Below are 72,089 nucleotides of genomic sequence, written 5' to 3'. Positions count from 1 at the left end.
GTGCAAGCTTTTGCAAAGATTCAATTACAGATTGAAGAAAAATTCACCACTCTGTAGACCTCTCACAGTGCTGACAGTAATCCGAGATAGCTCTGAAACTTGAACCAGCCAGCAAAGACACCTTGGAATCCTATTAAATTTATAAATCAATACCACCTTCCGGATTCTAGCGAACAATCGTCACCCATGAGTAGTTGAAGACATCGCCTGTCCCGACTTTTACGAGCCAAAGTGGCAAAGGCCATTTTCTGTAATGGCGTCCTAAAATTTGATGTTAGATAACCTAATGGTGATAAAGGAGAAATGTGTCATGGCCATATAGGCTCTTACCTGGATGTTAAGGTAAATGGGTACAATTTACTTCTACATGCAGGAACAATAAAAGAAGACGCAGTCTGAGATGTTCACATGAGTTTTCAACAATTACCAATCTCGCTTTGTTATCAATGTGCTTATCAGCTAGAAAAGTTCATTTTAGAGCTTTTGTTTTTGGCATGATTGTTAAGTTGCGTAATTAGATGACTATTTTGATAATGTGGTCATTGCAAATATACTACATTCTGTACGCATTTGTTGGCAGATTTGATTGCTATGATGTTGCTTATACGTACACCTAATAATCGCTTTAGTTGTTATCCAATTTGGTATAGGATCACATGCAATGCTTGTTTTTTAACAAGAAACCACAGCTGGCGCTGTGTATAACCTCAGTGCTATTTATCACCAAGTGACGGTGTTACGTCACTAAAAATAATACATTCGCGTTATCTTCCTAACACCACAGTGAACATTCAGTCATTACTCGAAAAAATTAACATGTTTATACATCTTGTCCAGGAAGTCTTTCCCTGATTACAAACTGTATTCATATCCGCTATATGCAATGTAGAGATGTGAAAGTGGTGCCAAAATGTTGGAAAACCAACCAAGTTTATTTGTTGCAGGTTTCAGTAATGTGGCTGTAGTGTAGCAGTGTCAGTGCCAAGGAATCCGGAATTAATGCTCTTGACATCGGGTGGCATCTTTCTATACAATGTTTCTTGGACTTGACAGGATTTGCGAATGAAGATAAATTCAATTTTTTAAATACCAAATTATTGATGGCAGATATTCTAGACGAAAGAATTCTGTACATTTGAAAGTTCCTCTGCACTGTTATTGGTGACCGGGACTCGTGATACCAGAGGACATGCTGAGCTTTTCCTGATTTGTGAACATTTCCGGTTTTCTGGGCACTGACACTGCTACACTACAGCCACGTTATTCAAACCTGCAACGAAAAAACTTGGTTAGTTTTCCAACATTTTGGCACCACTTTCACATCTCTACCTTGCATATAACGGATATGAATAAAGTTTGTAATCAGGCAAAGACTTCTGGGACACCCGGTATAATGTTTTAATGGTAAGGAAAGAGAATTTCAGTCCCCACGAAAAAACTCAATTAAAGGAGTTTGATAACTAATAAAAAAATTAATGAAAATAGTAAACTTGTGCATAACGCGAGGAAATGAAGAGGCGGTAGTGGTGAGAGTACCAGCAACGAAGAGCGAAAACAGGGTAAATTACGCTTTAATAGTTGACCATCTTTTCAAAGAACAAAAAAGTATTACAATGTATTTTCTCTACACTCCGTTATTAGTATATTTGTTTGCTATATTTACCCACTTTCGAGTGCATATATTTGCGTTCTTTGAATATTATTGCAGATTTATGTAAAAAGATAGCTGGTTACATCTAACGATGACAGAGCAACAGTGATCCAGTCCGTAGCGCATGCTTGGGCAACGTGCCGTATTTGTGAAAGAGTACTCTCGTGTGCACGCTTCGATGCAAAGCAAGAAACGTTACTGTACCGTTGTAAGAGAGGCGAAATGGGGGGAGCGAGTGGGGCAAGGAGGCTTCGTCGGTCGCGCTCGTACAGTAGTAGACCTGTTGTCATCTGATTCGCTAGTAACAGTGCTGGGTGGCATTGTGATCATGGCAGAAGAAACAAGGGGTCCCGGGTTCGATATCAGAGTTACACCTACAACTAGACTCGACCGGGATTCGAACACAAGACCTTTGATTACAAGGGTTCACAGATTCATTGTCATCATTCATGTTTCCTTTCAATTCATCTTCTATAGCCAGGGCTGTATCAAGGTTTGTGAAGGCCCCTGGGCAAAATGCAAATGCTATTTTTTTTTTCTAGGAGCTTTATTAGCTCAATATGTTAACCACTAATTTTCATTAGCTGAAATGGTAGACCTGATTTTAGAATCAGTAGTCATTCATATCGCAGATAGGTTTGCAGGGAGAATAGCGCAGTAAAATAAAGTTACAGGACGAAAATTGTAGCGCTATAGCAGCAGTAAAATTCTGCGTCTAAATGTCTACAGTATATTATGAAGAGTGAACACCGTAACTACAATATATAGTAAATACTAAGGGGGTTCAGACGGAAACAGAGAACTGAGCAGTAGACTCAGTTAGCGCGGTTCACAAAAACGCTGCTTAAAGTTAGGTATCCCGTAGTTCACTGATGCACCGAGAGAGAGCGCTAGTATCTCCACAGTTTTTTCCCCTAGAAAAATTCACAGTTCTAATACGATGTTATTAACGAAAGAAAGTTATGTACTTCGTAGGATTATTTATTATCTTAATCGTATCCATACCACAGTCAAATCAATCCATGGTATAAAGTATACTGGGCTTCAGATATTTACAAACAGATCGACTGAGAGCTGTGTTACAATTGGATCCAGAAGAGTGTAGACATACGACAATATTGAAGTGTTTTTTTAATAATATTTTTAGAATACAAGTTCTTATGTAATATTTCACAAGCATAGCCAGCTGGTTAAAATATTTTTTGGTGGAGGCCCAGTTACCCATAGGTTAATCCGACCCTGTCTTTAGCAACAAACACGCAAACTTGAAAAAAACAACCATTTACAAAACTCAAAACAACTTGCTGTCTGCCCAGTGGCGTAGCTCAGTTCTCTGGGCCCCCCCTGGAAGTAAAATATTGGGGCCCCACTCAGTGGAAAGAAGAAACATCGAGATGATGCCAGAGTGAAACGGACACACAATAGTTAACAGCCCCCCCCCCCCCAGTTGTAAAATGAATTAACTTTAACCCTTCCTTCCCATTTTTTGTCATCGATATATCAGTTCAGTAGTTTGTCGAAACTAAATCAGCGTGGTCTGAATCTCTGATAAATAACTGAATGAAGAAATTAGAAATATTTTCTCTTACTTCAACGCGGTGGCAAAGGCAGGTTTTTTTTAAAGGAGGGTGGAGGCTTTAAACAGCAAACTCTTTTGTTCGTGATCCTTTGTATTTTTTGTTCGAAACGTTTTGTTTTTTTAATGTAGGTTACATATAATACACATATATTTAAAAAAATACTGTTTGGGGAAATTGTTTAAAGGATAGTAAACACTCCTTTTTTTGGACTTAGAGGTGGATGTACCTTCAGCCCAAAAAGCCATCCTCTGGCTATGCCAGGGCAAGATTCGTCAGAGAAGCTCACATTACGCTTCTAATACTAATAGTGAGCTATATACTCAACCAAACTTATCATTTCAGTTACGGGGGTTGAACTGGACATCTAAATTGTCAATGGTGACCTAATATCAAAGGGTAAATTGCAATCTGCTGCTAAGAAATAGAGGCGGACTCAAGTCTTGAGAGATAGAAAATTAAGCAGCGACTGGACTTTATTCAATGAAAATTTGTCACTCAATGAAATGCCGATTGGAGAGATTCGAGCACTTTGACCACTGCATACGTTGTATACCACTGTATACGTTGTATACTCTGTGAAATTGGGGCTACTGGACCTAAGGGCAAAGGGAAAATTGCCCCTGGGCTCAACATTCTGAGTTTTTGGGCCCCTTTGAAGTAAAACGTAATAGGTGTGGACAATGTGGGAAATTTATCTCAGATCTTATTTCAATCTCATACTGATGCTTGCCCCCCCCCCCCATGAAAATATTTTTTGGGAAGTTACATTTTAAATATCACGTAAAATTAATGGTAAAAAATGGTCATAAATTATGAAGTTTGTTTGTGTAGGTATTGTGTAACAATAAGGCATCGACCGGTTGAACAACTGAATCTTTCTACTCGATTCACAACTGTACTACACTACACTGCACTACGTTTACGAAAACCACGTAGCTATAAAGGTATGAGATGAGAGAACGATTGCCATCTATGAGCAAGTAACTTAATTCTGAATTTCGGAGGAGACCCATAATGTCAAGTTGCCCGGGCCCCTCTGGCTGAGACAACACGCCATTGTTTATCATCGCAGACGTCGTCATATGATATGTTACTGGGAACCAAATTTCTGTTTCGTAAATCCATTTTTTAAATAAGCGACAGTAACTACTGAATTTCTGGGATTATATAAAATTTCAGGATCACAGAGAGAGAACATAGCGGGGCCCCTGCAGCTCGGGGCCCTCCCGCATTGCGGGCGTTGTGCGGGCGGCTGCTACGCCACTGTCTCTGCCATAAACAAAGCTTCCTGATTCCATATGCACTCAAGTGAACTTCCTCTTGTGATGTAACCAACAAATCGATTACGGAGACAAGACAAATATCGATTGCTAAGTCCCACCTCGTGCTTGCCCTATATGACGCTTGGATGTACAATAACACAATGTCATACGTTTATACTGCATGTCTTGCTAAGAGGAAGAATCTCTATATTGTGTTAACTTGTATTATGATACCTGCACTCTGTTATAATGTTTATTTTTTTATTTTGTTTTTTCAAATAAAATTAAATATTAACACATTGTTTTTCCTAGTTTAACTCTTTGGAACTATCACAATCTTATAGCGTAACAGATAAATGTGTCTTTTCAAACCATCAAGGTGCGGTACCTGACTCATGTTCGTTGCAGACCACAGATTAGCACGCCACCAGTCACAAAACTTCGAATTATAACGCTGGGACAATTTCTTATCGTCTTATCTCTCCAGAAATTAATGTTTTAGAAAAAATCCTAACTTGAACCTTAAACTTATGTCTAGAATTTACTGTATGGAGTAAAGTGTGGTCAACAAAAGTATTAAAGTAACGGAAATGCAAAAAAGCACGGTGTAAATATTTCTTAGTTTTCATAAGTGACTAAATTTATAATGCATGCTGCATCCCATATGGCATTGATTGAAAAAAGAAGAAAAAAAGACCATGTATTCTTTCAAAACAAATATTCCGTACATAATTTTTATTTTCAAATTTTAGCGAAACAGGAGCGTTTCGGCCCGAAAGTGGAATATTCACAGCTGGCCTTCTTGGAGGATGCATTCTTGGTAAGAAAATGTTAGTTTATTTTGCTTAGTTCTTATGTTGTTAGAAATATTTTACTTATCGTACACATTACACATACACAAGGCAAAATTAACATATGGAAAATTGCTATTTGGCAACAGAAAACGTAGTTGATAATTGCATATACCATCCTCATTGATTAAAAATTCGACATATTTCTTGTACTTGGCTTACTAGGGGCATTTATTGTTTTCTTGTGGTGCACTGCAGGCACCTTTACGCCAAGTGTACAACTGGTGGTCAACTTGTAAAGAACCAGTTTTCTGCAATGCAAGTAAATCCCATCATCATTGAATTTCGACCGCGAGGAAAAAATCTTGAAATACAAATATACACAAAAGAAGTCAACAACACAAGTAAGAAGCCATGCCAATAAAGAGGATTTATGTAGGATAGACTGTAGAATAGAATTTTGGATTGTCTACTGTAAATTCAATTCTTTACCACTACTAAAGGTCTTCTCCACTCTTACTGCGGCCAGTCCTAGTTCTCGCAAGGGAAGTGGGGAGCGGAGATTACGCCGCAAACCAACCAGACAACAGCAGTAGCGCCGAGAGACGGCGGGAAAAAGTACTACGTGAACCTCGTTTTACTGGCTGCTGCGTTTCTTATCGTGCTGGATTGGTCGCTTCCCCGCTCCCCACTGCCCTTGCCAGCACTAGGATCGGCCGCCGTAACAGTAGAAGAGACCTCTAGTAGAATGGTCTGTGAACGTATGTGTAAGAATTTTAAACACAGACACACATGTATGTATGTGGGTGTATGTAGGAGGGATTGTTGTTTGTTTACACATATAAGCCTGCACAAGCACAATGTGTATAGCCGTCGAGAGGGGGGTATCGAACCGGTCCGTCGCCTCCCTAAAAATTGGCATTGTTCATTTGAAGATACAAAAACGCTTGTTATTTTTATTGTTAATAACATTACTAAAGTCCAGTTAGCTAGTATTCGAGATTCGAGCAGAATAACCAAAGAAAAAGATGCGTTAGATAGAAAAAATACAGAAAGTGTAAACAAAAAAAATGGTTCCACAGTTTTCAAAATTGCATAAAATAGAGCTTTATGTGAAAGGTTACGTAACATAATCTTTATAACTAAAAATTCGCCCTAACTTTTAAATCTTTTCTGGAACTGTAAAAGTTAATGAAACAATGAAACAATTCATTTCAGAACACTAGCTGCATGAAATGCATAAAATAATGAAACAAAGTTGTGCAAGATATTCAATCATCTGGTGGAGTGAGTGAATCAGTGGTCTGACTCCCCACCCCATACAAGACGTTCTGTCGATTCCCATGTATCTAAATAAAAAAATAAAAAAAAAACTTATACGCAGAAACCAGATCGAGATAAGTCAATCTGCTAACAGAAAACGTGAAGTAAATCAGAGATTCATTCAACTGGCAACAGATGACAGTTTAAGGTCTAGTGATAAAGGAAACAGATGTTGTGTTGATCAGCAAAGTGCTGTGAGTCAGACTCTTTTTTTTTAAAAAAAAAAAGAAAAGTGACTTACACCACTGTAACTTTAAGCCGTCCTATTGTCCAATGTACACAAGTATTACATCCTTTATTTTCTTTCAGCTGGATTGGCAATGTATATGCGATATTGGCTTGTGAGGGCAATCACAAGGGAAGATATCAAGAGCATTGCATGCATCAACGTTATGGCCCTTGTCCTGGGCTACATGTCAACAGTCGGTATGTTAGTGGTAGCGGCATATCCAGTACGTATGAGTGAAATTTTTCAGTTTAGGAAGTAAACTTATGCGATAATGTTTGGTATTTGATCTTAAATCAAAACAAGCTTAAGAGATGCTTTTTTGAGAGCGGTCTCACCTCGTACAGATTTTCAATTGAGCTTATTGAAGGCTTCATATTAGCTTCTACCTTTATCGATAACTAGAACTAGCCGACTCATCATCACTGTCTATCATCATAGACCATGCCGCATGTGATACTGTGACTTTTATTTTTGATGTAATTAGACCATAAAGTATGTGAACAAAAAGTAGCATTACTCATAACTTTAAATAACTTTCTTTTTTTACCACATTGAATTGATGGACTTGTGCAATGATATGGATAAATAATGTGTCTAACAATTTCATAAAAACAAAATTCTCAGACCAAGGTCAAAATTTTTTAGGCATTTAGACAAGTATACATCAACATGTCTGAAAGAAAGCTTCTATACTTCAGCCAAACCCAGCTGGAATTTTCTATTGGTTCCAATTGAAAAATCAGTTTGATTGAATTGGTTTAAATTGGAATGAATCGGATTCTATGGGTTTCCTAATATAGGTATCGGACTGTATTGGAATCTCAACTGAATCCAATTGGAAAATCAAGACAATTTCCAATTGGTGAATTGTATCCAATTGTAAGTTTGTAAGCCTATTGTAGAATCAATATGTTATAAAATTCATTTATTGACTCAAAGCATAGGTAGTTTAATTCTTGACACCACATTTCCTGTGATTCAGAAGTTCATTGGAAAAACAGTATACTTGAACTGAATGCATACTACTGAAGTCAGATTTATCTTAATAAATACCTAAGAAGAACTCTTTCTTAAGAACCAACTCAACCTTAAAGCAGCTAGTAGTAGGAATAAATGTTCATGTTAGTTCTTGTTTTTTTGCAATATGGAATTTCCATAGTTATTCTTATGTGTATGTAATTCATTTGGAAATAAGAGCAATCTTTTGATCAACTAAGTCGATCTCGACAGTGTTTTGTTTGATCATTTTTTCAAGTATTGTGGGTCAGATTCTTTGTTTAACCTAATTTGTTGCTGTTTTCGCATGCATAAAAAAGAACAAGATATCAATTTATGACTGAAGCCGCATGTTTTTCGATTTTCTATAAGTGTGTTAAACACAATGAAGCTACAGAGTTAAAAACGTGTTCATATATTTGAAAAAGTTTTGTATGTGAAAGTTTTTCTAAATTGCAAATTCCACATGCTTTACCAGAGATTAATTTTGTTTGTTTTATATGATTTCTCCACTGTATTTACATTGTATAAATAAGAATTTTTCATAAGCAATATATTGAAAACAATATAGAAACCAACAATAGAAACCAATTCATTACAATTAACCAATCGGTTCCGATTGGCCAATAGGTTCCGATAGAGTGTCTAAAAACTCATATTGGCTGGCTATCGGAACCAACTGGAAAAATTTCCAGCTGGGAATACTTACACTTAGAAATCCATTTAACCAAGTTTTAGAATATTAATTTCCCATATAATACAAAGGTAATAATGTGAAGAGGATCTGAACAGTAATTGACTATTGGGTAAGGGTAGGGACAATTAAGTATCAGGGCTGAGTTCCTATGTAATATTTGAAATGTACTGCCTAACACTTAGAATTATCTTTTCTACAAAAATTCATAACAATTATATTGCAAATAATACATAATTATAGTAAAAAAGGTAATAATGTGAAGAGGATCTGAACAGTAATTGACTATTGGGTAAGGGTAGGGACAATTAAGTATCAGGGCTGAGTTCCTATGTAATATTTGAAATGTACTGCCTAACACTTAGAATTATCTTTTCTACAAAAATTCATAACAATTATATTGCAAATAATACATAATTATAGTAAAATTTTGTAATATATTACTCCAGATAACTATCTACCGAATATCCATAAATATTGCAAGGTGTTAAATACGAATTGTCACTTATTGTAGCAAATTTTTACTTTTCCTAGAGATTTAATTCAAAAATTCTACTCTAACTATCGGAAGTATGCAGTACATCAAACTGATGTATAATTGACCCACAGAAAATATACAAGTTCTTGCATCCTATTTTTTGTTCAAAACCTATTTCACTGCACTTCCTAAAAAAATATTATTTTTCCAGAAAAATAATAAATTTCCCTGACATTTCCTTGACTTTTTCAGAAAAAGTAAATTCCATGACTTTTCCAGGATTTCCAAACTGGTAGACACCCCCGACAATATGTTATAATACAGAAATGAAGTTTTGAAGTATAAATCCTTCAATATGATGTTATTGATTGTTAATTTTGAGGATTTAACAAGAGGTAACCTGAAGATTTTAATTTATGTGTTTAGACCTGATGGGTAGGTCTAGTATGTTTTATTTTTGCAGATGTCTGGTGAAATAGTGGTTCATAATGGAGGAGCTCTCATGGTCTTCTTATGCGGAGTTTTGTACATGATATTACAAACGGTAATCAGTTACAAAATGGCCCCCGAGTATAATGCCAGAAAAATAGCACATGTTAGGCTTCTTCTGACATTTATAGCTACACTGTGCTTTGTCTCCAGTATCCTTTTGTGCCTTGTTCCATATGAAAAAAAAATGACATTTTACCATCAGTTTTAGATGGTTTGGTAAGTAGGTGTTAGATCTGTTAATATTGAACTGTCTACATCTGTTCCTTGGAATTGAAAGTGATGGATCTTCATGTTTTACAGTAAAATAACGCCGGATTTATTGTATGAACTAACAATTCATTTCTTAACAGATAATAAGCTGAAGAGCTTAATTGTGGACTAGCCTTTCAGGAAAATGAATGTATTAATGTGAATTAGCTTCCTGTACCGTAAAACAAAAGGCATTTGACAGTTCTGCAAATCACACACACACAGCCAGGACCGTTTGCAAAGCGGGAAAATACTTTTAAAAAACACAACATTGAAACAATGAGACCTTTAAAACGTGGTAAATATAAAAAAAGTATAACTAACCATATGACGTAATTGACCTAAAAGTTCTGTAGTACTCTAATTGTATATAGCAGGACCTCACCATGATGCTTAAGCCTTAACATACCATATAAATCCGAGGCTGGCACATACACTCACACACACACATACACATGGGCACATGCCAAACATAAAACCTGAGTTTCTAAGGGACCACAATAGCTTTAGGACGGAAAGTAAACAATGTTTATAGATGTGGTTACCAGGGTTAGTTAAGATTTAAAATTTCATTTTTCATGTTATACTATAGTATACTCAAAACTGTATCACAATACAACGTGTCCACAAAAACATTCCGTGATTATAAACGACCACAAAATTTTAATTATGTATATTACAAAATTTATAGCGATACTATTCGAAAGAACAGCTCAAAGAATTTTAGCAGATGTGTAATTGTTGGCGTTATATATAATGCAAGTTATAAATTAGCGGAAAAGGCATTAAGCAAAGAGACACAGGTAATCTGTTTCCCACCGACAAATACTAATAATTGCACTGACACAGGCTTCATTTTCATCAACAACCAAATAAAAACAGCCTGGTCGTTATCTGCCTTTGGAGTGAAGTAAATTTGATCTTGTAATATTTTACTTAAGAAATTCGACGTCCTTATAGAATTTCCTTGACAATTGTTAGTAACTATTATTGGTGCTTTCGGTAGAAAATATTGGGACAAAGGACATAAACACACACGCTCTCTATACAACCGAAAACCAGGAGACAAGGTAGGCTAATATGTAGTAGTAGTTCATTAATGTATCCAAATCAATATTTTAATAGTTTAGTTCGTAAAGATTAAATTATTAAATATTAAGATAACAAGCATTGAAATAACTATCAGGAGTGGTGTGCAAAAATACCACCTTGACTAACATGCTAATGGAAACGCAGTTATATGTTGTTGTTTTTTGTTGTAAATCATATAAGCAGCAAAATCAGTTGAATGGGCCTACCCAGAAAATAAATATCAATAATATAATTACTACAATTTCTACGAGAACCAATAATTCATAATACAAAATGTTGGTTTAAGATTTTTACTTTGAATTAAGGAACGAAAGCAAATGCAATTTGCATTGAAGAAAAAGAGAAGCAATTTAGAAGTGAAATACTAGAGTGAAAGATAAATCCAATACTCATTCATGTATCTCGAAGTTTAGTAACATATGTCGTATTTGGCTTTGTTTAACAAGAAGATATTTGCATAAATGTTATTGAGAGTATTATATATTTATCTTATTTTACATCACAATTTACAGCCACAATCTATTTTGCTTTAAAGCTTTTTTTAAAATAATTCGTCGTCGAAAAAGACCATTGCAAAAGAAAAGTGGCTAACCCACATGTAATAATCTATTTCAAGCATTGATCTCCTTTTATCAAAGAGAGGTTACAATAGAAAAGTACGTTACAAAATTTCCTTCATGTGTCTGGATTGTCAATATTCACTCAGAGTGAATTATTTCATGGAAGAAGGACACTGTGGAGACCTAATTAGAAAGTTCTAATTAGGATATCAAATTGAAAACATAATTAAATGGGCTCACTGCAGCCATGTAGGTTGCCTCATGGGAAGTGTGATGTGATTCTAATAATGACCAAGCTGTGAAGTGCCTCCTTAACAGTATCCACAGCCCATGTATTGTTTTCAATTGGAATATTGGAGTGGAAGGAGGGGAAATACCATCACACACTCTTCCTCAGATCGCCAACAGATCAGGTAACTTAAATTGCACGTGGGGCGACGCCTTCATGTAAACCATTAACAGCATGCTTCAGCTTTCATGGGACCAATTGATAAAAACTATTCGTGGAATATTCATTCTAACATCTCCCCAGTTTAATTATATTAACCATTTGGCTATTAAAACCGAATAATAACTAAAATGAGAAATGAATATATTAAACAGGGATTGAAAACTGGAAATAGTCATTTAAAAAACTTACATTTTCGAAAACATGAAATTTAGTACGTAAACTGACAGGGCCGTGCTATTAGTGTGCCGAAATCGTAAAATAATTATACATGTGGACCATAACAATAAAAGCATTATATTTAAGAAATCGGAACTTGGTATTAAAGTAGGCTAAGTACTTGGAAATTATGAATGATTTTTAATGTCAAAAAACCATATTACGGACAGTGACAGCGCAATATTAATGATTGATTTTGATATTGGTAATGAATATTTTAATTTACATCATGTGAATCCCACGTTTTCGATTGATTGATTGAATTAGGTTATTTTACGTCGCATTTCTTCCACTTTCGGCTACTCGCGACGATGATGATGATGATAATGAGTGATGATGTGATGAAATTAATGAAGGGACACACACAAACAACACTCATACCCAGACTAGGATTCGAACCCGAGACCCCTGTCGTCGTAGTGCGTTGTGATAACTCCATGTTTTTGAAAAGAGTTCTGATTAACAATGCTTGCTCTCAAACCAAGAGTCCTGGTTCCAATCAATCTTGCCTTTTCAAACAAAATAACCGCTCATCTTCACAGACGATTAACGTAGCAATACAAATACGTAATTCAAATTAGCTAACAAGAGACTATAGCAATTAGTCTACCCGTTAGTTGTATCCTCTGTAGTTAATGTGCATGTAAGTTTTACAATTTTTCCTAATTAGAACCATGTTTATTAATAATTATGGCGTGCTAACTCTTATAAGTTTATATTTTACCAGTTAATCGTTCTTACTCTATGCGAAAAAAATCTTTAAAATATACCCTGAAGGTGCTTTAATTAACATTTTGCATGAAATGCCTATTTAATTTTCTTTAAATATTTTCTGTTTTTTATAACTTCAATTTAACAGTATCTTCATGTTATTAAGATGTCATCAAAATCTGATAGTTCTGAATGAAAAAGTTTTCTAGCTTTCCCTCTAGAGTCTAGTGCACTCAAGTGTGGTTCATATTTTTCTGATTCCTTTTTTTTAACCTTTATCTTTTCCTTTCTCTTTTTTCTTCTTTCCTCCGTTTCTGTCGCTATCTTCATGTGTATGCATATGTATCTTTATCAACCTGGTTTGCAATGTATTTGCTATTCATTGATTTTTCTTCGCACGTTTAAATACAAACATATTGCATTCCCAGGTTTAAGGTCAAATGCTGCTTTTTCTAACACCTTTTCTCGTTCAGAAAAAAATGAAAACTGAGAAGTTTGGTTATGCTAATTGTTTTATGCCTTAATCATTCCATAGTTTGATGGAGTTGGTGTTTTAAGTCCACTTTATGCACAGTAAGGCTAATCGGGACTGGCCTTACAGTTTTAAGGTGGGATCCGAACCACTATGTGCCTCCACCGGGTATCGAACCCGGAACCCCTTGATTACAAGGCGACGACGTCATCGGGGAGGCCCAATCATTCCATAGAAAATTATTACTTATATTATCTAATTATACTACAATTATAATTTTTAAACACTTGCTTCATGAAAGAAGTATAAAGAGATGGCAATTAACATCCAAGTCATATTTTTCAATTAAATTGAAATATATTACCTGTAACTTTGACTGTAAAGTTAACTGAATTAGGAATTTGACTCTTCACATATTACAGAGATCCTATAAATACCCAGTATGTTACTACCTGTAATTATTGCAGGGTAACTGGTAGATATTGTAAAAATAATATTGATTGTGTAATATTTTCATATTCAGAAGTTCCCCTTCGATTTTAATATTTTAGTTCCTGTTGTAGTTGCAAACACTATTGAGTTTTTGTCCACTTTATGCACAGTAAGGCTAATCGGGACTGGACCTACAGCTTAAAGTAGAATTCGAACCACTGAATCTGTCACCGGCTATCGAACCCGCGAACCCTTGATTACAAGGCGATGGCGTTACCACTACACCATCGAGATCGCTACCACTATTGTTTTCATTCTAAACTGCTTCTGTCTTTACAGGGCTTCGAACTACTGTTAATAAGTTCCGCATCGGAGTGGTCACTCAGCCTGGCATTCCTGTTCTTCTTCCTGACCTTTGCCAGAGAATTCCAGAAGATGGCGTTCAACACGAGAGTGTGGATGCTGGTGAGTCATCTGGAGCAGGAACCAACTTACCCTCTCAGCGAGATCACTCCTTTTCTGAAGACGTAGCCAAGAGTGAACCGCGACCATTCCGTCTTCACTATTTATCTCTGCTGAGAAGAACTTTTACTTTTTATTGCTGTGAACAATACATTACCATCCGATCAATGCCAGAATTCAAACAGCAAATGCAACTCTCTTCGGCAATTGCAAGATCTGATGACGATTGTTCAGATAATTATGAATCCGGAGACTGCTACGTTTTGTGATATGAGCTTGTAAACATCTATTATTTTTGTAATAAATTTTATGTTATAATTCATGTTTTACGCTTCAACCTGATCAGATAATTCATATAAAGCAACAAATATACCAGTAACGTGTATTTCTACAAAGGTGTGTGCGAAAACTCCAAATGTCGATGCATGTATAGCCTATACTCGTTGTAAGAAGCAAGGTAATCGATATCTTATCTACCATATTGATGTATGATGCATTATTCATTAACGATCCTCTTAGTAGAATAGAGCTGAATACAGAACTTGATAAAATCTTACTAACATTACCAATTTGGTCTGAAACATTCATATAACCAGAACAGTAATAAGCAAAATCACTTTATGGTTGGGAATATTCCTAATTTCGCATGCCAAAAAGCCAAAAGTATATACGCAGTACGAATCAATACTAATAAATTATACAGTATTCTAAAAATATACCATTTCGTAAAGGAAAGAAAATCAATCCTTCTGGCTTTCATTATAATTAGTTGGCAAATAAATAAATGTACTACATATAAGCTTAGCTTAAGCAAACGTTCACCTTCTTGACAAGTCATGTAAAAGGTTTATAATTTTCCACAGTAGGAACTTTTGGTCTTATTTATGTAGAACAAAAATGTATTGTTATTGCTATTATTGAGATGAAAGTAAGAACACATGAAAGCACTTACTTACCCTGTGGCTCTACAGCCACTGTAGAGCCTTGGCCTCCTCCACAATGGACTGCCAGGCGGGTCTATCTCTTGCTTTCTTCCTCCAACCTCTCCCTCACAGCTTCCGTTGATCTTCCTAAGCCTTCTGCAGCCACCTCTTCCTTTGTCTTCCTACCCTTCTTCTTCCCTCTGGTCTTTCATACATTAATTTTCTCACACACCTCCTTCCCTCCATCCTTTCCACATGTCCTAACCACCTTAGTCGCATCCTCTTGATTTCATTCACAATATCTGGCTGCTGATATAGGTCCTGGAGTTCTTTGTTTGTTCTTATACGCCAGAGTTCCCTTTCATTCACTGGTACATATATTTTGCTTAGGATTTTCCGTTCCCATACGAGTAGGTTTTAATCATCTTGTGCTGCTAGACACCATGCTTCTGCTCCATATGTAACTGTGGGTTTTATTAGTCTTGTAGAGCCTTATTTTGAAATGTTTAGATGTGCTCTTTGATCTGAATAACTTCAAGAGGGAAAAATAGCATATATTGCCTGCAGCTATTCTGTTGTTTATCTCTGCACTTACATTATTATTATCTGTTAAGATTGTCCCAAGATATTTGAACTTCTCAACTCTTTCAAATTTCCTATTGTTTATTTTTATACCTTTAACTTCTTGATATTTGCTTTTCTTCCGCGTGTTTATCATGTACTTTGTTTTTTTCCTTATTGACTGCAAGACCCACTCTTTCTGCTTCATTCTATAGTTGCACAAAGCTTTCCTTCATTCCTATCTAAGTTCTGCTTGTTAGACATACGTCATCTGCATAAGCAAGATATTGTTCCATTCTGTTGAATATATTTCCTCCTCTGTTTATTTCTATCCCTCGTATGGCTTTTTCAAAGACCAGGTTGAATAGCTGAGTTGAGAGTACATCTCCTGCCTCACACCTCGTGATATTTCAAATTCTTCAGTATATTCGCATCCTACCTTCACCTTTGCCATTGTGTTTACTAATGTCATTTTAATTAGCCTGACTAGCTTTCGTGGTATACCCAGTGATGTGCCGTAGACTATAAGTTTACGTCTACATGCGTTGTCTACACGTAATCTACGCGTAGATTATATTGGGTTGTAGTTTACATATACTACGTAGACAATATAAAGTGCATTAAAAATAATTTTCAAGGGTTACATGAAAGGAAAGTGACATTTTCAATTATATTGGTTCCTAAAGAAATGAAAAGAATCCCACTTACAACAAAATTTCTCTTCTCTTCTATCATCAACTATGGAAGAAGATAAATAGTATGCAAAAAAGAACAACAGATGGCAGTCGTGAGGCAAAACTACTCTTTCTTCCATAAAGCACTAGAATATTTCCTGTTAGGATTTTTCCTAGCTGAGAAATTGTTCGAATTTGGAAGGAAGAGTATCAAAAGTTCTCCTGACACATCAGGAACTGATACGCAGCATAATTAATTTTACTTCCACGGCGCCCTTTGCTAAGTTATCACCTTTCGCCATGTTGTTTACATAGATTACGTAATCTACGTGTATAAGATAGTCTACGTGTAGAATGTAGACTATCGTTGTTTACGCGTAGACGCACATCATTGGGTATACCGAATTCTTGCATTATGTTAAAAAGGAATTTTCTACATATGCTGTCATATGCTTTCTGGTAGTCTATAAACATTTGGTGTAAGGTGATGTTATGTTCGTAGCACTTTTCGAGTATACACCTTTGAGAAAATGTGGTCTGTGGTTGATCTGTCTTTCCTGAAACCACACCGATAGTCCATTAAAATTTCTTCACTCTAAGGTGTTATTCTCCTAGCTAATATTCTTGAAGGACTTTGTATGGAACACTTAACAGCGAAATTCCTCTATAGTTTTTATCATTTGATTTATGAATGGGACAAATAATACCCATTCCCCAGTCTTCTGGCATCTCTTCCCTTTCCCAGATTCTCTGTATAAATTCACGTAGTTTTCTTACTATCCTCTCTCCGTCATACTTTAAAAGTTCTGCTTTAATTTTGTCTTCTCCTGGGGTTCTATTATTCTTCATTTCTTTTATGGCTTCCAGGATTTCCTCGTAGCTAGGTTCTGATATACGTGGCTCAGGTCCATAACATGCTATTTCCTCCATATCTTCCCTCTCTTGTACTGTTGGTGTATTCAGTAGTTCTTTAAAATACTCTGTCCATCGTTTTAGAATTCCTTCTATTCCTCCAACTAAATCCCCTTGCTTAGTTTTACACAATGTAAGTCGCGGTTGGTACCCTTTCTTTATTTCGCCAGTTTTTTGGTACATTTTTCTAGTTTCCTTATTCCTTGCTAGCTCCCCTATTTCTTGTATTTGGTTATTTTCATAGATTCTCTTCTTTTGGCGGTACACTTTCTTAGCCACTCTTCTTTTTCCCTGAAAGTTTCCACTGAACTTCGTGTTCTTCTGATTAACATTTTTTGTCTTGCCTCATTTCTTTCTTTGGTCACTGCCTGACATACCATACATTCCTGATTTCTCTCCTTTCATATCCAACAACTACCTCTGCTGTACTTGTTACAATTTCTTTAAGTATGTTACATTCTTCTTCGACTGATGTTTCTCCTATGTTCGGGTATATTTCTGTCATTCTTCCTATCTCCTCTTTATATTGTTTTGCAATATTCCTGTTATTTTTCAACTTGCTTACATCAAATTTCTCTTGCATCCTTCTATATCTCTCCTTCTTTAAAGAAATCCTTTGTTTGTACTTCATTCTGACCAAGAAAAGAAAGCAAGTAACCTCTTACGCATTTTTTTTAAAAAAATTAATGTAACCAATGCACGCTATAACTAGAAAGCGCTTGTCATATTATATAGTCTGAAAGTCTTGTTGCAGAAGTCTATAGCTGACAGTTTCTTTGCTCCTTCAATCAACAAATCAATGTTTGTAAAATTATCATTCTCCTTATGCTAACTTTAGATCTGTAATTATGAAATCAAGAAGAAAGATGAATAAGTAAGTGACATTCTGATGTTGAATTATAATTATAATAAGCAATACGGCCTTGGCCATATAGTTCAATAGGATTTTTTTGTTTCCTGTATTATTGCGTAAATGTGTTTCTACTTTGTGTCTTTCAAAACCATTACATTGTTCATACTTATACGGTACTTGAGAATTAAACAGCCACTTCGCCATCTGTTACAATTATTTACATTCATCAACTTATTTCCTGTTTCTCTATCGTTGTACTTTGCTTTTCCTTTTCCTGTTTCTTTAAAGTACTCTTTTGCATTTTAAATTTGCTCATTTTGTATATTCATTACTCCTAATCAGTTACTAATTAACTTTTAATTTTGCTTTTTAGTCTTTTGCGCTTTTTAATGTTGTAGGTGATCGTTTCGAATAGACAAGAAACTTTTTTAAAAAGTGATGTAAATTTATTTTGAAGTCCAAGGTCTGTACCAGCATATGAAATAAAAACTAGAGACTACTGACGAAATACTAAAGAGATTGATATTAGGATTAATTGCAACACAAGCGATATATGCATCAAAGTTCACAGAGAAAACAGTGGAATAACTTATCAAAAATCCAATTTTTAATGTCCCAAAAAATCCAGAAATATCTCCAAACAAATCAATAACTCGGAAACTGGGAGAAACTAATAGCCCAGTCAATAAAGGTTTTATGACGGGAATAATTCCGTAAAAGCTGAATCTTGGTCAGTTGTTAGAACACTACTAGTAGTGCAAAATCACAAAAGTCCCCGCCCCTCCTCGCGGCGCTTCCCCCCAGCGCCCCCCCAAACATCAATTTCGCTGACTCTCAGTTATTGACCTATATCTCCGTAACCAATAGTCGTAGGCAGGTCATTTTTTCTTAGTCTTAATCGTCATTAGATGAGCTGAAAGATAGATTCTGTTTAATTTTTCGATAATGTTGGTAGTTTTGCCGTAATTTAAAAAATAATCTTCAAAAAGTGATGTTTTTCTAGTACTCTCTGAAGTTCTTGCCTTGTAACTTTTGAACAAATTAAATGACAAAAAAAATATGTTTCGAATAAACGTTGTAGCCTAATTTATATCAGTTTTAATATATTTTAATGAAATATGCGCCATAAAATGTGTTTCCAAATGGAGGACAGAACCAAAAAAGTTCGTCTTTATCACAGTCCGGCCGGCGGTTGAGTCTGGAATCATTGACTTTTCGATAAAGCATGATACTTGGTAGAATTAATTGTTATACCACTTAAGACATGTTCAGTCGAGTAGCAAATCGCCATCTACGTGCTGAGGCCTCCATCTTGAAAAGAGTCCGCCATATTGGATATTTTTGATTTGATATATCTCGGGAACGGTGGCCACCTGTCAACTTCAAGATTTTTCAGAATTGCTCCTAATAGTATAAACTTTCATAATATATCAATAAATCTATTTTTGAAAAATAAAAATAGTGGTTTTGTAGAAAAACTCACTACAATACTTTATGTGAATAACTAGGAGTTAAAAGTCTTAATAATTCTCGAACCATACAATAGTATTGTATATTTGGTAACGTTACGAGGTGTTTGTTAGAAGACTTTAGACGAACTAAAATCTAAAAATACTATTTTTTTGTATTTATAAATTTACTTTAAATAACATTTTTAAGAGAAATTCAATTTATGTACAACCCAATTTGATTTCTGAAGGTAGAAGTAATTGAAATTCTATTAAATAGTTTCATTATTTGAAAGAATAAAGCATTCATTGCAATTAATGATACAAAAATACTGACATTTCTTTTACAAAATATTTTGTAATGAATTTCTCATTACATCAGTTCCTTTTTTGATCTGGTTTTAATTCAGATCCTACACATTTGGATAATATAATACAGGCAAGATTTCCCATTCAACAGAAAACACCTATACTCTATCCTGGGAATCTCTGGAGAAGTCCCGCGCATAACTGAAGAGAAGTGGAGAAAGCGAGCAAAGCAGTACACGCTGATGCAAAAAGCTGGTAACTGCAGTCCCTCTTGCCCGTCCACGCAATCCCGTTTCCTCGCAAACTTTCAATGTTCGAGCCCCTCTTTGGCAGAGATTTACTTTCGTTCGCTTTCTCCATAGATTCCCGGGACAGAGTATAGTACTCTGTGATTGGTTAGAATGGTTTTGAGCGTGAAAACCCCACTGCAGATTGAACAAAGTTTTGATTTATAAAAAGAAGTTTATTTCATGAAGGCTCTTTCCCAGGTGAACAATGTGAAACTCTCAATTGAAGTTGTTACACTGAGAGTTTTGGGCTTTTTTAGTTCCATGCATTCACTAGTCTTCCAAATTGAGATATCTTGAGTCAGGTTCTATGTCACAATTGACAAGGTATACATCCTTATGCACTTTGTAGAGTACATAGGTTGTAGTCTGATGGGCATGTGTTGTATTCCTCACATGTCAAGCTTTACTAAATGATTGATTGATTGATTTGTTGTTTTAAGTCCACCTTATGCACAGAAAGGCTAATCGGGACTGGACATACAGTTTAAAGTGGGATCCGAACCACTTGTGCCTCTACCGGGTATTGAACCCGGGACCCCTTGATTACAAGACAACGGCGCCACCACTGTGCCATCGGCGAAGCCCTACTTTACTAAATGAATCCGTTGTACCAAATATGAAGGAATTTTGATTTGCTCCAGAGTTTATATCTAGGCTCCTCCAGTAAGAACACTGCCATGCATTTTAAGGCAGTCTTTTCCAGGTGGAGCCTCCCAACATGATGACTCTTTTATCGTCTTCATAGTTGTGGTAAGCCGGGAACCACTGAATCCAGTTCGATATTTTGAATACATGTACTATATGTACGGTACGTATATTCAATATCAATATGCAAAAGTTGGAACTGTAGTGTTTTCAGAAGATTTACGGTTTTTGAGTGACGTCCACTCATTGCTATCAACTCATCTAAATCATAACATGCCAGCAACAGGTTGTTTCTTTACTTGCAATTATTAATTCATCAGATCTTGAAAGCTGAAAGGTACTCAGCTTAAGTAACTCATTCACTTTCTAGCATTTCTAAACCCGAAGGTTTATGGTGAAGCAACACAAGCCTTCCATCTGTCCCTATCCTGGGCAAGATCAATCCCATCTTTTCCATCCTTACCGATTTCCTTTAGATCCATCTCAACGTTATCCCTCCATCTTCGTCTTGGTCTTCCTACTGGTCTCTTACCATCAGGTTTCCCAACATGAATCCTGTAAACTCTTCTTTCCTCTCCAATTCGGACCACGTGAACTGCCCACCTAAGTCCTCTTGATTTAATTATTCTAATAATACGTATCTGCACATGAATACAAATTATACAATTCTAAATTATGTAACCATCTTCACTCACTTGTCTCCTCATCCCATTTAGGTCCAAATATATTTCTAAGGATTTTATGTTTAAATTCTCTTCATTTATGTTCCTATTTTAATGAAATGAACCAAGTTTCACATCCATACAATACTACAAAATTATTGTTCTTTTTTGTTGTTGTTAATTTTAACTTTGTTTTGTAGATATGTGAGAGGATAAAAGTTTATGAAGGGAAATGTGTTTTGAGCTTAAGGCTATCCGGAATTGTGTAGTTATTGGAAAATATCCCAATCGTTTTTACTCGTTTTGACATGGTTAGAATGGGATATTGTGATCCACTTTTGTCAACATGAGGATGTTAGAATAATAAAATGTCTGTATCATGAAAGAACCTCCAGCACATAGGGTTGGTATCTTTGTAAGTGCCTTTGTTCTCAACCCAGTTCTGCTGATTTCTGATGGGGGAGTACAGAGCGACAGAGGTCCTTGGATACGTCAATGGCTGACAATTTATGTAAGTATTTGCTGGTGATAGCTAGAGAGAAATCATAAAATACGCGACAAGTTAACAGTGAACTGGACGTTCCAAGTGTTGAATGGAAAATCTTGCCTCCACTACATTATGCGAATGTGAAGGACACGATTTTGAGACGTGATCAAAGAAGGGAAACGAACTTATAAAAAATATAGCAAAATATTTTAATGAAAATGTGTTTTTCTTTCATTCGTATTTTCAGAAATCAAATTGGGTTATATACAATATCTTGTATTTCTCTTAAAGTGTTATTTGAGGTAAATTTATAAATATAAAAAAATAGTATTTTAAGATTTTAGTTCGTCTAAAGTCTTCTAACAAACATCTCGTAATGTTACCAAGTATACAATACTATTGTATGGTTCGAGAATTATTAAGACTTTTAACTCGGAGTTATTCACATAAAGTATTGTAGTGAGTTTTTCTACAAAACCACTATTTTTATTTTCCAAAAAAGTTGAAAGGAACCACCGTTCCCGAGATATATCAAATCAAAAATATCCAATTTGGCGGATTCTTTTCAAGATGGAGGCCTCAGCACGCAAATGGCGATTGGCTACTCGACTGAACATGTCTTAAGTGGTATAACAATTGATTCTACCAAGTATCATGCTTTTATCGAAAAGTCAATGGTTCTGGAGGACTCAACCGCCGGACTGTGATAAAGATGCACTTTTTTGGTGTTGTCCTCCATTTGGAGACACTTTTTATGGCGCATCTTTCATTAAAATATATTAAAACTGATATCGTTTTAAAGGTTATAAATTAGGCTGCTGCGTTTATTCGAAACAATTTTTTGTCATTTAATTTGTTCAAAAGTTACAAGGCAAGAACTTCAGAAAGTACTAGAAAAAAATCACCTTTTGAAGATCATTTTTTAAATTACGGCAAAACTAGCAACATTATCGAAAAATTAAACAGAATCTTTCTTGTAGCTCATCTAATGAGGATTAACACTAAGGAAAGATTACCTGCCTACGACTATTGGTTACGGAGATATAGGTCAATAACTGAGAGGCAGCGAAATTGATGTTGGGGGGGCTGGGGGGGAAGCGCCGCGAGGAGGGGCGGGTACTTTTGTGATTTTGCAGTACTAGTAGTGTTCTAACAACTGACCAAAATTCAGCTTTTACGGAATTATTCCCGCCATTGGCCTTTTTTTGTCCTTCATTGACTGGGTTATAAAGAGAGAATAATTACAATGGAGGCAATTGTACATAAAAAGCATCCACTTCTACTGCAATAAGGTCAATTGACAGTCTGTGATTATACCAGAGTGCATTTTTAATAACATTGATTGATTTTTCGTTTTAAGACCACTTTATGCACAGATAGGCTAATCGGGACTGGCCTATATATGCGCCACCACCGGGTATCGAACATAGGACCCCTTGATTACAGGGCGACGACGTTACCACAATGCCATCGGGGAGGCCCTTTCAATATATACATCACAATCCGCCTCGTTTACAGCTTGACCAAAATAAGAATGTCCCTGTGGCGCTGTAGTCGAGTTTACAACCGTAAGCGAGCGTGTGTGATGCAATCAGTTGCTTGCATTGTTCTCGTGCTCATGTGTTGCCAAATTATGGAGCACGAAAGAAGGGGAAGCGAGAGGAGAAAACAAATTACTGTTCTTATCTTGGTAAAGCTGTAGCATGGAAGAACTCCGTTTTCTGCACTGTGAGCACTTTCTTTGTTTCCCCCTACCCTTTAGCTGGTGAACTAAAGTTCATTTATTTGTATTATATTATCTTGCTCCTCATAATACCATCAGAGCAGTCCACGTACTCACTAAATTAGTATCTGCTGACATTTTTTTAATATTCAAAGCAAAATGAAAACTTGGAAAAATGTAGACCCTTTGCTTCCATATGCTCGGAACCTTCAAAGCATTGCAAATCACAAGTTCCTAGTCTTCATATGATTTTTTTTTCCTAGTTACTTTCAGAAACTGTTGTCGGGAGCTGCAACTAGGAATAAAATTCTCAGAAAAATATTTAGACCAAAAGATGAAGAAGCATGGGAATGGAGGAGGTATACTGAACCACAGGCGTGTGTACGGAGGGGCAAAGGGGGTCAGTAGCTACCCCTAATACGTTTACAGAGACTTTATCGCCTTTAATAAACCGTATTATACGCTTCAAAAAAAGATGAAACATTTTCAAGCCGATGAAATTTTCAGGCAACGAGGGGGCATTGTTTACTATGTAATTGGATGTGTCAGTGACAAAGTGTAGGTGCTTAAAAGTGGATCTTCCTTGTGTAAAATATGATGCCCATAATTATATATATATATATATAAACTCATACCATATTTATTCTAATTGATTCTTAGACTTTTCTGCCACTTTTGGCTAATCGCGAAGATGAGAATGAGTGAATGATATGAATAAATTGATGAAGGATGAAGCCGTGGTCCACATTCGAACCCGGTACCTCGCAGCGCGCAGTGCTAACCACTCGGCCATATTCCTGCTGGTATTAAGTCAGCGTTATAGACTTGGTATTGTTAGTTTTTTTAACTTAACAGAGGCTCTTTTGAATAATGCATTCGGCTTCTGATTTAACACGTTCATTAAATAAGTTCTCGAAATCCTTTTCCACTAGTTAGCGAATCGGAGAAATGCTAAATGCACATTGAATTATTCAAATCATTTTCCCTCCGTTTTCGACAGCTGCCTGAATAGTAGATCTATTCCAGAAACCGTTCTTGAAAGAAACCGTTCCTCGTTTCGTTCGATTCAGGATGTTTACGAAGAAACGTTTCAGTGATATCACGTCAATCAAACGATTTAAGGTAGATAAGTCTACAGAGCTTCACCATTGTTTGTTCAATAATGAGGAAAATACGATAAGAATAAAGCCGGGCGCGATAACCGACAAGCAGTGTGGTGTTGTTCAATCAACCCATGCGTAAAACATTGGAGCATATTGTTTTTTAGAAGAACAACAGCTTGCGGACAACTATACAAGGTGTTTGATAAGTCATTCCCTATTTTTAAATGATTATACGTTCTTTGTTTGCTAACGAATTCTGTTCCTACCAACGAAGCTATTCAGGCGAAGTAGCTGCAGTGGCACTTCACCACATATAAATGTACAGTCACCAGCAATAAAAATGGGACACCTAGATCCTGAAATACTCGCTTCCCTGCCTAACTCTCTGGGAAAGGTACACAAACATAGCTGTGTTACGTTGGATATCATGAAACCGTGACGTCACTGCTTGTGTGGAGAACTCTGCCATAAGCCACTGCAGAGCAGTGATGTGCTGCACACTATAAGTTTACGTCTACATACGTTGTCTACACGTAATCTACGCGTAGATTACATTGGGTTGTAGTTTACATGGACAATCTAAAGTGCATTAAAATTAATTTTCAAGGCCTTCATGAAAGGAAAATGACATTTTCAACTATACTGGTGCCTTATGAACTTAAAGAATCCAATTTACAACAAAATGTCTCTTCTCTTCTGTCATCAACTATGGAAGAAGATAAATAGTATGAAAAAAAAAAAAACAGATGGCAGTCGTGAAGCAACATTAGTGTTTTTCCCATAAAATACTAGAATATTTCCTATGTTAGGTTTTTTCCTAGGTGAGAAATTGTTCGTATGAAAAGTTCTCACACATCAGCAACTGATACGCAGTATAATTTGGTTTTGATTCCACGGCGCCATTTGCTAATAAGTTATCACCTTTCGCCATGTTGTTTACATAGATTACGTCATCTACGTGTATAAAAAAGTGTACGTGTAGAATGTAGACTATCGTTTACGCGTAAACGCACATCACTGCTGCAGAGCTACGGGGATACAAAGAAACCTACTGCACTTGTCTTCGAGGAGTTAAACTGAGTGTGTATCGTTGCCCGTGTCATTTGCTTCGTGAAGTTTAAGAGAAATATGAATCCTGTTTTTATGATTTAGTGTGTGTTTTGTGAGAAACACCAATTTCTTATTGCAAAAGCGAAGATAAGAAGGACGTTTTTTTTCATTGCTTGTTTCCAAAATACCATATGCAGCCAGACAGTACCTACACGTTTTCAAATGCTAGTAATGGGTTGATTGTATCGTATTAATCCATAAGATTATATTTTATTTAAAGTCTCTCTGGATGCTTCGTGTTAACAGGGCATTCACTTGTTTACTTCAGTTGTCTCAACCTCTGTGGTATGTAAATAATGCACAGTGTTGTTAAGCTGTTTAGTTTTAGTTATGCCTTTCGCACTGCCAAGCGTTTCACTTGTCACGTCAATGACGAGTGCTCTCATCATTGAGGATGAAGAATGAATAAGTTACATCACCCATTGATTAATTGTGGGAGTGACTGGTTTTGATCCCCATCATTCTGTAGAATGATACGTGGTGGAGATGCTGTTTGTGTTTCATCAATTTCGTGGATGTTTGATGATTCATCATGTCATCTCTCATCCCCATCTTCGCAAATTAGCCAAAAGTGGCACAAAAAAGCGAAGTAAAATAAAGCAAATCAATCATATCTAAGTCATCCGCTAGAAATCCGATTAGTATGTCTGAAGAAGCGACACGGTGAAATAAATTTGGTTTAGATTAATTTTTCAAATGCCATACAAAAGTCTCGGAAGAAACCAACATGAAGTTTCGGTCTCCCCTCGTTGTGGTCGCGAGTTTTTTCTAGCTGTGGAATTAGCTCCAGTACTCCATGATAGTGGTGAGGGATCGTTACAGGAAATAGCAGAACACACACTCCGCCAATTTTTAAAAATGTAAAAATGTAGAAGTTTAAATAAACTTCGCGCATACAGATTTCACAGTACTGGGTCTACATTTTCAAAGGTGGATCAAGGTCACTAAAATGAGTCCGTACCAGTAATCGAATAAGGAAAATTGTAATTCTAGGCCGTTCGGGAAAGAGCACAAGTCAAGAAACTCAATTTTACAGTAGGCAATTACTTATGTCTATTAATTTAATAGCAAATATTGTAGACATGATGCACTTATTGATTCACTACATTAACCTACAAATCTTAATAATTGCACCTACACTTACACATCATATAATGCATACCTAAACAACCCCCTCCCCCACAATGCACTGCTAATGACTTATTACTTATCTTTACTCCACAGTATACACACTAATCACTCAATGTATTGTTTTATTATTGTATAATATTTATATTATATTTATTGTATTATCATGATCATTATGTTCTTTTCTCTCTTTGTTTCTATTCATTCATCACACAGAAAACTAAATGCATCATATCGATTGATGCACCAGAATGCATCGAATGATGCACTAAAGTGTGTTTTATGGCTTCTTCAAAGAATCAGATTCACATTTGATGCATTTGGGTGCATTTTTGTATGTCGTGAAAGAAACACTAAAGTGCATCATTTGATTCAAGTGAGGATTTATTTCAGTCCAGATGCACTTTAATGCATCAGTTGATGCGTTTTGATGCACCTTGATGCGTTATGATGCACCAGAATGTTTTTTTTATGATGCACTTAAACGTTTCGTCTGAGCTAAATAAACTCTGTAGCTCAGACCAAACGTTTAAATGCATCATCCAAAAAGATGCAGGAAGGTGCATCAAGGAATATCAACTGATGCATTGAAATGCATCTCGACTGAAAGAAATCCTCACTTGAATCAAATGGTGCACTTTGGTGTTTCTTTCACGACATACAAAAATGCACCCAAATGCATCAAATGTGAATCTGATTCTATGAAGAAGCCATAAAACACACTTTAGTGCATCAATCAATGCATTCTGGTGCATCAATCGATATGATGCACTTAGTTTTCTGAGTGATTGTATCTCTGACGAGGGTTGGTTGTAAGAGCGTTCCACTTGCCGAAACACGCCTTCTTAAATGAAGACCATTCTATACTATTCTATTGGATCACCACTATTTAGAATCTTTTCACATACCCAAAATTTTCTCGAACACCCTAGAATTACAAGGCTACAGTATTAACAGGGGAAGTTCTCCTGCACTGTGAACAAGGCAGATTGAAATTTGAAATCAATATTCGTCCCCCGAAAGCGTCTCGTTCTGCACTCTCGCTGAATTTAATTTATTTATTTATAATAATATGCACTCCAACAGATTGCGATTACAATCGTAAAAGGAACATTTAAAAGGAAACGGAAGCAATTACTTCATCTAATGATGTTGGAACATTAAGGCATATTAAAGAGGCACACACGGAAGGAAGTAGGTCAGCAATATTAATCAATACATAATCCCCAAATGCATTTACCCATTCACTTGAGAACAAACCATATGATAGGTTTCCGCACGTATAGCTTTGGGCAAGATTCCGTTTCTGTAAATGTGCATTGTTTAGTATGTTCACAATAATCACAGCATTTGACAATATCGGTTTACAAAAGACGATTTACAGAAGAAATACGAGGAAAATCCTCCCCCCCCCCCCCACCAACATCACATATCCAATATCAGTGTGATTGCTTTATGTATTCCTTGGCATGTTTTTCGTATTCCTGCACGGATTTTTCTGAAATTTGATGAACGTCTTGTGCGTATGACGAAACAATTAGATTTTGATTGAATTGATTGATTTTGTTTATTTTACTTCGCGTTTTGTGCCTCTTGGCTAATTTGCGAAGATGGGGATGAGTGATGAAATGATGAAATTGATGAATGGACATTCACAAACAACCAAGCCCGAGCGGGATTCGAACCCGGGGCCCTTGGCGTCGCAGCGCGATGTGCTAACCACTCGGCCACAGGGTCCGGCATATTTTGATTGAAATTTGTTTTGGTACAGGGTAGGTCACCATAAGCCACGAAACGGGTTTCAGCACTTATTAACGTCTTTGTTTAATGACTTCATTTTGAAATTTCTTTCAGAAATCTCTTTCAAGAAATCAGTGCATGTACGTATATAAACACAATGCGAAAATTATGAACTGTCATGTGGCCCACCCCATACAAAAATACAGGAAATCAATGGCGTACCGATGGAGAGATTCATAGGGGATACTCCCCTCGCTTTGACACAAGTTCCCCCCTCAAAAAAAAAACTTCAGCACTAAAAAAAGAAAAGAACAGCACAACCTCCCAGCCTTCACTGTTATGTGTGACGTTTGCAGAAGGGGTACGAGGGTTCTTCCCCCACCAAACACGTAAATATCCCTCAGAAAATATTCCTGCTAACCTCTGCCTTTTCACTTATTTTTTCTTGCTGCTACCCCATTCAGAAACAACATAAAGATTGATTGATTTGGTGTTTCAAGTCTACTTTATGCACAGTAAGGCTAATCGGTACTGGACCTACAGTTTTAAGTGGGATCCGAACCACTATGTGCCTCCACCACAACATAAAAGAAAAACATTAGTGGTCCATTAAAAACACATCGCTTAAGTTTCCCCAAACGTTTGTATGATTTTCGAGGAACTCCAAATAACCTAATATGTGTCGATTTGGCTCCAGGTTTCTTGCACGGTATAGTTTAGAGAAGAAAACTTGAATTTATAAACACAAATCTGCACACTTTCAAAGTATCGTAAGCGTGCATCTATATCAAGTTTTTAAATTTGTAGGCCTATACGAGGCTTTGTGCACAATTCAGAAAAAAATCATAACTTATTTCTGATTCGCTTTGTACGTTTACAAATGTGGTCCGTACTGAACCTTATGTTTGGAAAAATAATGGATTCTTCTTCTTTATGACCTCTCAAACTACGGATGATACTGAAACGAGAGGAGACGAGACTTGCAATAGTCTCGGCTCGATTGATAGAACTTTTGTTTTCAGTCCACTTTATTCACAACTAGGCTAATCGTGACTGAACCTACAGTTTGAAGTGGGATCCGAACCACTGTGCAATGTTCCTCCTCCGGGTTTCGAACCCGGGGCACCTTGGTTACGAGGCGACGACATTAACAGTACTGTCCGATAAAAAATTGGACTCCAATTAAAAATTAAGCATTAAAGATTAAAAATTAAACTTGGCAACACCACAAACACTGACTCATAGCGCCAGCCCGCAGTTTCCACGGTCATTGTTGTGTCGTGTTGCCACATTTCACGTACATCTTTACTCCATTGTATAAAAATCTATATAAAATCTGTTTCGCAATGTGAATTGACAATGATAATGGATTTTAAAAACAGATGCAATGGGCTTGAAAAGAAGATCAATATTGTATTTGTAGGACTAGCCAATACTAAGAGAAAGTTGTTTCGTAAAATTCATAAGAACTGCTTTTTTACAAATTTTAAAAATCAGAAAATTAAGAATTATGTTTAGAACCTTTTTGCCTGCATCACACTAAAATTTCATCACGATCGGACAATCCGTTTTTTTATTTATAGAATTTTAAAGAGAGCGACCGTTTGCAAAACTCCAAAATACCGGTACTTTTTTGTTCTCATGACGATGAAAAAATAAGACGTACTCGAAAAAATTGGTTAGCATAGATTAACGAAGATTTGAATAAGTTAATTTTGATGTAACTCTTTTTTATGTAGGTCTAATGTTTTTTTTTTAATTGGAGTCCAAACTCTAGTATCTATAATTTTTAATCTGATACTAAGTCTCGGCTCGATTCGTGAATGTGAAAGTCTCGTTTTGTTGTCGGTCTCGTCTTGAATTGCAAATACCTGTTTCCCTCTCGGAGCCAGAGACCTTGCTCTCAATTTTCTATCTTGGGAAAAAAATATATCTTCCCCTCTTCGGGTGTATCAAAGTTCTTTTAAATTATTCCATTAATTTTCAGTATTGAAACTAACACTAAAGGCCGAATCACACGGAACTGGATATCCAGTTAGTTGGCGCTGAACTGGCTACCTGACCGGAAGTGATGGCTGCCTGTCTGGCTGCTTGACTGGTTTTGAGAAATAGACCATGTTCTAGTTGCTACTGGCTTTCCTCGACCGGATTTTGTGGAACAGCCAATCAGAGCAAAGTTTGGCCATGTGAAGATAGTCTGTGAGTTTGCAAAGGGGAGTTTTTTGTCTGTGGTTTCCGAGTGTTGGCTGTTTTTGTTAGTTTATTGATAAAAAAAAGTAGTAAAGAGATGACGTGCAGTGCATTCGTGTTCAGTTAATTAATATTTAGGTCTTTATGCAAAGCGATGAGATGTGTACGTGACAAAAATGATTAGCCGAAAATGAAAATCCTTATTATTACAAGTGTATTAAATGTTTGATTTTTCTTGTGTGTATGTGTGAATGAATCTCATGTATGAATATGCATACCCGAGTTCGTTAGAAAGCTTGTTTGGTACGCTTTGTTTGCCATATTTTTTCGAGCTAATTTCTAGTCCATACTTTTTATTATTTTTATTTTTAATAAAAGTACAAAGAAGTAATTCTCCTACAACATTCTTCAAATTGCTCGTCCATCTTTATAGATTGTCTGCTCTGCGGAAAGTCTTATGGGAACAAAAGTCTATCGACAAGTACGGTAACAATCGTGTGAGGCGAAAACTAGCAAATGGGTAGCCAGTCCAGCTCCAACTAGGGCATTCCTACTGGAAATCCAGGTCCGTGTGTTTCGGGCTTAAGACGAGAAAGTGTGTGTCATAGCCTCGGCGAACGAGTGTGTTGAATGTTGGACTCATGGCGGTCCAAGGTTCGAGTCTTGGCATGGGCATGTAATGGAGGAAAAGGCATATAACCAGGGTGAGGATAGATAGGCATTAAAAAAACTCTCAAAGTAGGCAGGAAAAGAGCACCGAAAGTACAAAATTGGCTATAAAAGTGATCAATATAGACTATTTCTTTATCATTTTCCCGGAATAGGCACTCAAAAGTTAGTTACCTTAGAAATAGGCAATTAGGGCTAAATTAGGCAAAATCCATTATAAGATGCATGTTTTTCTGTGAGAAATGGCCTAAAAGGGTTTCTCAATGTGAAAGCCTACAAGAAAGAAAGAAAGGGAATTTTAGGGCAAATCCTCTTTTGCAGAAAATTATAAAGCAAATGTCCGAGTCCAGCCCAACCAATGTTGCACAGAAGTTGGCGCTACTGGTAATACTGTTAATGTCCCAATCGTAGACTTTCGCGTCGAGGAGGAGCAGTTGTTGAAACACCAAACTTACATGGGAAAGTATTATGCAAGGCGTTCCCCAGACAACGGTCGATTTTCGATACGAGGACAACTCCTGACGCTCTCATACCGATTCCAACATACACCACGCACGCACACACACACACATGCTGTTCGCGAAAAGAGGACGCACACTAGCGCCACAGCGACAACTTGTTCATGCTACAAGAACAAGTTTCCGCCTAGCTCGACACTGAAGTCTTGAGGAGCTACGCAGAGAGAGTTCGCCAGCATGTTGCCTTATATGGAACTTGCGACCAATTATTGGCCCTTTATCGTTACTGGTATTGTTTGTTACATTGCTGCAAGAATTCTTTATCATACTTCGCGTTCGTGTGCCAGTTGCGAAGAAGATAAGAAAGCGGAACAAGAAGATCAAACACCAGATCAAGGTAAGACTTGTTGCAAAGTAGGTGTTCCGGTGATACGGATTTGTGTCGTCAAGTTTTATCTTTCTCCGTGTCTATTTCCAGTTCTTATAACGTGTTGATTTACTGAATTTATAAATGCTCTCCTGTTTCTTCTGCTGATGAATTGCTACAAAAATTATGGATATTGTCAATAGCTTGAAAGTTTGCCTATCTTGTTCTTGGTCTTGTTTCTCTTGCTCGCTCATTCTGACTTATCCTGCTGTATCTCTCTCTCTTTCTCTTTCTATCACTCCATTTCTTTCTCCCTATATCCCTATTTCCTTTTCTCTATCTCACTCTCACTTTCTTTCCACAGCTCGCTCTTTCTATCTCAGTCTCTCGTTATTCCTCTTTATCCCTCTTTCATTACATCACTCTTTTTCTCTTTTATGACTTTTATCTTACTCTCCGTTTCTTTATCTCTTTGTCTGTATTTCTCTCTATCCCTTCTTTTTAATATATCTCTCTCACACTCGCTTGCTCGTTCTCTCCACATCTTGCTCATTCTATCTCACTGACTCTCATCCCTCTGTATGGTTCTCTCTTTCCCCCTTTCTTTCACTCTCACTTCATCCTTTATGAGGAATCTTATTCTCTGTTTCTTTATTCCTCTGTTTTTCTCACTTTCTATCACCTTTGTCTGTATTTCCTTCTCACTCTCTCTCTCTCTCTCTCTCTCTCTCTCTCTCTCTCTCTCTGTTGCTTGTTCTTTCCCCATATTGCTCTCTCTGTTTCACTCTGTCTCTTTATCTAACTTTCTCTCTCTCTCTCTTCCTCCTTTTGATTTTCCTTTCTCCCTATATCCCTCGTCCCTCTTTTCCTCTCACCCGTCAGTGTTTTCTTGTTCGTTCTGTCTTACTCTGTTTCTTTACCCCACCCCCCTCTCTGTTAGTCTATCATACTTTTCTTTATCTTTCTTACTCTTTTCTCTTAGTAACTTGTTTCTCCCTATGTCTCCCTTTCCACTATCCTTCCTTTCTTTCTTTCTCTGTCTCTTCCCTACATCTCTATCCCTTTTCTGTATCTCTCTCTCTCTATTCTTCTCGTTGTTAGTTACTGAAACAATGTGAACACAACAAAGAAAATCCAAAAATCAATTTAGAAGTTTAGAAATGAATACACATGTTGTTTTTGTTTTTTTTTAAAAAAAAACACTTTGCTGTCCGAATTTTTATGTAATCACATTATTCTGGTGTATTTAGTTGCATGAATCCCTAAAATATCGACAATTTATTTAAAATTTCTGCCAAACTTATGGCTCATTAGCGTTATGTAATATTAGTACAGTGCCAACAGAGTTGAGAATAAAGATAAAATATGCAATGATGCGACCTTACGACTTCTAGTTCAGCATTTCTCAAACTATGGAACGCATATCAGTACCGGAACGCCTACCTCCGGATACTGGTACGCGAGCTCGATAGAAAAATAGTCGTGTCTTATTTTAATGCCATTGAAAGAAGATTTCTCTAGTCCTTAGGTAACGATTTCGTCACCAAAGCTGTTCAGCCTCTTTCTGATCTGGATTCCACAAAAATGATATGTTCTTTCTTTATTCAAAATAGGCAGGTTTGTAAATTTTTAAAATAAAATTAAATGCTGCTGGCGGTGCTACCTTGTATTCATTTGGTGTTGATCAAAATTAGAATATGCCTGAAAACCCTTTTTGCAAATTACATATTTGTGCCGATATATTTCGCCATATTTGGCTACATATCTATGTACAGACATTGTAAGTTAATGCTATAAGTGTAAAAAGTGTAAAGTACTCACCTGTGCTTTGCACCACCCCATGAAGGCGTATAGGGGGTGTGGAGTTAGGGCACCGCACTTTCTTGATCTCGACCGAAGATTGGGGACCCTGGCTGCCTTTACTCCCTGGGAGTTTCCTCCAGGTACCCACTTTATACGACGTTGGCTGGGCGCCGGAGCCGCTTGAACAGGTGGAAAAAATGTCGGTTCTCCCCGTCGGTGAACGAATCCAGGTCTCTCGCACGGTAGTCAGACGCCCTAACGACTATTTTTTAAAAGGAATACCCCCCTATTCCCCGTCATTCACCATTTCCTCAACATTCACACATTTCAATTTTTAATATATTCTGTTTTTCTCATTACGGACAATCACAAACGACCATGTCCTAGTCGGGATTCGAACCCGGGTCCCTTGGCTTAGCAGTGCGATGCGCTGACCACTTCGCCAAGGGGGCCGACAACGACTGAGCTACCGCGGCTTCCAAGTTAATACTATGAGAATGCGAAAGTCTTTCCAAAGGCGCTATAACAAGTGATCGAATTCAGAACCATTCTAAACTTCGTTAACAAAATTTTTAATCATCAGGTGGGATCAATTTCAGCAACATTCGTAGCTTTCATCCTCATGTCTAAATTATATAGTTTTTCCTACTCTTTCCTGAAGAATATCAATCAGCAAAAATGTATAAAAAGTAACCTTACACCACGACCGTGTCTGCCATAATATCTAAAAATATTAAATCTGATTTACTGGTAGGAATATCAAGTATCAACTTGATCTAATATAAAATATCTGGATTATCGGACAGTCTCTACACAATAGACATCTATCGGTTACTTAATAAACTATTAAAGTTGTAGATAATATTGTCAGTCCAATTGTATGTTATTGACAGCCAACAATTCCAGAAGTTATTATAGCTGCAACAATAAAACTTTGTGGTTTAAACCCCTTACATTTTAAGTATACCCTATTTAGTGCCCACGAAACATCAAATTTCGCACCAGAAACATAGCTCAAACTTGTTCTGTATCTTTATCGTGTGTACTCAGTGTACCTTTTAAACTCTTATCTCTTATCTTAGGCCTGGATATTTTTTATTGTTGTTATTTCATACTGGCTCTGCTTTTGCGTTGTTTGGCATACACAACTTCTCTACATATACCTTTTTTTACGTTGCGCTCGAAGTGGAAATTCCTAGTTGGAGGAATGCTTGGTTCAATTTGGGGGTGGTTGGTGGTTGGGTCAACATGGCGGAGTCTACGCAAATTATTTTAGCTTGGGGGTATAAGGTTTATGAGAATTTTCTTGACAGGGGGGGATAGCATCCCTCTCTTTCCCCCCACTTCCAGCACTGATTTTTTGTCACTCTGCTCCTTAAGTAAGCATTGTACAGGATGTTTCAATAAAAAAGGTAACTGAAAGTATCCAAAACACACCATGTTCAGTTACCTCTTTATTGAAACATCCTGTATCTAAGGCCATGGTTCTGGCCGTCTATATTTGTTATTGTTCGCAAGAGATCTATTCGGTTTTAACAACGTGTTACTTAACGATAGTGGTCCAAATCAGGATTTGAATCTTACTGGGTGTTAACAATTAACTTTCATGTTTATCAAATTTAGTTGGCTCTAGTGCATACTCAGCATGAAAATAGAATTTTGATACAAATCTGCAGAATAAAGATGCATCGAAAATGTTTAGAATGTTACCCTTCATTGCAGGTGTGTGTGTGGGAAGGGGAGGATTGTGTAGTTTCCGCTTAGCTGAATGGTTAACGCTCTCCCATTTGGTGCAAGCAGTCCTGGATTCGATCCTCAGTGCGACCTCCAAAATTTCGGTATTTACACAGCACAATTGATGACAATTGCAATGCTAGTGGAATCCGGACTCGGAAGCCAGAAAACAGCTGCGATGGGATTCGATGCACCATCCACGCGTCACTCAATGAGAAGCTGCTTAGGACTGTTGTGCCACTGAGTTTATTTTAGTTCTTAGTATGTATATATTAGAAATATGTGAAGGATTAAATAGTAAATCAATACTATCCACAAATCGCCACGTAGTACTGAGTTTTAGCCATGTGAGGAAATATCAAGAAGTAAAATGTGGAAACAGTAAAGGAAGGCATATCGTAATAAATTGAAATTGAAGAAGATTAAGGGCAGAACACCGTGCCCTATATTTGTAGGGTATAAATCAATCATATTACTTCAAAATCACTGTGCATTTTCTACGATAGAAATATTGCTATTGTTAGCTTGCCCCTGACCCTGACCTAGGTTATTAATCTGGCTGTTGACTTAGCTGTTCACAAATCTTGTATGTTACATCAGTAACCCATATTAGTGCCCCCACTGAGGAACAGTTTATCTCATGACCCATTGAGCAATATATGTATTTGCTAATTCTTTCATTACTGCACCTTAGGAACTTGGCATTGTATTGTTAAAGCCCTTTGAGTGTCTAGTTGTTACAATCTCAGTATAAATTACTAGAAACATGGACCTGAAACCATTATACCTTCTTCCTTATAGTTTGCAAGGAAGTGATTTATTGGATCAGAAGTCGAGAGGGCAGTCAGCTGTGAAGATAAGAGGAGATACTTTATACAGAATATTACTCCTTAGTATTTCTTTCACGTTTTAAGAATCAATTGCAATTTATTTCAGGCGGGAATGAGCGAATCCGATTATTCAATAAGGGATCCAAGATTCGATTGAGCCGGCCCCCGTGGCAGAGTGGTTAGCGCTACGACGCCAGGGGTTCCGGGTTCGAATCCCGGTCGGGCATGGATGTGTGTGAGTGTCCATTCATCAATTTCATCACTTCATCACTCATCCTAATCTTCGCAAATTAGCCAAAAGTGGCACAAAAAGCGAAGTATATACAATAAAGCAAATCAATCAATCAAAGATGAAATTGATGAAGGGACACTCACAAAAGAACAGCCATGCCAAGCCCGGGATTCGATCCCGGGATCCCTCGATTACAAGGCAATGACGCTACCACTGCGCCATGGCGGAGGCTCAATAGCTTGTAAACGTACTTGCATTACGACCACTGTAGCGTGTTTAAAATCCGTGTTCTTCCACACATTGTCAGTCATAACTATTTCCTCATTCTCGTATTTTTGTTATTACTTTTCTCTCTTGTTTTATTTCTTGTCAGCTGGGAATTGGTTCAATCAATCTTTTGAACATGGGCTAGAGCCAACAAACACCTTTTGAAGTCACCCCCTTCCTCATATGTACGAATACACTTTCCAACTCTCTCGTCGATTTTAATGTCACGCTTCTTCATCTTCTGACCTTCTAGATTAAGTTCCATCCGCATGTACTACTTGATGTTGGTGTCTTCTGCTTGGCTCTTGAGACAGACAGCATGAATTTTTAGATGCAGTCTTCCAAGCCACCTATTTATTTTGTTATTCCAATCTTCTACAGCATTATTGGTTCTGTAGTGCCTTTGCTTAGGTTAGATTAGGTCCTGATCGTCGCAGTTGTCCTACCATTAATTTGCAAGATTTTGGCTTCATCGCAATTGTCCTAGATTCGCTGCTGCCTTTACTACGCAGACGAGCCTGTTGAGACACCATCTCTTCATCATTCATCTTCATTCTTACCTAATAAGGTAGAAGAGCTCAGTAAGATAAGGAAATTCCTAACCATGCAACAGTGTGCCAAAGGAGATGTAGTATTCGATTAGTTCAAAGATATTCCACCAGTAATCAAATCTGAAACTCTTCTAACTAGCTTGTCAGAATCGGTCAACCGATTGCAACACAAGCTATCTTTTCAAACGGGAATGTTATCAGCGTTATCTGCAGTGTATTTGCCTTGTGCTTTTGGATGGCTATTTATGTCACTTATGGCTATGCAGGAGATAGGGCGACTTAACTTGATCTTGCAAAATTTAGGTGCAGAATTTCATCAAGTCACTTGCACAGTTTTCAAGAATTATCACACTATATCAAGATTTCTCAACATGCAGATCACAACCCCACAACGCAATCACAAAGTATCGGGGTGGTGTCGCAAGTACTGGAGTAAGAGGTATTCTTTAAATATGCACACAAGAATATATTTTCAGCTTCTGACTTACATGCTGCAGTTGTTTTACACGAGTGAAATAACTAATGACCACACTAAGGCCTACTTTAGACGAAAGCATTTCCTTTAGCATTCTTGCTAGTATAAATGCTTTGTAAACGCTTCCAAAAATCTTATAGCAGATAGTACTTACACGCAATCATTTCATGTAAATTTTCGGCTAGCTTTTGTGATTGTAATGTATAACATATACAGCATGAAAGGCACGTCGAGTAACACCATCTATGAGGAGTGCACGGTGTTTACATTTGAAACAACTAAAATATTCTTCCATACGTGCACAGTAAGCGTTGTAAAGTATGTATTTAAGCAGCGCCATTGTTTTGTACCTAATAACGTTTTACACGAAACGTTATTCCTCTCGGTTGAATAGTTATCGGCTTTTAAAAATGTGAAGTGATACATTGTTTACATCTCACGCGGCCGCCATTACAACTGCACTCGTGACCTAGAGGTTGCTTCTGATTGGTTATGCTACGGAAATAGGACGAATTTTATCCTTGAGAAATGCTATGAAATATGCCATGGCATCTGAAATGCCATAAGTTTTTTTGCTTTACACGGTAGCTTTTTGGTCATGGCATAAATGTTAAGAAACATTCTAAGGAAAATGCTTGTAACATCAATATGGGCGCTATTCACCGGATGTTTACATTTCTGTGCTTCCTTGGCGCTGGCGGGGACTGTACTTCCGGCTTTGAAAAGAAGAGCGTGGAATTCAAAGGTGTAAAGGCAGTGTCTTCGGAAAAGGCGACATTCTTTGTGTGGCTTATGGTTTCAGCATAGAGAAAGGGAACAAACAATTGTTCTCAGATATCTATGCATCGTATTCAGACAGACCCGATACGGAAAAATCAGTGAATTTAGCCAGTAAAGCGAAAAGATTGGACACAAGCACGAGGGAGTAGGCTCTGCCGTCGGCACTTCATCAAATCAAATGGAAATATTTGACGTGTTTCGAAAATTATAATTGTCTAACGCACATGTGTTGACTAAATTTCAAAGTTGGAACTATCTATAATCATATTATAACGCATTTGCCTTTTAGTTGTTGATAAGCGCTCTCTCCATGGGCCTCTGAGGATGGTGTGGAACGGGTCAGTCGACCCCCCCCCCCCTGGACATTGGCATCGTTCATTTCAAGTTGCAAAAAAAGCAGAAAGTTTGTTCTTTTTATTGTTAAAAACAGAAATAAAGTTCACTTAGTATTCGAACAGAGTAATCAATGTAAAATATGCATTAGATCAAATAAAGTGAATGAAAAATACAGGAACCAGGTTAAATTTTCATATTCTACCATTTAATCCAAACAATAAATGGTTCCACAGTTTTCAGAATTCGAAAAATTATAATTTTAGATGAGGTCACACAATATATACTTTGTGCGTATTTTTTCTAACTTCTAAAGTCCTTTCTTGAACGACACTTGCAAAAGTTAATAACTAAATACAATAACTATGCATTTTAGTATAGTAACTATGAAATGTGAAAGAATTAATGGGAAATAGTTGTGCTGTATATTCACTCGGCTTGTGGATCGAATAACATGATAATAATAAACAACAATAATAAATTTCGAATAAAATTTATTTAATTACGTTATATTATTAGTGTATAATAATAATTATAACCATAGTAATTATTATTATTTCTTTTACTGTTGTAATCGAAGTATTTGAATGTTTATAATTAATTTAAGCTTCATTTCAACCTGGAAAAGTCTTTTCAAAAACGAAACTGTTGGTAGAAGATCAACATTGCCTTGGAAAATATTAGTATTGTTCCTTATATCTGCATCCAAAAGATCCTGGAATTTCCCAATTTTTTCGAGGTACTTTTGTTTCTCTATATCACTTAAAAATTTTCAGTGATCCAATTTGTATCTGATCTTTTATAACAAAATAAACTCGAAGACAATCTGCATTCCACTTGTTTACATTGGGGACTTGACCAAACCAAAGTTGCATCCCCGCCATTGACAATCGAATTTTATTTTTGTTTACTCAGGAACATCCCCCATAGATTGAACAAAATATGTCGAAAAATATTATATATTTAAATATATTGTTTATAATTGTGGTACAAATCGTCGATTTTTTAGCGAAACTTCGGTATCCAGGGATATTGTTGAAACAATTCTCTATTTCGTTTCTGTGTTATTCGTGTTCATGGAAACGTATATATAAACTAATCCGACGAATTATTTCAACATGAGTGTTGCATTTGAATGCACAATTATGCCTTTGCTGAAACAGAAACTATGAATCAGCAAATGAATATATGTTCATTACCATTATAAAGACCTATTGCAATAATCGACGCTGAAAGAGAGTGACTATTTTCCATTTTGTAATGGAGTAAGTAAGTAATCAATCAGCTATTTCAAAGTGTATCATTAGTTCAATTTGTTAAAATTGTTTATTAAATTAGTTACAGGGTTTAATTTATTCAAGTAGTGTTGCCCACGGGACGAGACGGGACAGGCTTTTCAAAATTCGAGACGAGACGAGATTGATCATGTGTCCCGAGACAAACGAATATTTTCGAGACGAGACAGCATTTCATAGCATTATAGCATTTCTACGAGACGAGACAGGCCAAAGTCTCGTCTCGTGGGCAACACTATATTCAAGACATTCGTTAATATTATTGTAATTTTCTTTTTAAGATCGTGCTCATCCTCCAAGTTATGTCACGCATGACGCATTTCAATTTTCTTCAGTTTTCATCATTTTTGTAAAATCAAGCGTAATGCCTGATAGTATTTAGCTGCCATGCAGATTTTTTATTGGCTTGATAGCTGGTCTTGTTTTTTCATTCCTAAGTATCATTTTGAACCCTAATTCTCCTCGACCGTTGAACTGTTCTTTTTTTGTCTTATTTTCAGGGCAACGAGATAAATTCTCTATCTTATATTAACTAAGAAATCGCTATATGAAAATAATATAGTTTTTTTGCTATTTTTTCTATGATTTCAAGCACTGTGTGTTTATACTGCAAAGTTACTCAACATTCAATTCTGCTATCTGGAATGATAATAATTATGGGAATTCTTGAAGTTAATTAACAAAAATAATTACACATACGTTAAATGCATCATAATGACTGTCAAAGCATAAGCATTACAAAAAAATAATATTCCCCGTATATATCGTGTTGTACCCGTTTTGAACCCCTAAGTGTACACCTAACGATGAAATCCGGCACTTACACTGAAGATGAGTAATGTTAGCTCTCGAAAGCTTGGAAGCCTTTCCAGGACTCATCCTATTCACCAGACTTGGCAGTCTCGTCTTATCTCGAAAATGACAAAAGTATCTTCTCGATCTCGGTTCGAGTTACAATTAGCTGTATATTCGATATATAAACTCCAGTCTCGTTCTATACTTATATGAAGGATAGAAAATGCCGTTTTTCGAGAACTTCGGAACAAACAAAAGGTTACAGAAAAATTATTTGTCTTGATATTTTCTACAGACGGTGAAAGTTTCTCGGTGTTATACGGGAACACTATGTATATATTTTGTACATTCTAATCTACGGAAGTCTCAAACGAAACGACATTTAAAAATCTCTGTCTCGTCTCTACTTTGCTCACGTCTGTCTCGTTTTTGGTCTCAACCTGTTGAAGCGCAGGGTGGCCCAAAAATAAGTTATCAATGTATTTCTGTTTGCCTTTTTTGGAAGTACCCTGTATGATCCTATTACTTTAATTGGCATATTTCACTAACCAATCATTTAGATACAGAACCATAGCTATCAAACAGAGTATACGTATATTACGATTAATCGTAGCCATTAGCTAGACGTTCCAATTTACTTCATATTCAGAGTCCATGATATGGACGTATATGGATTAGACGGTAGGCGTCCGATTTCTTTGCCAATCTCTGGAACTCTCTCATTCTGGTCTCATTATGTAAATGAATATATTGTTTCAGCAAAACTATCATTTCGCTCGAGGTAGACGAAGCACGAGAGAGATACAGATACGGAATAGCCCAGAGAAGTGGAATTAACTAAAAGGAACTATTTGTCCATGTAAAGAAGGAAGACATTGATTCTTCCTGCAAAGACATTATAACCTGTTTCGTATTTATTACTGCTTGTACTTGGCAACTCGGAACATCGTGAAGGTTACGTCGTACAGGATGTCTCAAAAAGTCCTTGAACTTACTACTCTTTGCAAGGTGGGTTAAAACAAGCTTGAGAGCCCTATCCGAAACCGAAACAATGTTGTTTACATTGAAATGTTAATTTCAGATGGGCGAGCAAAATCTTCACAATGCTGCAAAAGTCAAATCAAAATATAGTTGCTCTTCCTTACTTACTTTAATAGAGAAAGTAAGGAATTCTGGAATAATGAAATACAAGTAATTTTGTTCTCGAATTTAGAAGAAATGAAAAATATGTGAAGAGATCAAGTCGGAAAACACACCACATTACTTTTTGTTCTAGTTCATTAGAAATTTGAACTCCTTTAGAAACCTTGAACTCCCTTGAAAACTTTGGACTTCATTAAACACTTTGAATTCCTTTAGAAATTTTGAACCACCTTCGAAACTTTGCACTTCATTAAAAATTTGAACTCCTTTCGAAACCTTGAACCTCCTTGGAAACTTTGAATTATTTTAGAAACTTTTAACCCCCTTGGAAACTTTGGACTTCATTAGAAACTTTGAACTCCATTAGAAACTTTGAATTTCTATAGAAACGTTGTACTTTCCTGGACACTTTGAACTCCATTAAAAATGAACTCCCCTGGAAACTTAGAACAACACGTGCTGAAAAACGGCACGTGTTGTTCCGATCCCAAAGAAAAAAGTAATAACGTCCCTGAATGACCTTCGACCAATAAGTCTCTTACCTATATTTTCCAAAATCACTTAAATAATCGTTTACAAGCAAACTCGCAAGCACGTTAATGACCTAGATTTGCTTCCGAAATGTCAATCCGGTTTCCGTCCTTCACACAGCACGGCAACGGCGTTACTTAAAATCACCGACGATTTATTACAATCAATAGACAAGAGAATGACAGTAGCGTTAGTATTACTGGATCTCACTAAAACTTTTGACAGTGTTCATCATGATCTGCTCTTAAGCAAATTAAAATACTACAATTTTTCACCTCCTGCTCTCCGATGGTTTAGATCGTATCTGAACAACAGACAACAGAGAGTATTCATAAACGCTGCCACGTCCCCTCTCTCTCGCACCCTGCCATTAGAAACTAGTGTCCCACAGGTATCCATTCTAGCCCCTCTCCTCTATACCATTTTTACAGCCGACATACCTACCGTATGTACCACAGTAAAGTTTATGTTTACGCAGAGGACACTCAACTACAAATTCCTTTTCCACCGAAATCGCGGGATGCAGCCTTAGCTTTGCTCAATGATGATTTATCCAGCATAAATACTTGGTGTAAATGTAAGAATAAACCCCAAAAAATCAACTTTCTCTATTATTGGTTCCCGAAATAGTCACTCTCTGATAAATCCTAACGAGATATGCATCAAACTAGACACATCTATAATCCCTTATTCAACCGATGTGAAAAATTTAGGCGTCATTTTCGATGAACATCTTAACTGGGATATTCATGTCCAAGAACAAATTAAAAAAAGCTTACGCTGTGCGAAGATCGCTGTACAGCTTTAAAGAATGCCTAAAAACCGAGATTAAAATGCGACTAATACAATCACTGATCTTTCCTATATTGGACTACTGCGACGTAATTTACGTACCAAACCTATCCGTTCGAAACAAAACCAAAATTCATGTTTCCGTTTCGTGTACCATATAAGGAAATACGATCATATCCTCCCAACCCTAAACGCAAACAAAATGTTGAACATGGCCAGACGCCGAAAATTACATCTGTGTTGTTTTATTCATAATCTTTTACAAACCAAAACACCTAAAAACCTATTCCAGAAATTAAAATTCAGAAGGGAAATACATGATTACAAAACAAGTGGAAAATCGAAACTTGAGCTTCCAAAGCACACACTAGTGCTTCTCGAATTATCATTCACATATTCCGCTGCAAGAGCGTGGAATGAAATTCCTCCTTCCATGACGTCCCTCACTAATCGCAACAAGTTCAAAGACAAACTGAAAAATCTATTGTTAAATGAACAATATCTGTGTTCCAGCCCTCACGAATAATAGCTCTCACTTCTGAACCAACTTCCTAAAAACAAGTATTTTCATTTTCATTTTGCTTGTTTACTTTCCCCCTTACATGTTGCCAACCCTTGACGATATCAAACCAAGCGCAATTGCGTCAATTAATTTGTGTATTCTTTGTGTATTTTTTAAATCTTTTTTTCTTAGTGTGTAGACGAGCCTTTGTTCTCAATTTTGTATTTGTTATTTTTGTGTCTTCTTTATGTTTCTATCTTTCTTCTTTGTTTGTTATCGTACAAACATTTAGTATGTAGAATGTATTTAGTATGTATATGTATCCATCGGGGTTAGGTTAACCGCAGGCTGAACCTCGCCCTTTAATAAAGGAAAATTGAAATTGAAATTGAAATTGAAATTGAAACTTGGGGCTATTTGCAAAATTTCAAACTTGGGGCTATTTGCAAAGTCCCCCGGTTGTACACCAGTCGTCAGAAAGTTAGTCCGCTACTCCTTTATTCGGGAACATGAGAATCTTTGCAAATCATCAGGGCTTGCTGGGTAGAAAAAAAAACACAACACAGTATTCGAAGTTAAACGCAGTTTTATAATCACTTATATTTCCTATCGTATGTGGACTTACAAGCAAGGTACAGATTTGCTTACGTTTCTGCCTGGAGAGGAACAATTCTATAGCATATTAAATCACATCACAATCACTAAACACACTTGCATATAGAATTAACGTTGGACAAGACAAACGTAAATACACGAAAGTTTCTGTACTTAATTATTATTTCCGCGTATAGCCAGAATGAAACGAAAATAATTACCAATTACACTATTCTGGCATTCCATTTACCGTTACCACGTTTCTGTTGATTTCTCACCTTCACCTGTTTTCTAACTGAGTCTGTCGCCAGGTAAAAAACATTCAGGTGGGTTCACTTCCTCTGCTGAGATGAGAAAGTGACATCAACACGAACAGATTATGACGTATTTCTAAACATATGCACAAGTTCCAACCACAACTGTATCAATCTAACTATAGTTGTCTGTGACAACTTGCACATTATTTGAAGTAACAAACATTTTAAAAAATCTTAACTTCTTAAAAATATAAAACCTTAAACTCTCAGGTTCGTTACATATTTAAAGGTTGCTTCAAGGACACTAAGATTGTTAACAAACTATTTACTACTAACAAAAGATAAAGAGCTTTGTAGTACGTATGTCAAGTGGAAATCGCCACATATTAATAAATTATAAAATTATATCTCAGACGTTTGCACATCGTTAGCACATGAAATCACACTATTTATTTTAATAAGCACACAAATATTAATGAAGATAGTAATGAATTTATTGTGGCGATTCTGGCTTGATATCAAGATAAAATCGCCACAAATCAAAAAATTCTTTTTCAGCAACTAAATTGTACTATCTTTTAGGCATTCGTTAGCACACGAAAGCACACTATTTATTTTAATAAGTACACAAATATTAATAAAGATATTAGTGAGTTTATTGTGGCGATTCTGGCTTGATATGAAGATAAAATCGCCACAAATCAAAAAAAATATTTTTCAGCAACCAAATTGTACTATCTTTTAGGCATTCGTTAGCACACGAAAGCACACTATTTATTTTAATAAGCACACAAATATTAATAAAGATATTAATGAGTTTATTGTGGCGATTCTGGCTTGATATGAAGATAAAATCGCCACAAATCAAAAAAATATTTTTCAGCAACTAAATTGTACTATCTTTTAGGCATTCGTTAGCACACGAAAGCACACAAATATTAATAAAGATATTAGTGAATTTATTGTGACGATTCTGGCTTGATATCAAGATAAAATCGCCACAAATCAAAAAATTATTTTTGAGCAACTAAATTGTACTATCTTTTAGGCATTCGTTAGCACACGAAAGCACACTATTTACTTTAATAAGTACACAAATATTAATGAAGATATTTGTTAGTTTATTGTGGCGATTATGCCTTGATATCAAATAAAATCGCCACAAATCAAAACATTATTTTTCAGCAACCAAATTGTACTATCTTTTAGGCATTCGTTAGCACACGAAAGCACACTATTTATTTTAATAAGCACATTATGTGTTTCGAAACTAATAATCTCTTACAATACAAAATTACAAGCTCACTCTAAGCTTTAAAATTAATTTGAAATAACAACTTACAAAAATAATGTACATGTTGATTTTTATTACTATTGATGATTTTAACAGTTCGTAGAAAACAATATTTGTATGGAAAAATTTAATACGAAATTATTACTTTGTAAAATTTGTAAGTAATTGCTCAATTTTTTAATATCATGTAGTATGTGACACATTATATATGCATCAAATTGGGTGTCTGTCATGAAGATGTCTAGTGAGAGTATAGTCTCGCAGCACACACAATACTGTGTATATATAGCTAACAAAGGTGTTAACATGGAGGATGTGTTGTCCCTTAATTATTGCATAGGTTTTAGATAATATTTTAATTAATGGAATAGAAATGGTTTTATTCTTTGTAATGTATTGTTTGAAAATTATCCAATTATCTTGATCTATTGTAATATCTTTTCAAGGTAACCTATTTGCTTTATATTTGTATTATATGAGTTGAACATTATCTATGTGCTTTATCTTTGTGAAGTATTATTTGAAGCTTCTTTTGAAATCTTGTGTATGTGACATTTTTTTTGCAATGTATTCCTTGAATATTACCTACATGCTTCATCTCATCTAATTATTACTTTGTACATATCACCAATATATTTTATTTTGTCTAATGAATCATTTATAACTTTAACTAAAACCTTATTTTTTGTAATGTATTCCTTGAAGTTTAACTTCGTGCTTTATCTTTAATAATGTATGCATTCTGACCACACAGATCTGTGTGTGTCTGTGTGCAGTTTGTTTGCGTTGGAGCTATATTTGAGGTTTATATATGAGTTCAACCTTGTGGTGGTTCTATCTGGTGCAGTTGTGGTTGTTCATTCGTTATGGTATCTTACTGTCACGGGTAACGGTGATTTTATGTTAGATCAGCGTCTAAGCAATTGGTTAAAGACTGTTGAAGCTTGACTGATAACATCACAACCACTATGGCCGAGGCCGAAAATGTGTAGGATCCTACCTCTATACACTGTTTTAATGACACGGTACAGTTTACAGGGGATAACTTTACATCTTTATTATTTTCTGTTGTGTACTTGCCTACTTCCTTCTTCAAAATTATTCATCGAAAATTGTGTCCTACCTGAAAAAGATCCTACATCCGCCCGTAATGTAGGAAAATTTAAAGGATATATGACAAGAACCAACCAACAAAAGTCAATTTCACTTTCGAATTCAACACTCCCAAATCAATAAAGGTCTTTGCGTCAGGAGGGTAGTTTTGCAAAAAGTTTCAGCAGGTGCCCTGAGTCGGTGAGCCCATGCATGGATACGCCTTTGGCCTACTTGCTGCATCCTTTGTGTTTATTCTTCGAAAGCTCCCATGTGTCATACATTTAATTATTTGCAATGTAAGCATTCTTTGCATGCAGTGGCGTAAAAACATATATCGAGGCCCTGGGTAAGATTATACCTTCTCAAATTATTAAAGAATAGCTACTTTCATTTCTGTAACAAAATGTGTGTAGAAAAGTGTTATTTGTCCATTTATTGTTTGTTATAAATGTTTTGTGTAGCAAAACTTAATGTATTCTCTGAAGCTGAATTATGCTTTCATTCGTTGTCAAATGTCACTCAGAATTCTTGTACTCCTCATAACACAGTCAACTATATTTTTCAAATTTGATATATAGACACATTATAGGTCTAATGTTCACAGGTCGAATGTTGAAAACCCTATAGGTACCTCTGATCACTGTCTCACATATGGTTGGTTGGTTGATTTGGTGTTTTAAGTCCACTTTATGCACAGTATGGCTAATCAGGACTGGACCTACAGTTTAAAGTGGGATCCGAACCACTTGTGCCTTCACCCGGGACTCCTTGATTACAAGGCGACGACGCTACCACTGCGCCATCAGGGAGGCCCCCGTATCTCACATATGTATCGTTGGTTTGTGAGAAGCCCATAAAGCAGATGAAATACGTTACATATCGTGACTTTTCTAATTTTGATAGTGATAAATTCGAAAATGATACGAAAGCCGTAGATTGGGAATTGCTGAAACCTATCCATGATATTGAAGACAAAATAAACTATTTTAATTCAAAAATCATCAGCGTCTTTGAAATGCATGCACCTACTAAAACGGCAAGGGTAACTAACTAACTAACTCTCTAGCCTTCTTAAACCCGAAGGTTCATGGCTGCAGCAACACAGGCCTTCCATCTGTCCCTATCTTGAGCAAGATCTATATACTCTTTTCCATCCCTACCGATTTCCCTTAGGTCCATCTCGACGTTGTCTTGGCCTTCCTACTGGTCTCTTACCATCAGGTTTCCCAACAAGAATCCTGTAAACTCCTCTTGCCTCTCCCATTCGTGCCACATGGCCTGCCCACCTAAGTCTTCTTGATTTAATTATTCTAATAATATCTGGACATGAATACAAATTATGTAGTTCTAAATTGTGTAACCTTCTCCACTCACCTGTCTCCTCATCCCTTTTAGGTCCAAATATTTTCCTAAGGATCCTATTTTCAAATACTCTCAATTTATGTTCCTCTTTCAATGTAAGGGACCAAGTTTCACACCCATATAATACTACAGGCAAAATTACGGTCTTGTATATTTTAACTTTTAGTTTCTTAGATATTAAACGAGAAGACAAAAGTTTATGAAGAGAGAAGTAACATGCATTTTCTGAATTAAGCCTACTTTTTATTTCCTCTTTAATATAATTTTCATTTGTTAATATTACTCCTAAGTATTTGAATTTGGAAACTGTTTCAAACGAGTTGTTATCAATAATTAGATTTTGATTATTACCTAACACTTGGTTTCGGCCTGTAAGCATATATTTAGTTTTCTCTTTGTTAACTTCCAAACCTATCTCTTTAGCAGTTTTGAAAAATATTTTAGCATTATTCTTAATTGTATTCACATCATTCCCCAGTAAGTCTACATCATCAGCATATGCTAACAACTGAGTCACACCATTTAATTTTAGTCCTTCTTTAGTTTCGTTTACCTTCCTAACAGCATATTCTAAGGCAAAATTAAAGAGCAATGGAGATAATGCATCTCCTTGTTTTAACCCATCATGAATTGTAAATTTGTCAGACATATTAATACCCACACGAATTTTACTTTCTGTTTCACTGGTGCATACTCTTATCATACTAACAAGCTTCTTAGGTATTCCAAACTCTACTAATATATTATATAATTTATCTCTTTTGACCGAATCATATGCTTTTTTGAAATCAATGAATAGCTGATGGACATTTTGATTATATTCCCACTTTTTTTCAAGTGTCTGTCTGATGTGAAAAATTTGATCTGTAGTTGATCTGTTGCGTTTAAATCCACATTGATAATCACCTATAATTTCATTAGCATATGGGGTTAGTCTTGTTAAGAGAATGTTAGATAATATTTTATATGTTGTTGAGAGTAGAGAAATTCCACGGTAATTATTGCAGTTCATTTTATCACCTTTTTTAAACACAGGAACAATTATGGATTCTTTCCACTGTTGAGGGATTTCTTCTTTATTCCATATTAAACAAATTAATTTATGAATTTGACATATTAATGAATTTCCACCATATTTAATTAACTCAGCTGGTATTAAATCAATGCCAGGTGTTTTGTTATTCTTTAGCCTTTTAATAGCATCTTTAACTTCAGTCAAGTTAGGTTCTTGAAATAAAGGTTCTGCTGTGTGTACTTCATTCACTTCTGATTTATCTCCTACATGGACATTTAAAAGGTCATTAAAGTAGTTCTTCCATCTATTTAGAATATCGCTTGGGTCAGCTAGAAAATCACCGTCTTTATCTTTTATCAAGTTTACTTTAGGTTGCCACCAGTAGCGGCTCGTGCCTAAAATAACAGGTGAAGAAGTATATTTATAGGCAATGAAAACAAATAGTAAGTGCCAGTGCCCCCCCCCCCAAATTTAAAACGTCTTTTTTGTCTTCATCCGTCCATCTGGAAAATGGTGTCTGCAACAAATTACACACTAAGTCATTTACTGGGTTCATTGTAGAAACCACAGCTCAACACATGAACACAACACACGATAGGAAACGCGAAACACACACGCGGAACAAGATCTCGCGAGAACGCGAAGATTTTGACACAAGCACTGGATGCGATGTTTTCTCCGACGAGAGAACTGCTTCATCTAGAAGGCGACACCCGTTCAAGGCCAACGCTAGGTGACGTCACCGTTGCCATGACAACCGGCTAAGTTTTCCGCAACCTAGCGGTGTCTGCTCTTGGGTTGGGACGAACTCAATACGTGCGTAGCGCCGAGCGGCGTGTTATTTGAGTATTATCGTGTGCGTTCTGCTGGGAAATAGTTTAATTTAACAAGCAAATGAAAAATGTCAATATTAATTTGAAAATTAGTGAAAACATCTGCACTTGTTGCACTTGGCCAGCCGCCACTGGTTGCCACCCCTTTCTAAACTCATTTACACCTTTATATAAATCTCTGATATTTTTATTTTTGCTGTTTGTTTCAATTTCGTTAATTTTGCTTTTCAAGTAATCTCTTTTTTTACTTCTAAACGTGCGGTTAACTTCTCGCTTTATTCTATTATAATTGTTTACATTTGTATCATCAGAGTTATTTAACCACCTAAGTCTAGCCTGATTTCTTATTTCTATTAGATTATGACATTCATTATCAAACCATGGCTTACTTTTTCTCGGTTTATGGTATCCTATACTTTCTTTAGCTGCTGATTCTATTGCATTACGTATGTGCTCCCAATTCTTATTTACGTCTGTTTCATTTATATTTTCATCATCATTTAAATCCTGCAAAACATCAAATCTATTTGACAGTTTAATTTGGTAATCTTTCTTAATTCTTTCATCAGGAAACTTTCCTGTATCAAATTTTAGAACTTTTAGATTTTGTTGCTTATGATTTATCACTGAGAGTCTTTCTCTTAATTTAGCAATTACTAAATAATGGTCACTGGCACAGTCAGCACCTCTATGTGTACGAACGTCAATTATACTAGTATGCCTTCTCTTATCAATGAGAATATGATCTATCTGATTATGAGTTTTACCATCTGGAGAAGACCAGGTAAATTTATGGATATCTTTATGTTTAAAAGTGGTACTTTTCACAATTAAATTCTTTGAGGTTGCAAAATTAATCAATCTTATACCATTATCATTACTTAATTCATGAAGACTTTCTTTACCAATCGTGGGTTTAAATGTCTCTTCTTTGCCAATCTGTGCATTACATCACCTAACAGAATTTTCATATCATACTGAGAAAATTTATCAAAGACCTGTTCTAATTCTGTATAAAAATCATCTTTGGTATTATCACCTTTATCTTCCGTTGGTGCATGTATGTTTATTAAAATAATTTTACACCACCTACCCTGTAAAACTGCATATGATATCCTATCATTAATAAATTCTACTGTTTTAAGAGCTGAGATAATTCTATTATTTATGAAAAAGCCTGTTCCAAAATTATGATTTTCAGTACCACCATAGAAAAAAGTATAATTTTTAGTTTTACAATTCCCTTCTCCTGGCCACCTAACTTCCTGGACAGCTACTACATCTAATTTATACTTAACTATCTCATTAACTGTACACTGAAATGCCCCAGGCCGGTAAAGGCTCAGAACATTCCAGGTGCCTACTTTAATATCCTTATTCCTAACGTAGATCTTATCCTTAGTCCAGGGACCTCCCAAAGTAGTCCCCACCCGGAGATCCGAACGGGGGACTATTTTACCTCCGGAATATTTTACCTTGGGAACATCCATGGCCTTATATTGCTGATTCTTGACATGGCTTTTTTACAGTGCAGACTTGTCAGCTCTACGCCTAACCCCCAATATGAATGGAGGAACTACTACAGAAGACAAACACAAACACATTAGACAGCACAACTACTACACAAGACACACACAAACACATCACAACTATAACACAATATAAACACAAACACACCACAACTACTACACAAGACAAACACAAACAGATTAGACAGCACAACTACTACGCAAGACAAAACAAACATACTAGACAGCACAACTACAACACAAGACACATACATACACACCTCCGATACTACACAAGACAAATAGAAACACATTAGACAGCATAACTAGTACACAAGATAAACACAACCACACTAGACAGCACAGCTACTACACAAGACAAACCCTTTCGATTTTTACCAAACGTACCCACTTTGGGTACGTTTGGTAAAACTATGGGCACATTTGGTAACACTGTGGGCACATATAGCAACAAGGTAGGCACATTTGGTGAAACTGTGGTCCAGTTTATTCGTTACTTTTAAAAGCAGATTCCGTTAAAATTGGGTCTACTGAATGAATATATTCGCTACTGATTCATCATTGGATTGCCACTTTGGCTGCACGTGTCCTAGCCGAAATGCAACAACGTGGACCTCGGATACTCCCCCCATCAGCACAAAAGCACCACAAGGCATCCGGACACAAACCTGCAGATATCAAACTTGCAACGAGACTTGCAAGGGTAGGTGAAAGAAATACTCCATGGATCACAGATAATGTAAAACTAGTAATGAACTCAGGAATAATGCCTTACGTAAATTTAAACGAACAAATAACCCACACGACAGGCTACAATACAAAGACCCCCGTAACTTCACAACGTCAATTACAAGGCAGGAAAAGAAAGCATATTTCACATCCCATATAAACAGCAGAAATATGAACACACGTGGTACCTGGCAAAAATTAAAAGATTTAGATATTGTTGATAAATCTACAAATAATATTGATGTCCTTCCATCTAATCTTAGGGATGCAGATGTTATAAACAACCATTTTGTTAGCGTAACACAGAATCTCAATTTTTCTGAAACACTTATCCAAGAACAGTACAATTACTTCATGACAAACAAGAATGAGAATACCACAGATTTATGTTTCACAATGAAAACAATAATAGAACTTGACATATACAGTGCGTCCATTTCGATCTGCAGCCGAGAGATCGGGAGAAACGTGGCGGGCGGCGCTGACGGAGATGCCGACATTTGAGGCCTGTAATGTACGCTTATTTTTGTGGGCATCTTGCAAAACGAGCACTAACCTGTGTTATAACACGCAAAAGTTCTTCTGTAATTCTTCCAAGTTCCACCCTTATATACACAAATAAATACGCTTTAGAAATTATATTAAGAGCCACAGATAATACTCTGTAAAACATTTTAATCATAGTTTTGACCAGTAACGTCCTGCTTAAGTTTATATCCTTGAAAGAGTTTTGTGTCGATGGGGATCGTTTGGAGGTTTCGAATGTGCAACACTGTATCAAGATTACGCTGCAGACGAACCGTTAAAAGCTAATGGTGTTCGTGAGCTTCCTTGCAATCCGAAATCTCCTAGCTCAAGTATTTTGTTCCTTCGCGACTACAGAGCGCAGGCAGATGTAAACCAAGAGCGTGTTAATTTCGTACTGTGCGTAAGAGTGTTATTCTTGGTTACTTGCCGTTACTTGTTTGTGTTATTGCAGTGTGTATGTGTGTTGTGTCAGTCAGACGATTGGAATGCCAGCCGCAAGGTTCACGTTAGACCAAAGAATTTTTATGTATGACACTTACGTGAAAACAGACTCGTGTCGAGACGTGTGTAGGCAATTTGTACAGAAATTCCCAGGCGTTTCACCTCCACATAGAGATACGGTTAGACGTCTTGTCCTTAAATTACGAGAAACTGGATCGTTAAATTTTAAAACACCTAAGCAAAAACGACGGATTCTAACCGAAGCAAAACTCGATGAAATTGGTGCAGCGTTAGAACGTTCTCCAAACAAACTTCTACGCCGTGTTTCACAGGAGATGGGCGTGTCAAAATCATCAGCACATACAGCCACTAAGCTACTAAAATTAAAACCGTACAGAGTTTCTATAGTGCAAGAATTACGGCCCCCTGACAACGTAAGTAGAGTAAATTTCTGTAATTGGGTTTTGCAGAATATTGTATATGGTATTGTTGATCCACAGTTAATAATTTTTTCGGATGAGGCATGGTTTCACTTGCGTGGTCATGTTTGTTCACAGAACAATAGATACTGGAGCACTGAAAATCCCCGAATAATACACGAAGTTCCGTTACACGATGCAAAAATTGGTGTGTGGTGTGCTGTAAGTGCCAAAAGAATAATAGGGCCTATATTTTTTGAAGACACAATAAATTCAGAGAGGTACCGCACACAAATACTCGCGCCGTTTTTTCAGTTGTTATCAGATAATGAGAGACAATATGGGTATTTTCAACAAGATTCGGCCACAGCCCATACCGCCGCTGATTCTTTGGACGCTATAAGGGAGGTGTTTGATGACAGAATCATTTCAAGAGGTTTATGGCCTTCACGTTCGCCAGATCTTACCGTATGTGACTATTATTTGTGGGGAACCTTGAAAAATAGAGTCTACCGAAATAACCCTCATAGCATCGACGAACTAAAAGACAATATAAGGGCAGAACTAGGAAGAATTACGGAAGAAGAACTTTTGCGTGTGAATCAAAATTTCATCAAACGATGCCAGGAATGTGTGAATGTAGGTGGACATCACTTTGAACAACTCTTATAACACAGGTTAGTGCTAGTTTTGCAATATTTATATAAATGTCTGCATATGTCCATAAAAATATGCGGGCATTACAGGCCGCAAATGTCGGCACCTCCGTCAGCGCCGCCCGCCACGTTTCTCCCGATCTCTCGGCTGCAGATCGAAATGGACGCACGGTATAAGGCAATACATAGTATACACTCAAATGCAGCTGGAGCTGATAAAATCACAGTTAAAATGTTAAAGATATCGCTTCCCTTTGTACTACCTGCACTAACACAAATCATCAATTTCTCTATCTGCACTGGAGAATTTCCCTCCATATGGAAGGAAGCTCACGTAATCCCACTAGCAAAGAAGAAGAATATTCAAAGTCTTGATGACCTCAGACCAATAAGCTTGCTGCCTGTTGTCTCCAAAATTATTGAAAAAGTAGTGTGTCAGCAACTCACCAAATTTGTTGATGCGAACAATATATTACCAGAATTACAGTCAGGTTTTCGCAGTAAACATACTCTATGTGATCAAAATTATCCGGACACACCGCAAAACGTGTGTTTATCATAGAGGGCGACACAGTACTGCTATCTACCGCGTGGAACACATAGTCAGCGAACTCAGTAGTCTGCAGACAGTGTGAGACAGAAGTATGGGATGGTCTGAGGAACTCGCAGACTTTCAACGTGGTCAGTTGGTTGGATGCCACTTGTGTAGGAAGTCTGTGTGTGAGATTTCCACCCTCCTAAACATCCCTCTGTCCACTGTTTCCGATGTTATGGTTAAGGGATATGTACAACCCAAAAGCGTGCAGGCCAACTTCCCATGCTCACCTCCAGAGACCATCGAGTGTTGAAGAGGGTCGTACAGCATTATCGTCAATCATCCATCGCCACCATCAAACAGAAATTCTGAACTTCATCAGGATCTACTCCAACCACCATTACTGTTTGGCACAAGGTGCGGCAACTTGGTTTCCTGGCCGAGCAGCTGTCCATAAGTCAAACATCACACAGACAAATGCCAAACACCGTCTCGTGTGATGCAAGGAGCGTTGAAACTGGACCATAGAACAGTGGAAAACCGTTGTGTGGAGTGATGAATCACGGTGCACAATGTGGCGATCCGATGGTAGGGTGTGGTTGTGGCGAATGCCTGGTGAACAACATCTACCAGCCTGTGTAGTGCCGACAGTGAAATTCGGAGGTGGTGGGGTTACAGTGTTGTCATGTTTCTCCTGGTGGGGACTTGGCCCCTTGTTGCTTTACATGGCAATGTCACGGCACAAGCTTACGTTGACATTTTAACAACTTTCATGCTTCGTACCATCGAAGACCAGTTCGGGGATGACCAGTGTGTCTTTCAACACGACCGAGCACCGTCCATACTGCAGGGCTTGTGGGGGAGTTGTTTGACGACAACAACGTCCCACTAATGGACGGGCGTGCGCAGAGTCCTGATTTGAATCCCATAGAACATATCTGGGATGTTTTGGAATGCCGACTTCGTGCTAGACCACACCGATACACATCAATACCTCTTCTCATTCTGGCACTCTACGAGAAACGGGCTGCCATTCCTCAGAACCTTCCGGCACCTGATTGAAAGTATGTTTGTAAGAGTGAACGCTGTCATTAAGGCTAAGGGTGGGCCAACACTGTATTGACTGCCAGTGTTCCCGATGGATGGTTGCCCAAACTTGTACTTTATTTTCAGGTGGGTGTCCGGATACTTCTGATCACATAGAGTAGTACTGCCACTGCACTCACATCATTTCATGGATGAATGGAGTGCAGTCATACTAGGCCTCCTAGACCTCAGCAAAGCCTTGCATAGTGTACGGCATGATCTACTTTTAGCTAAACTCAGATATTATAACTTCAGCCCATTAGCAATCAAGTTGTTCAACTCGTATCTTACAGACGGACACCAGAAAGTAAAAATGCCTGGCACTCCACTATCATTTTCAAAATCTGTGCCAATAAAAACTGGGGTGCCTCAGGGATCAATATTGGGCCCACTACTGTTTACTTTATACACATCAGACTTATTGAGAGCAATACAAACATGTACATATCATTTCTATGCTGATGACACACAGATATACCTACCTACCACGCCAAATACAGTTAGACGTGATGTTATGGTCCTCAACGATGAATTAAAAAGAATTTCCGCCTGGTGTGATTCCAATGCACTTATATTAAATCCCAAAAAATCCACATACATGTTACTGGGGAAGAGACAAACAATTACGAACAAGTATAATGACATAGTCTTGAAGATACGTGGGACGTGCATACCGCATAAAACAACATCAAAAACCTGGGTTTGGTGATTGATAGTTCTCTCACTTGGACAGAACACATGAATGGACTGTGTAGAAAATTATTCTACATTCTCAGGAATTTACATAGGTCTCAAAATTATCTAACGGAAAATGTTAAACTGAAGCTCGTTGAGCTCTTATTGTGGTCACTCTTTGATTACTGTGATGTAGTTTATGGTCCTGGGGTCTCAGCCAGAGATAAAAGGAAAATTCAGGTGATGCAAAATTCTTGTATACGATTTGCATTGAACATAAGAAAATATGAACATATCCTGCCTCATTTGAACACAAAGAAAATATTAACAATGGACAGAAGAAGGCATCTGCACTATATCACCTTCATAAACAACATTTTGAAAGTAAGTAAACCAGATTATCTATTTAGAAAACTTAAAATAGGCACTCAAATACACTCACACTTCACGCGAGGGCGTAACAAACTTTTTACATGTCATTACGGTACCGCCTCCTTCAAATCATCATTCTCGGTAAATGCAGTTTCAACCTGGAATAAATTGCCCATAACTATAACTAACCAATCAACACTGCATGCTCTTAAATCCACAGCAAAGGACTCTCTACTATGTAAACAGTTTGAATCTAGAAGCACACACGAATAAAAATACATCCCACAATGTATTAATGTCAATGTAAGAATTTGATATTACTTCATGTCAAATATTTCTGTTCTTGCACCATCAAACATTAACAAATATGCATTTACGTGTACATGTGTGTGTGTGTGTGCCTATATATATACACTTAAAATTGTATTTAGAATTTAGTTTTATGTGTATACATATACTCATTAATTGTATCTTTACAGTTCTTATTTTATTTTAAATTGTAAGTGCATTTTTCTTTCATCTTTCTTACTTATTTACTATTATTATTATTTTAGGTGTGGTTAGGTTAGGTGGGAGAACAGTGTACGCTAAACCTCGCCCGCTCAAGAAAGATATATTATTATTATTATTATTAATATTTGCGTTTTAATTAAAATAAGTAGTGTGCTTTCGCGTACTGATAAATGTCTAAAAGATAATACAATTTAGCTTCTCAATTTTTTTTTCTTTTATTTGTGGCGATTTTATCTTGATATCAAGCCAGAGTCGCCAGGATTAGTTCATTAATATCTTGGATAATATTTGCATTTCAATTAAAATAAATAGTGTCCTAAAGAAGGTCTAATAGAAAGTACAATTTTGTTGCTCAAAATTTTTAATTTTTTATTTTAACGATTTTATCTTGATATCATACCAGAGTTAATTAATATCTTAGTTAATATTTGCGTTTTATTTAAAATAAATAGTGTGCTTTCGTGTGCTAACGAATGCCTAAAAGATAGTACAATTTGGTTGCTGAAAAATATTATTTTGATTTGTGGCGATTTTATTTGATATCAAGGCAGAATCGCCACAATAAACTAACTAATATCTTCATTAATATTTGTGTACTTATTAAAATAAATAGTGTGCTTTCGTGTGCTAACGAATGCCTAAAAGATAGTACAATTTGGTTGCTGAAAAATATTTTTTTTGATTTGTGGCGATTTTATCTTGATATCAAGCCAGAATCGCCACAATAAACCCACTAATATCTTGATTAATATTTATGTGCTTATTAAAATAAATAGTGTGCTTTCATGTGCTAACGATGTGCAAACGTCTGAGATATAATTTCATAATTTATTAATATGTGGCGATTTCCACTTGACATACGTCTTTGTAGTGGATCTTTTCAAAACAAGATTAATATCTTTTCTTCTTGCTTTTTCTCAACCCTGTCCTGATATGTTGAATATAGACATAGTGAAAGTATGTCAGCGAAATACCTTAGGCAGCAACTGGCTACATTAGCAGCATCTTTTGTTGTGTGCCTGCATTCATAGCAAGGAAAGGTCAGGGGAATTAGTCCTGACGTAAACATAGAGTGTTATTTCGTCACACTTCTCCTTGCAATTATCAAAGCAGTAAACGTATCGATTTAGGCACAACTAACCGACTACCTCTGGCTTATTTCTGACTTTAAAGATGGGGCTGGATATGTGGCAATCTTAAAACTTGTAACATTTCGCAAGAAACGTGCGATGTTCCACTTGCTGACGGCAATAGACAATTAAAAATGGAAACTGTTCATATGATAGATCATTAGCTTTCTCCAGGCGGGTCAGCTGTTCGATTCCTATGCAAAAGTTTCAATGGCTTACAACGAAAAATATGTTCAAGGTGTTCATATTCGTTGTGGAAATTATGCATATTGTTACTTTATCAGTTATAGTTGCTTTTCGAGTAACTGTAACTCTCCTACTTTTTTAGAAACTTGTAACAGTTTAAGAATTGCTTTCAAGTTTATTTTTTAACAATGAAGTGTTAATTTTGAAAAGAAATTAGGTAGAAAAAGGTAAAGTGCTCCCCTGTACTTTGTACCACGCCATGAAGGCGTATAGAGGGTGTGGAGTTTGGGCCCCACGTTTTCTTGATCACGGACGAAGGTAGGGGTGATGTGATCAGCACCATACCCCAGGCCGCCTTTACCCCCCAGAGTTTCCTCCAGGTACCCACTTTATACGACGCTGGGTGGGCGCCGGAGCAGCTTGAGCAGGTGGGAAAAATCCTGGTTTTCCTCCGCTGGGGATCGAACCCGGTCTCTCGTAGTCAGACGGCCTAACGACTTAGCTACCGTGGAAAATATAAATTTGATGCATTTTCTCTTTGTCTTTTCTGAACGCCGATGCGATGGAATTTAGGTAGAACATGGTAGTCGGCTTAAAAGTGGATATACTGGCTTTCTTTTGTGCTATGTTGATTAAATATGGTTAAAACTCTCTAAAACTCAGCTCCAAATGTAAACTCATTGGAAACAAAATTTGATTAATTATAATGATTTTATTAAATATAAAGCACAATTTAAGCACCAAAAATTGAAAAAAATGGCAAATAATTGCACATTATTTATTTCCGAACAAATGTCTTTACAAGCTTCTGTTTGAAGTGTTGTTTACAAGTTATGAATATCTTCCTTCTTTATTCCTCAAGCTAGTTTCATCCTGTTTATACATAGAGATTAAGTTCTCATTATTCTGTTGTTGTACAATCACGAGCAAAAATAAGTTGAGACATGCATCACAACCTTTTCCTTTCGCAACCCGAATCACACAACAATCTGTATCATTGCATACCATGTCAGGATATGCGTTTTGATAGTTCTTCCTTCTTTATTCCTCAAGCTAGTTTCATCCTGTTTATATATAGAGATTAAGTTCTCATTATTCTGTTGTTGTACAATCTCGAGCAAAAATAAGTTGAGACATGCATCACAACCATTTCCTTTCGCAACCCGAATCACACAACAATCTGTATCATTGCATACCATGTCAGGATATGCGTTTTGGTAGTTAAAGACGATGGCAATTACCACTGGTTTACTCCTTACAGAAGTAATTAATATTCTTTATGCATTGTTTCAGCTGCTGAAATTAAGGACTCGGCAGAAGACGATGGATGGGGACATCAAGAATACGCATCGGCACTTCCAGAAGACCTTCCCCATATTCCTTACAAGTCTGAAAGGCTTTCGGATGAGGAAATGGTGAGAAGATCGAAAGAATTCTACGAGCTCATGGACAAAAGAAGGACCATTCGTTTCTTCAGCAGCGAGCCTGTTCCACTTGAAATAATCGAGAACATAATACGAGCAGCAGGTAAAATGTTCAACATAGGGTTTTCTGCATTTTAATGCCTAAACCATTGAGATATCTTTAAAATCTTAACATTATCAGTTTTCTCGATACAGAAAATTCTATAAATTAATAACTGACGGAAGCCATTTTTTTTCACAATCGCACCTTTGAGTGAAAAAATATACAAGAATTAAATGTCTGCTGACTGATGCATGTTAGTTAATATCGTATCAATCCATGAGATTATATTTTATTTAAAGTCTCTCTGGTGCTTCATGTTGACCAGGGCATTCACTTGTTTATCTCAGTTGTCTCAACCTCTGTAGTATGTAAATAATGCACAGTGTTGTGCTATGCAAACCTCCTGAGGTATTCAGGATATAGGAAGTTCCATCAGCCTATGGAGTCAGCTGTTTGAAATAGAGGCAGTAAAAATCACGATTCGGCATGGAGGAAGGGCTCCATGGCCTGGGGGATATAGAGGTGAGACAGACTGAGAAGGGACTGACTTTTGATTTGGATTGAGGAGAGAGAGGAGCTTAGAGAAAGGAGTTGAGGGAAAGTGAGGCGAGTCCTGGTCAACCTGCGACGAAGCCTAGAGAGGACTTAGTTTATTTTATTCTTCGAATTTATCATCACTCTTCAGATAGACAGGTAATTATCCTAACTCGCCCATGATTCAGGTTCGAAGGTTCATAAAACCCAATGAGTGACCATTGTCTTGTGACGATATGTCGTTTGCAATTGGTCATGTGCATCGATTTATGTGTTTGGTAATGGCGATTATACGGATTAAGTTTTAAAATGACATTTTAGGGTCATATCACTTTAACTGGCAACACTGACAGGTTGAAATTTTGTCAACAGACGTAGCACGTGCCTAAATAGTTGTCATACATTTACATGAAAAATCACAATCTTGCACCGAAGCTTGAATTTTAAGTGTAAAATCTTTCAACGACCTGGGGGCAGTTTCTTTTCTTGTTGGATAATTTTTATGCCAAAATTGTATCCTAGATTAATTGCAGCATAAGGAACTGAAGATGAGTACAATTGAGGTAATATCCGTGGCTTTACATCTAGGTGAAAACCATGTATTGAGTGCGTGCTAAATATGTCAAAATGACAGTCATTCAATATCTCCTGAATAAAACAAGACAATTGGGAATTGCATTTCCAGCTCACAGTAATAACAAGTTGTGATAATGGAGAAGTGAACTGATTTAAAGTTGCATACATATTATTTCCATTAAGTAACACTAAAAATGAACTAAAAATAGTTTTAATTCCTACCTTCCAAAACTAAGCTCGGTCCAGACTTCAAGTCCCTCTTACTGGTAAAGGAAGTGGTTCCCTTTCACATTCTCTGAAAAAAAGGAAATGCACACGAGTTACCTGGAATAGATTGTAAAGATAAATTACAACAATGCGAGTTCTAATTAAACAATTGATTGATTTATATTACTTCGCTCTTCTACCACTTTTGGCTAATCGCGAAAATGAATGATGATATGATGGACACAAAGGTCACCCATGCCTAGACCGGGATTCGAACCACAGATAGCTTCAAAGTGATTCTTCCTGAAGTTCAAAATACATTAAAAGCTTGTCATCTCTTATAACTAATTTAATAACTTATTATGGTAATAGTCGACTGTGATTTTCTTCATTTATGATTCTGAAAAAAACTAATGTTCTACTTTCAATTGAAATACATGCATCCCTCGCATATGCAAGGTGTCTCAAAAGTCTGTACACCCTGTTACGTAGAAGCACGTGTCTTAATTTCGTGCAAAACAAAATAAGAATATCCTGTCACCTCCCCCCTCCCGACACACACCTAAACTGAAACTACTACACAAACTGAACTACATACTATTTTATGGTGTAGACTACATTGCTTTAAGCAGTTCAATGACTTATGGACGCCCTGTAGGCTATATTAAAAATCAATGTCAACCTCTATGATGAAGCTACAACGAAGCTAATGCTGCTGTGCTTATATCCTGGGTAACGCACGTGTCAATATGTTAGTCCTATTATCGTCATCAGTTCATCATCGCCGCGATTAACCCAAAGGGTAGAATAGTGCCAAAATAGAAATTAAAAAGCACAAAATTTTTGTTTTCAGGAACGGCTCCTAGCGGCGCTCACACCGAACCTTGGACTTACGTCGTTGTGTCTGACAAGGAAACAAAAGAGAGATTGAGAGAAATTGTAGAAGAAGAGGAAGAAATAAACTACAGGAAGAGAATGGGTGAGTAACATATAATAATGGAAGAGAAACAGAAATATCTCAAGGTGGTCTCGGCTTCGGTGATCATGAATAATAAATTTCTCTTTTCTTCTTGATTTCTTCCTTCCATCTCTCTCCTTTCTCTCTTTTCTTTCTTTCAATTTCTATATCTTTTTCATTCTTCCTGTTTCTCAAAGTCTTTCTGTCTTTCAATCATTGTACTTCCTCCATCTCATTCTTTCTCTCCTTTTCTTTCTTCCTGTTTCTCTATCTCTTTCTGTCTTTCATATCTTGTTCTTGTTCTATATCTTTCTTTATCTTGTTCTCTTTCCTCCTGTTTATCTCTTTCTGCCTTTCACTCGTTCTTTCTTTCTCTATTACTCTATATATTTCTTTCTGTCATTTTGTTTCTTCCTGTTTCTCTGTATCTATCTGACTTTCACTTCTTGTTCCTTTTTCTATCTCTCTAATTCTTTCTTATTTCCTATTCCTCCTTCCCGCTTCTCTTTCTGCATTTCACTCCTTGTTTCTTTCTCTATCTCTTTCTTCTTCTCTTTCTCCCTGTTACTCTCTTTTTGTTCTTCACTGCTTGTTTCTCCCTCTATCTCTTCACTTTCTGTTTCTTCACCTATTCATCTATTTCTTCATTCTCTCATTTTCTTTCTTCTTGTTTCCCCATGTCCTTCACTTCTTTCACTCCTCCTTTCTTCCTTTATCTCGTTCTTTGTCTCATTTCCTTCCTTCCTGTTTCTGTATCCCTTTGTTTCCCTGTACTTTTCTTTATTTGTGTCTCATATTCATTCTCTTTCTCTCTAATCCCTCTGCGTGTTAGGGATACTTGCTCTACTATAAATAATCCTATGATTTTCATGTACAGTCCGTTTGCGTTAGTAGTGACCATCTATGCAAGTGCGCATGCGCTAACAGAACGAGTCCATTTGAAAAGTAGGGGTGACGGCTGCAAGTGTAATGCATGTTCCGTGAAAAGCGTCTTTGTTCCACTTCAAAAGAGTTTGTTTCGAACTGTAACAGCCATAAAAGGAAGCGATAATAAACAAGCGAACGCATAAAAGCTAAAAACTGATCTGAAACTCAGACCTCAGTTTCGCACGAGTTTCTCGTTTGGACTAATCCACTCGAGCTAGGCACGTCTTTCGGGGTTGAATAGGTGTGCTAGAGGATGCGCTAAAACTATCTCACGGTATGCAAGAGGAAGCAGAGAAAGTGAAAGGAAAGCGGAAGTAAGAATAATTGAGGCAATATAATTTGCCCCGTGGCGCTGTAGTCGAGTTTTCAACAGCTAGCGAGTGAAGCGAGTGTGGGCGATGTAGTCAGCAGCTTGCATTGCTCCTGCGTTCCTGCGTTGCCAAATTGCCAGCACTAACAAAAGGCGCGAGAGGAGAAAACAAATCACTGTGCATTTAGTTCGCGAGTTTGCCTGAGGCATGTACATGTGGATAGGATCCAGAGGAAAGGAAAAGAAAGTCTGATATTGGTAGAGAAAGAAAATATATTAAAGAGGACTGAGTGAATAAAGGGCTGTACAGAAGCAAATGGAAGTTGCTAAGGGAAGAGAGAATAGGTGTCCAGGTCCTATAATGATCAAGCAAAAGATCGTATTTTAACGATACGACTACAACACTTAGACTGTACATTGTGCAAAAAACTCACGCTTATCTACAGTATATTATTAAAATAGAAACGTGGGAAGCATCCTTGACTTCAATTTGCAAGAATTAACTTCAAAGCTGTTCTTGGTAAAGAAACTGTGGGAACTGTCTCAAACCTTCCAAAAATTACCATGGAAATGTGTCAATTGTTTCAGTTCACTAAGATTTGACAATTTTCTCACTCATGACGCCTGCAGACATAGTAAAGTACAAGAATCAACTCTTCATACTGAACGTACGTGTTTTAATAAATTCTCGTTCATTCTTTCTGATCTCGACACTACTGATAACAAACAGTTTACAAATGATATCTGTATAATGCTATGTGGATTTTTGAAAATTTATTAATTCTTTGTCATCTCGGCACCACTCGCCACTTGTAAGCTCTCATTTTCCTCGTATTTGCTACTTTTACCCATCCAATTAGACATTTCATTCTTCCCTGTCCAAAAGAGAAACATGTATGTAACAAATGTGCTCATGATGATAATAAATTTATTGATTGATTGATTCTACATTTGCGTTTAACTGTACGAGGTCACAAAATAAGACTGCCGTCTAAAATTCTGGTTTGTATCCTTCTAAATGCATGCATGAGAACTACTACATGTGAAACTGTCCCCTCCCTATGGGAAGAAAATATGGCGCTTGTTGAAATTGAATCTTGGTGATATCTGAATCTAAGTATGCACGCCGCCATATCAATAGCCTGAATAATATTTTATTTTGTAGTGTTGAATCATACCAATTAAACGTTTATAAGAAACTTAAATGTAGAACTTATTCAAACCTTATTATTTACAATGTCGTGCTTAATTATATTGCATTCTTTCAAGGTGACAAATGGACCACGGATCTGAAACCTCTGCGCACAAATTGGGTGAAGGAATATCTGACTGCGGCGCCGCATCTTATTCTCGTCTTCAAACAAATGTACAGCTTCAAGACGGATGGAACCAAGAAAATTCATTACTACAATGAAATGAGTGTCAGCTTAGCCTGTGGAATCCTCCTTACTGCCATCCACGTATGTAAAACTATCACCATATTTCACTAAAACAACCATCAAACGTCTGCCTCTTGATTGGTCAGAGAATGGGGCAATATTCTTTTAATGCATCAAACATCATGTAAAAATATCAGTCTTCCTCTTAAGGATATTCTCCAAACATTCTGGGCTTGAATACAAACTTTCTACAATATAAACCATCAGTATTCTGTCCAAGAATTGTATCAAAATAAATTGGTCCTCTTCAACGAATACAGATGTTGGTGTCTAATGACCTTTGGGTGCATCTAGATTGACGGTTGTTTTGCATTTAATTCATAGAAGTTATTAAATCAAATGTTCCGTACATCAACAACTACCCTTGAACCGAAAACTGCATACTTTGAGAGCACTGTCGTGCCTCCACTGGATATTGAACCCTGGTCCCCTTGATTACAAAGCGACTTTATCACTACGCCATCTGGGAGGTCAATGTTTGCATATATATTAGTGGTGTGTATGTTGTGTGTGTTATCCTGTAATTGTATTAAAACCAAATGTATACAGATGGACGGAAAAACAGTGTTTTACATGATTTGGATTCATACGATATGTGCAACTATAGTGGGTATGGTTTCGAAGCTACACTGTTTACAATAAACCTTTTATGAGGAAGAAATTATTTGAACATCATTTTACACATAATTTACTTAAATTATTAAAATGTTCAATTAGGATCAATTGCTAACCCAAAGTACTTTTGGAAGAGAAAGATTGAATGAGAAAACAATTTCATTTGTCTTAGTTTGTGAAAATTTCCAAATGCATTGCAGATATCCTACAAAGTGTATATATAATACATATGCATGCTCTCGTTGGAAAAATGCATCCAAGTGCATCGGTCTAATATTTCATGGCTTGAAATGTAGGTCCTTAAATGTGTTATCCACTTATAATCTATCAAGCAATATCCTTTAAAGCTAAACATTCAGTTGTTTCAATTTTACTCCAGTCTTACTTATTGAGATCTTTGTGTGATTAACTCTTAAATTTGCAGTATGCAGGACTCGTGTCACTGACCAGCACTCCCCTCAATTGTGGACCAGCCCTACGTGCCCTTACTGGGAGACCAAACTATGAAAAGTTAGCCCTTCTGATGCCTGTTGGATACCCAGCGGAGGATGCCACTGTCCCTGATCTCCAGAGAAAACCACTCGACGAGATACTGGTCCACATATGAACTTAGTTATTTTCATTGCTAATCAATGTGTAATTTAAATCAGAGATGTAACAAGATACTAAAACAATTACTTATTTACTCTATGATGAAGATATGTGAACATTTGTATTATTGTGATATGTGTGTATGTTTATGTGTGACATTGGGTTGGATGTCAATGTTAATGGAGTCATCTATAGTTGGGTTTTGTATACTTTTAAAGTGTAATATGAAGTGATGAGCGTAACCTATGTTTGTCGAAATAACATCATTCAGTATAGCTATAGAGTGTGTCACATTGCATATACATATACAGGGTGTCTCATCTAACATTGCGACCTGAAATATTTCGTGAACAACAACAAATATTGAAAAACTGCTTTCGCAGATATATATGTATGAGAGGGGCACATGTACGTAAGGAAATAAAATTTTCAACACAAACTGTTTTTTTATGGAAACCCAATTTTATTTTCAGCTCATTTGAAAGTACGGAAAAAATCATTAAGAATGACGTTTGTTACATTATAATACGTCAAGTAGCTCTTAAGTAATTGTAACCTGAAGTAGAGCGTGAAGGCGCATCCTTCACTAAGCCTGTCGGCAGAGCCGAGAGCAAATGCCGTCGTGCATACAGCCTGCACGCATGTGCTGCATTTTTCCTACACTCGCCACAGATAAGTATCATCCCGGCCTTTTCAGAGTCTAAAAATACTATTTTCTCAACAACAGTTCTGACGTACGTACACTATCACAAACATCTTTTTAATTAGTGCACTTTGTTACGCCCTTGCTTTATTTGATAAATTTGATAAATCAATTTGTAGGAAAAAATGTATAAGCTGCAAAGTTTAAAAGTTGAAAACTTAAAGATTTGTCATGACCAAACTAGAAGAGTTGATTGTTCGAATGTACTAAAAATTATGACGTAAATAAACGAACACCAATTAAAAATTAGAAATATGTTAATGTACTAACATTTATGTATGTAACTGATGGCGGAATGTTTAAAATTTATACTTTTTAATTAACATTTATTTGTTAACTCAGAAAGATGTATCAGAACCTTTTAGATAATTTGTCAGAGCTTACTTATATACAAACTACACATTTTATTGTAACCCGCAGTTGTTGGAACGTAACAACTTTCCTAAGCACAATTCATAGTATGCAGAAGAGTAACATTTTTGTTACAATACACGAATAGCGTCAAAAGGGGGATATGTATATTACGAGACATGAATCAACTTGTGAGAATGTTTGTTTCAAGCGTCAACTTCAGGTTACAATTACTTGAGAACTACTTGACGTATTACAATGTAACAAACGTCATTCTTAATTAATTTTTCCGTACTTTCAAATGAGCTGAAAATAAAATGGGGTTTCCATAAAAAAAAACTAAGTTTGTGTTGAAAATTGTATTTCCTTACGTAGTTGAACGTATTGTGTCCACTAATTACATGGACCCCTCTCATACCTATATATCTGCGAAAGCAGTTTTTCAATATTTGTTGTTCACGAAATATTTCAGGTCGCAATGTTAGATATGCACACATATGTATGTCAATGAAGGACTAATATTTTTACAACTCATAAACTTCTTTTAAGCATGCTAAATTTCCTTTGACATGTAAAATGTTTGAGTGGCCATACGTTCTTACATGTTTTAGATGTTTGAATAGTGCCGATTAGAATAAACACTAGCTCACCCCTCTCACACACACACACTTTTGCACGTAGAAATTAGGATCGTGTGAAGCTAACACTGAAATAAGTTCTTAACTCCAATTGCACATGAGTGAAATCAACTTTGCTTTTCCATTCACCCGCAAGTTAACTTGTGATTCATATTACCTTGAAAAAGAAATGGCTAATTATGTAGAATAACTCAAGGATGACTTAATCCAATTAGAACAAATACTCTACGTGTGATGTCATCATTCAAAAATAACGATATATCTCCACCAAGAATTAATTGATTAATTAAATAACGCCTTATTAAATAAACAACATTTCAGAGGAAAAAGTTCCTGTATATACGGTATGTTGTTCTAATCCTAGAAATTCTTCAATTTAAACAACACATAAGAAAATAATCATGTACACTTCTAGCTTAAGTGCTAGTGTGTGCCACAATAAGGATGAAATGAACTCCTGTATCAGGAAATAATAAAGTAAGATCGTTTCGAGGACAATTCAAGTCTAATTAAAAATTAATGGTAATTTTCCATGAATAACCCAAGAATTTTAGCCTAAATTCTGGCTCACTTAGACACAAATCGAAAGAAATGCTGAAAGTCTTTCAGTATTTCGAAATACCTACATACTTTCTAAAATATGTGACTAAAACCTAACTGTTAAATGTGCCTACCTGACAGTGCCTATGGTATTGAATCCGCTTACAGTTATTAAGAAATGAAGTATGAAGCCAACTACATAGCAAAAATTAAAAGGACGAAAATGAAATATAGTAAAATAAGTAATTATAATTGGAGGAAAATGTTGTGTTTTCAATTTTAAATTATTCCATTTTTAGTTCATATGCAAACAATTAGTAGGTGAAGAATATTTAAAGCATTCTATTGTTGGCTTTAGCAGACATTTATCAATATGTCCGACGAAGTTCCTACTGAATTCACAATGTACTTTACACACCAAATTTTCGAAATTATCTCGTTTTGGTGCTACACACCCACTGATCACCAATATTTTTACAACACTGTGAAAGCATTCTAAAAAAGCACAACAAGCACAATAAGGAAACAGCTGGGGTAAAGACAAGGGGACCAATTTTGTGCCTTTTCATACATGTACATAAGCCTATGACTTTATTGTTTGTGTACTTACACGAAGTGTTTAACCGCGCAATTTCAGAAAAAGTTCATAATGTTGTTACTTCATAGATGTGGAAAATGCAACTTGTGATTTGTACAGTACTAATGTAGTGTCAAGATATGTATACATTGCTAACTCTTGTAAATAAACTACTGTTAACTCATATGTTGTGCATAATTTATTCGTCGTAACAATACAGAAATAAATTTTCTGGAATAGAAAAGTGGTTATGAGATAAACTCCAAACACCCTTCCTTCCCCGTTCTAAATAGTTCATAGAAGAATTTCTAATGCAATAGGTACTGCCTTCAAATTCGAGCACTGGAGATTGAAAGTCATACGTGTATAAACCATGGAAACAAAATACAACAATACGCATTATGATTCAAGGCATAAGCGGATCTTGAAAATTTTCTGGGAAGGGCACAGAACCAGTGGTTTGGTCATAACCTCCTCTCGCCCAGTAATTCTAAATAAAAGAACGTCAAAGGCAGAAAAATAAGGCAAAATTAGGACTGACTAATAAAAATACTATACGTAACCCCCCACCCTTTAGAAAATCATGGGTACACCACTGCACAGAACATATTCTCTCTCTACCTCTCTTTAATTATTCCAATCTATTTCAGGGATACTTTGATTACACAGCGATAGTATTAGTAGATTTTTGTGAAATACAAGTATTTTGCGTTATTTGTATAAACAATGATTACACAAAGGGACAACAAGTTTGAGAATTAGGTACAACTGTCACAAACATGGAAATATTTTACCTAGAATGGTCTCGCTTTGTGTCCATCAGATAATGGTATTGCCTTGTAACCAACATGTCTCGGATTCGATTTCCGGTGTCAACTTATTTAGGGTGTGTACTAAATCTTTCAAGGTAAATGATTCAAGATTACTGCTAACGCAAGATAAACACAGGTGTAAGGTATTATTGAATAGTCTCCTGTGCACAAGTTCATAGTTCTAGAAAAGAAAGCAACACCTGTGTGTGTGTGTGTCAGTAACGTCATCAGAGACTTTCATTAGGATCGACTCAAGGCAAGGGCGTCCGCAGGTTGCAAACGGGGTTGAGGGTGTTACCTTACTGGAATATCAATGTCTGCCTAAAATTATATGTTTCACACGTGTAATTCCACTTCAGTCATATGCGTTAACCTATAAAGGAGCAATAATTTACAAGTAAGACTGAAGCAGTGATTTTGGGGAAAATACATCGAAAAAAAGTATTCCCATGCTTGCACCCATTCCCTGATAAAATCTTGCAAGCGCATTTGACTCAAGGTTTGAAGTGCCCCTTCATAAATTTCATCATATCAGCGCTCATCCGCATCTTCGCGATTACCTCAAAATGGCAGAAAAGCTAAGTAAAATTAATCAAGTCAAAACCTTATTTTATCTATTTGGATTATTTTTCACCTCCTCTCCTTCCTTGTTTCTCGTTTATTTATTTATGTATTTTCCCCACTTATATATAATTTCTCTATTTATTTCTCTTTTCATATATTTTTCTTTATATCTCCTTTCATTCTTTCCTCCTGTTTTCTGCATTTTTTATGTCTTTCTTTCTATTATCTTTCCATTTCTCTTTTTACATTGTCTTTGTGTGTGTGTGTGTGCCTTGGGTACTGGCATAGAGAACCCTATGGTACCGGTCTGCATGCATAGCCTACTTGAAAAGAGTATTGACACAATGGTCTATATATATAAAACTGGTTGTTTAGGTCAGGAGATAGAATACGGCTTTCAGAAATTGTGTTATGTATTGTTAACACTTGCGTGAAAATACTAAACGTTATCGTCTTGTGAAAGCTGTTACTTCTAGCGTTATCTCTGTTAGAGAACACAAGTTTTCGTTGGGTGTGGGAAGGTGATATACGTTTGTTAACGTCAGCTTAAAAGTGTAACAGAAGGAATAGAGAAC

The 72,089-nt window shown here is 36.5% G+C and overlaps 3 protein-coding genes across 3 annotated transcripts in view; 2 read left to right on the top strand and 1 right to left on the bottom strand.

Annotated features, from left to right (window-relative positions):
• Positions 1 to 14,459, top strand: part of LOC145978602 (DNA damage-regulated autophagy modulator protein 1-like) — a 21,718-nt gene extending 7,259 nt beyond the window's left edge. Inside the window, exons 3-7 of the mRNA XM_083111319.1 lie at positions 5,246 to 5,313; positions 6,917 to 7,059; positions 9,468 to 9,645; positions 10,727 to 10,815; positions 14,019 to 14,459. Coding sequence (XP_082967445.1) covers positions 5,246 to 5,313; positions 6,917 to 7,059; positions 9,468 to 9,645; positions 10,727 to 10,815; positions 14,019 to 14,210 — 670 coding nt within the window. The 3' untranslated portion in view covers positions 14,211 to 14,459. The remainder of the gene's footprint in view (positions 1 to 5,245; positions 5,314 to 6,916; positions 7,060 to 9,467; positions 9,646 to 10,726; positions 10,816 to 14,018) is intronic.
• A 2,455-nt stretch (positions 14,460 to 16,914) lies between these two features.
• LOC145978723 (uncharacterized) lies at positions 16,915 to 17,394 on the bottom strand. The gene has a single exon (XM_083111530.1). It carries the CDS (start codon positions 17,392 to 17,394, stop codon positions 16,915 to 16,917), a length of 480 nt encoding a protein of 159 aa, XP_082967656.1.
• Positions 17,395 to 32,110: 14,716 nt separating this feature from the next.
• Positions 32,111 to 70,316, top strand: Iyd (Iodotyrosine deiodinase). The gene is made up of 5 exons (XM_083111261.1): positions 32,111 to 32,423; positions 60,999 to 61,232; positions 63,343 to 63,468; positions 65,954 to 66,144; positions 67,163 to 70,316. Exons 1-5 carry the CDS (start codon positions 32,264 to 32,266, stop codon positions 67,343 to 67,345), a joined length of 894 nt encoding a protein of 297 aa, XP_082967387.1. The 5' UTR covers positions 32,111 to 32,263; the 3' UTR covers positions 67,346 to 70,316.
• Positions 70,317 to 72,089: the final 1,773 nt, after the last annotated feature.

The sequence above is a fragment of the Lepisma saccharinum genome, chromosome 25 (assembly GCF_977018435.1).
Source record: "Lepisma saccharinum chromosome 25, izLepSacc3.1, whole genome shotgun sequence".
Taxonomy (NCBI): Eukaryota; Metazoa; Arthropoda; class Insecta; order Zygentoma; family Lepismatidae; genus Lepisma; species Lepisma saccharinum.
The sequence above is the reverse complement of the archived record's forward strand: the minus strand, read 5'-3'. Positions and strand labels throughout refer to the sequence as shown.

What these genes read in the sequence shown, in the direction of transcription:
- LOC145978723 (XM_083111530.1), bottom strand. Translation starts at nt 17,394, where the DNA reads ATGTACCAAAAAACTGGCGAAATAAAGAAAGGGTACCAACCGCGACTT.
- Iyd (XM_083111261.1), top strand. Translation starts at nt 32,264, where the DNA reads ATGTTGCCTTATATGGAACTTGCGACCAATTATTGGCCCTTTATCGTT. An exon ending in GAACATAATACGAGCAGCAG is followed by an intron (nt 61,233 to 63,342) that starts GTAAAATGTTCA and finishes TTTTGTTTTCAG; the next exon opens with GAACGGCTCCTAGCGGCGCT. An exon ending in AAACTACAGGAAGAGAATGG is followed by an intron (nt 63,469 to 65,953) that starts GTGAGTAACATA and finishes CATTCTTTCAAG; the next exon opens with GTGACAAATGGACCACGGAT.